Source organism: Nymphaea colorata, chromosome 5, assembly GCF_008831285.2.
Source record: "Nymphaea colorata isolate Beijing-Zhang1983 chromosome 5, ASM883128v2, whole genome shotgun sequence".
NCBI lineage: Eukaryota > Viridiplantae > Streptophyta > Magnoliopsida > Nymphaeales > Nymphaeaceae > Nymphaea > Nymphaea colorata.
The window spans coordinates 9915952-9967744 of NC_045142.1; the positions used below are offsets into that span (position 1 = coordinate 9915952).

At 36.8% G+C, this 51793-nt stretch overlaps 3 protein-coding genes across 8 annotated transcripts in view; 1 reads left to right on the forward strand and 2 right to left on the reverse strand.

Moving 5' to 3' along the window:
- The window catches only part of LOC116253955 (uncharacterized), a 2659-nt gene extending 318 nt beyond the window's left edge, over positions 1-2341 (reverse strand). Inside the window, exons 1-2 of the mRNA XM_031628959.2 lie at positions 2217-2341; positions 1-2137 (exon numbers count right to left, since the gene is read on the reverse strand). The exon at positions 1-2137 is cut by the window's left edge and continues 318 nt beyond it. Coding sequence (XP_031484819.1) covers positions 400-1296 — 897 coding nt within the window. The 5' untranslated portion in view covers positions 1297-2137; positions 2217-2341 and the 3' untranslated portion in view covers positions 1-399. The remainder of the gene's footprint in view (positions 2138-2216) is intronic.
- An 11987-nt stretch (positions 2342-14328) lies between these two features.
- On the forward strand, positions 14329-28781 carry LOC116254159 (uncharacterized). Of its 3 annotated transcripts, none has more exons than XM_031629327.2 (8): positions 14329-15427; positions 16974-17059; positions 19140-19308; positions 21533-21621; positions 25291-25455; positions 25616-25693; positions 27380-27483; positions 28038-28781. In XM_031629327.2, the coding sequence occupies exons 1-8, from the start codon at positions 14797-14799 to the stop codon at positions 28141-28143; spliced, it is 1428 nt and encodes a 475-aa protein (XP_031485187.1). In that variant the 5' UTR covers positions 14329-14796; the 3' UTR covers positions 28144-28781. The 3 variants fall into 3 exon arrangements, with proteins under 3 accessions (XP_031485187.1, XP_031485188.1, XP_031485189.1); XM_031629328.2 differs by having other exon boundaries at positions 16983-17059; XM_031629329.2 differs by lacking the exon at positions 25616-25693.
- Positions 28782-30794: 2013 nt separating this feature from the next.
- LOC116254665 (uncharacterized) lies at positions 30795-40611 on the reverse strand. Of its 4 annotated transcripts, XR_007573481.1 has the most exons (9): positions 40281-40611; positions 35964-36164; positions 35595-35714; positions 33604-33810; positions 33279-33443; positions 31873-32218; positions 31499-31519; positions 31367-31416; positions 30795-31244 (listed from the first exon to the last, which is right to left on the reverse strand). XR_007573481.1 is itself a non-coding variant. In XM_031630198.2 (6 exons), exons 1-6 carry the CDS (start codon positions 40524-40526, stop codon positions 31898-31900), a joined length of 1260 nt encoding a protein of 419 aa, XP_031486058.1. In that variant the 5' UTR covers positions 40527-40611; the 3' UTR covers positions 31636-31897. The 4 variants fall into 4 exon arrangements, 1 of the variants encoding a protein (XP_031486058.1); XR_004172736.2 differs by lacking the exon at positions 31499-31519; XR_004172737.2 differs by having other exon boundaries at positions 31367-31519.
- Between the last annotated feature and the right edge of the window lie 11182 nt (positions 40612-51793).

The following is a 51793-nucleotide window of genomic DNA, read 5'->3' on the forward strand; positions in this document are numbered from 1 at the left end:
CATAAAGGAACTTCGAAATTTCTTCTTTTGATCCATCTCCATTTGAGGGACAAACTTTTCAGATACCAAATGGATAAAACCAATCCAGAAATACACCATCCTGCTTTTTACTAGCTAAGGCAACGAAATATCTACCAGAGCTACTGCTATCGGAGAACAATTAGCTGATCTGGACTTGCAAATTGTTACAAATCACTCCTTGGTGGAATTCAAGGAATTGGGAGAGAAGAAGCATTGACTAGGAATGAATGGTAATATGAAATTGGAAGGAGAAAAGATCTCAATTCTCAAAGACAGGAAACAACTCCATACAGAAAAGAGACCAAGCACACCAATAACTGTTGCCACAACGACCACTACTTAATGAAGGCGGATCATTTGAGCAGGTCTTAAACATCATCAAACATATTCACTCTCTAAAACAGGAGATGTCCGAGTTCGTGGCGCTGTTGGCGCTCTAGTACTGCCAATTTCTGATACCCGCAGTGATTCTTCTTGGTCAGACCGCCGTTCCATGGCTGCAAGCCTTGATGTCTTCCTCACTCTCAACAATGCTATTGCACATACACTTAGACCACCCATTACCACAAACCCACCAATTACAGAACCAACTGTGATCTTCCACACATTTGAAGATGGGTTAGTTGAAAGGCCAGAGGCCGAAGGGGTTAACTCAGCAACCACTGCAAAATGACCCTGTTTGAAAGTTGAGCATGTCTGTGATGCAGACAGATTACTGTACTCTAACGAGCCATTCAAGTCAAATCGTACACATTTTGCTCTTGCTCCTTCAGGGACCTTAACAGTTGTGAAATTGATGGAGATTGGTTCACTTGTAGCCATGAACATCAATTCTGATAAATTAGTAGCAGCAAGGTTTGATGCATTATAGGCCAGCATTCCCAGAACTGGAGAAATCAAGCTATAACCAGGGGCACGGTAATAAGTGGCAGACAAGTTACCCAGGTTCTGATAAACCAAAGCAAGCCGCAGAACATAGGGTTGCACACGAACTCCAGGCGGGAGATGAAATTCGAATAATTGAGCTCCCCTGCTCTTCAAACTACCACTGCGGAACCTAACAACCGATACTTTTACACCATTGATAACTGAAGGAACAGATGCATTGTAGGTAATGCCCGTGAGTGGATGAACGAGAGCTTTGTAAGCATGATCCTGGAAAAGTGCATCCATATATCGAGCATCGACTGCCGAATATTGTACTTCTGCTCTGGTGGACACACATAAAATCCAGAGAAGAGCAACAGACTTAACAAGCCAACAAAGAAACCCCATTTACTGCTCTCCGGAATCTCCAGGTCAACAAACAAAAGAAACAAATCAAAAACCAATCAAACGCAGATACAATCCGTCTTTGTCCTCACTTTTCCGGCCATTGTCCCAAGAAGAAACGAGCGAAAAAGTTGAACTGTGACCCCCAAGAAAATGGTACAGGAACTCCATTGTAGTCTTTGAGGCGATGCCTCTCCAACCACTCTCGTCACTGCTTTGTGGAAATCCAGACCTCAAGAAACTAACACACCCCTGGAAGGCAGTATCAGAAGTCCTTCAACCTATCAGATTAGGATTTTAGTGTTGAAAATCAAATTTCCCTTTTTTCTCAGCAAAAGACAGTTTCTTCAAACATTCTTCCTTCAACCGATTCACATGCACCACCAATTTTCAGCATCACCACTACCCACATTCTATTGAAATACAACATGCACGAAGATCCAAAGAAAATCAGAACCGAACATTCGCCACCAATCTTTAGCATATCCACTACTCATAATCCATTGACAAGACGGCACCCATTCAAAATGCACTAGAGATTTCAACTCCCTTCAGAAGACGAAAACTGGGAAAAGGGTACCTCGAAGAAAATGCTCTAAAGAACTCCACGCCTCCCTTTCACCAGTCAAAAAGAATATGAAAGAAAAATCCCCCCAAGAAGGCTTAAGAGAGAATACCAACCAAATCACTACTCTCTCCCCACAATGCACATCGGACTACCGTAAAAACTCCCACCAAGCGCACCAGCAGTCCCACCAAATGTTCCTCCGACGAAGCAGGAGAAGAGAAGCCCCAGAATCCTCAACAGGCTTCACCAGACCGGACGGTTTTGTGCTCGGAAAACCTGCAGAAACGGCATTAGATCCTCAGAGAACGACGAGAAAGAAGAAGAAGCCAGGAAGGGAGAACCGCTCGAACAGTACCTATCTAGCTGGGGATCTTCCTCTTATTCTCGTTCTTCCCTTCGCCGAATCGCCGGAACCTTGGACCTCGCCGGGGGTCTCTGGCAGAGCCGAATGCTACATATAATAGTGACAACGAAGCCCAGTTGGAGGATTCAGCATACACGGAAGGGCCCGCTGGCTCTTTGCTGACTCTTTTATTTGAAATGACAATTTTAGCCCTGAGCAATTGCATCAAGTCCTTTTCCGTTAAAACCGGTTCTCCTTTTTCCGGAGTTCCCGGTGCTCGGATGTCGCAATCTGCCGGATGACATTTTCGAAGGAGATATGCAATCTGGACCGTCCATTTGACGCTAGGTGATCGATACCATTGTTCAAATCACTTGTACTAAGAACCGTTTGATCCAATAAACTGAAGTTTCTGATTGGAAAAATCTGGTTTACCGAAGTTACTGGATCTGCTCTTAGATCCAGATTGAGATCCAAACTTTCAAACCAAGGCTGTGGCACGTGGGCTCGAGCACGGTTGTTAATGGGTTGGATTTTAAAACTTAGCTAAGGAAAATATCGGCAACAAAGTTTTTTTATCTTCTCTTCATTTTATATTGTAAATATTTGTTTTTTTCTTATGAATTGAAAGTTAAAAGAACTCGTTTAATGCAATTTTGTTATATTGGTTATACATCAATAGCAATAAGTATTTCATTACTGTTCGGCTAAAAGTCGAAGTCTTCACCATTTGTTCTATTCTTCTAAAATATCAGTCATCTTGCAACTTGCATGTCAATGTCTTATTTAAACAAAGTTTTAATATATATATATATATATATATATATATATATATATATATATATATATATATATATATATATATATATCATTTCTAAAACCAAGGAATTTAAGATGGTTAAGTCTTAAAACCTTAAAAGATATAATTTGTCAACTGAGTTGCTTGGTTTTTTAAAAAACTAAAAAATTTGAATGTTTTACATTTATTTACATAACATGAATTTATAAGTTGAGAGGCAGGAGTTATAAATATGACAAAAAGAGAAGATATTATGACCTTGAGTTGCGTTCACGTGACGTTTCATGAGTGGGTGGGTGAGGAACATGCGTGAGACGGACGATTGGATGATGAATCACCTTGTATCGTTGATGCTTTTATATAGCTATGCTTTTATATAGCTTATATTTTATTCATTTAGCCTGAAACTTCGTGCTTTTTGTGGCCTTCCAAAGAGTGATCAGAAAGGCAGCACCTTTTCTCGCATAAACTGTCACACTGTATCCTTTGGATCGGAACGGCAGCACCTTTCTTTTATAACACTAAAAAAAAAAATTATATACAATGTCACACTCTAAGTTTGTTTGGGCTTTTAAACTTTTGTGAATATTTCATATTATTATTCATTTCCTTCATCTTCCAACATATTGGGCATTCTTTCATGCAGGGGGTTACATTTTTCACAGTTAGAGGTAAGGTAAGATATGCATGGATCGTGACTCCACCTTAATTTTTTTTTAATTTATATATAAATTTTAGAAAATTTTACTTATTTTATATAAAAATTTTAAAATATAATATTTCGGCTCTAGTCAAAATTTAAGAACTTTAATCACCCCCCTCCCCCTCATAAAAAATTTTTGACTCGGTCTAACTCAATATCAATACCTATTCTTTAAGTACAGGGAGTTGACACCACTAAAACTCGACACGCTTAGCAACCTCTCCTCTATCTCATCCATGTAAAACTTTGTTTGTTTGTTTTTTTTTTTTTATTTGACTAAAAACATAAACATCTTGGAGGATGACAATCCACTGCCCAAAAAAGAAGAGCTAAAACCACTTTTTTCGCTTTTAGGGTTTAAGGTTATGTTTATCCAGTGATGACAGGAGTAGAGTGAAGGATTAAGGACCTAATCGCAATGCAACAATTTTTTAACCCCTCATATTTTGAAAAAAAAAAAATTATACTTCTACTTTAGAAAATTTTTAATTTTGCGTATGTAAATTCTGGAAAGCATATCTAAAAATGAGAATTTATGATTATTTTGAAAAAACATAAATGAGAGAATACATAAAAACTACTTCAAAATAAAGAACTTCATGAGATTTAAAGAATAGCTAAAGGCGGACAGGTGACACCTTTAAAACCGGCTTTGATACCAGTCAGCTGCGTCAGACAATTATGACACGCATAATGGGTGTCACATGGTTTTTTTTTTCCCCCCCAAATACACGTGTCAAGTTGTTATTGGCAATAGCAAGTGGGTCCCAATTAGTGGGAAAAGTAGAAATAAATATTGTTGCATTACGACTAGGCCCCATGGAGTCTTATATAATTCAATATTTGTCTTATATTTAAACTCAAATCATTGAATTTAATAAATAACATTCAATTAGTAAATAATATGTGGATACTATACTTGATTGCATGTCGAATTTGGGATGTTATTTTATTTTATCATATTTTATGTTGGAGACCAAATCAAATTTCGAGTCAAAATTATGTAGTGCCTGATCACACTAAAAGGGCTTCTTTTATGATAATTCCATAATTTCATTTCATACCAACGTAATTTCTCCTCAAACTGAAGTGTAACCAAAGTTCCAAGTTTCACTTTCATAATTCCATAAACAAAATACCTTGTTTGTTTAACAATTTCAATTTCTTCAAAATTAAGTATTTTGATTCTAGAATTTGGTATATCAAACGCCCCCTTACAGTAAAATGATTTATTGGTTACTCATGCTATTGTTCTCGACTGTTCTCACTCAATAATGGTGAAGATAGGACGATCCCTTATCACAGCAGGTAAAGTAGCCGGTCACGGGTTCGAATCACATAGGTGTAAACCCTCGTGTACAAATGAGTTGGAACCGGTCTACTGGTGTATGTGCATTGCATGTTTCACACTAATCACCAAAGCTGCCCAGTCCTCGAATCTTGCATACCAAGGTTTTTAAAACATTGTTTGATTGAAATGTTCTCTCTCTCTCTCTCTCTACTTAACAAACCTCCATGCCATGACGGTAGGGGTGAACAACAAGTCGAGCTACTCGAGCTTGACTCATTAAAGCTCAGTTTGTGAACAAGTTCGAGCTGAATAATTTGCGTAATGAGTCGAGCTCGAGTTTATGAGTCGACTCGTTTAAATAATCGAGTTGAGTTCGAGCTCAACATATAACTACCAAGTCGAGCTCAAGCCTTAATCGAGTTTGTCGAGCCTTAATCAAGTCGATATATTCAAATTAGTTTACAAGTTTGTCGAGCTTTAATCGAGTCGAGCTCGAGCTCAACACATAACAATGCATATCGATTCCATTCAAACGAGTTTGTTGAGTCTTAATCGAGTTGAGCTCGAGCTCAACATGTAACGAAGAATATCAATTCTATTCAAACGAGTTTATCAGGCCTTAATCGAGTCAAGCTTGAGCTCAACACGTAACTGCCGAGTCGAGTTCGAGCTGCTTCCGTTGAGCTATTCTCGAGCTCGAGGTTTCATTAGTCGAGCGGAGCTCGAGCTGACTTAACTCAGGTTCGACTCGACTCGTGTTTACCCCTACATGGCGGTGGACGATGGTAAGTCTCTCTCTCTCTTCCTTTCTATGAGTGTGCGCGCCTGGTGGTTCCCGTGAGAATTTCTCACGCTGATCACAGATCTGCATCTGAGATCAGAGGGGTCGGATCTCAAAAGCAAGCAGTTTTTTCCCTATTGACGATTTAAAATCCCAGGTTTTGAGATCCAACGTTTGCTAAAACCATGGATTTCACCCAGAGCCTAGAATATCAATCAAACACGGCCTAATGAAATGGGGAGAAGGGAAAAATGGCCTCAACATTCATTTTTGATGGAGGGACAACTAAGAAAATTTGATAACTATAGTGTGAGAATGACTTTGGAATAGTTTCATAACAAAAATTAAGAAACATAATTCATAGCCATTCATATATAAGTCCTTTATTACCTTGCTACTTGGTTCCCATGTTGAAGCTAAGAACACTACTTGGTTCCCATGTTGTAGCTACAAGAACACTATTTTCTTGGTTCACAAAATATAGTGATTATGTCCAGAATTTGATTGTTGGTTTTAGAATGTTCATGATCATGTCAGGAGATATGGTTGTGTGTTTGGCTCGAGATGCACTGAAATATGTGGCAGTGGTGGAACCAAAAATTTTTTATTGAAAGATATTGATTAAAAGAATCTTAAACTCTTAAGTAAATGGTTGATAGCACAAGAAATTTTCTTGTTAAGATACTTATTTTAATTTTTTTATTTTTAAATAAAGAATAAATGCGACTTTTGAAGTCCATTTCTTCTCTATGGAAACCTAAAAGAGGCATATAAATAAGAGAATTTTGTCATTCAAAGGATGAACTTTTATATGAACTCAAAAAACCGCCTTATATGTAAATCTTGGGTGAGTAGGAAGAGTATTTTATCTCACTCAATAATAGAAGAAAATTTTCATTATTTCCTTCCATCCCTTCAGGGTACCAATTTTTTTTATTGAATAATAATATATATTTTATTATTAAAAATATCTTATATTCAAAAAAATTATTTTATATTTAAAAAATATTTTATATTTTTAATAAGGCCAGGCCTGGACCAGGCTCGGATATCGGGCCCTGGGCTCGGGCTCGGGTTGCGGCCATGGGGTCGACCTGGGTTCGACTCTTATGGGGCCAACCCGATGCCCAGGTCTACATGTCTCTCATGTAACAGCATTAAAGGCATTAATGACCCTGATAAAGATCAAATATCAAGAAAGATTGGCAACACACGATCAGTTACCAAATGCTATTGGGAAAAGGATATATTTATTGTAACTGCTCTTTATGTTTAAGAGAAATCTTTTGAAACTCTTTTGAAGTTCATTATAAATACTAAGTCATTATGCACTATCGGCTAAGGCTGAAATCTAATGTTATCAAATGTAGCCTTTCTATTTAGAAGGATATTCAAGATACAATTGGAGACTTAAAGTTAAATTAAATTATGAGTAAATTGCACATAGTTTCGCCTTAATTTAGAATACACATGACATGCCTCCACATAAGGACAATGTCCAGTATCCTAACCTACATTAGTGCATGTCTTGATTCTTCAAAGTTGTGAATTGGGACAAAAGCGTGGTAGAAATGAACCTTAAGGTAGAGGTGGAGACACCTTGAATAGGCCGAAGCCCTTCCTCTCCTTACTCCCACCCCTGAGATCTACGGATGTTTGAGGACTTGGGTAGGAAACGGGACACTCATCACTCACAAAGTTGTTCATCTACCTTTTGTAGTCTAAAGTGAGACAGTTCGGTTCCTATCTACCGTTGGTGTTAAAGGGAAAACTGCGAGGAGCCAACCCTAGTACGAGAGGACTGAGTTGGGCCAACCTTTGAATTGCACTCATAAGAATTGAATTGACAACTGAACTTTCACTAGTTTGCTCCTCGAGGCAACTACTCTATAAGTGAATTTAGCATTTTTTTTAATCTATTATTAACATTATTAGTATACTTTGATTTCAAACATACTTAAAACACAAATAACTACATTTGTCATTCTAAAAGTGAAAGATGTTCCTTGCTCCAAAGGGCTTGGCACACTGACTGGTAGTTGGCAGGTCAGTAGTTCGAGTGACATGGGGGGCAACCTCTTTGTGCCAATTGGATGGAGTCAGTGTACTAGTTAACACAAACACACATTAAGTGCACCACACCTGGGTAGGGTAGTTTTGGCTTTCACTCCAGTGGTAGCAAGGGCGGAGCCAGGATTGTTTTTAAGGGTGGGCCAAACAGTCCAACTTCGGACCTGAGTAGCATCAAACTGAACCCGAATCTAAAAAACACATTGCATAACTAAAATTTTTTAATTTTTTCAATGTATTTTTTTTTAATTTGTTGGGGTGGGGCCATGACCTAGGTGCCCCCCCTCCTGAGTGGTAGAATACTGTTAGTGTTCACCTAAACGACGCGTCTTCAAGCAGGTATGTCCTTTTTTGCTCTAGTCCAAAGAATAATCATTAGCATAGATAGGTTCAACACAAGTGTTTCTTTTTAATAATCATAGATTGCTCCATGTCTTTGATAAGTAAATCATAATTTTGCAACTTGTAGAGTGCTAATACAATGAGAGCCATTGGTTTTCTGCTCCTGATCAATTTTCCTTTTGACATATTTGCATGTACGAGATGAAAATCATGTGCAATAAATGTAAGAATTCACAACACATCAAAGCTAAATTATGTATCCCCCGTGCTCCTCTTTTCCCTTTTTCCGGTGCTTCTTGGCTCCAGGGCTGCATCAATGCCTGTGATAAAGTCGGTGCACTTTCTCACTCTAGCTTGATAAGGCACATCAAAAGAAAAATATGAACTAAAGTATGAATTTTTATAAATAAAAACTTGTGTTAGATTTGATTTTATCACTAAAAATGATTGTATTTTAAGTCGAGATCATGTGTCCAACCAGTATTAAATATAATTCGTTTAATATGATTTTCGATGATTCTCGTGGGGCTGTCCTACATAGTTGGACCTAGGTCCAACCATTAAATTAAACTTTCATAGAGTGGGCACCGTGGGATGTATGGTCCATGACTCTGGTCTGGATGTCCAAAGACAAGGAGGTGCGAAGCCCTAGGTAAACCTACCATATATCTTTTAACTTTGGTGTTACTTTTGCCACCATTTGGTGGCTCAAAGGAATAGCATACTAAAGCATGATATTGCCACAAGATTTGAATCACTGACCGGTTGAGTGTCAACTGTTTTGCCGGCCAGTTGTGCTACGACCCTTGAGACACATCTTTCTAATTAACATACATTCTATTTAGAATGACATGCATCCGCAATTGGATTAGTAGACTAAATTCGAGTAACATTTGGAATTTCGGGTTCCATTTGGATATGGGTTTGTGTATGATCCATAAATGAATTAGGCTTCTCCCTGAATATTAAGACGATTTTTATGTCCAGATTTTCTTGACATTTTAGTTCCCCAATTAAGGTTTAGTAGATATTGTGCTTTTCTATTAGATCTGCGAACTTCAAAAATGGTCTTCGTTTGGTTTTCCATCACATATCCATATCCAACATGGACTGGATTATACTTTATGATTGTAGCATGGGCATTCACAATTGAGATTCAAATACGAATACCATATCTAAATCTGATTTTAAAATTCACAATTCAAATGTGGACAGTTGGGGCCACGCCTTAGGTTTTGAAAATTTAAATTTTACCATTTAAAATATTTACAAATTCTAGTCCTTATAAAAATGTTGAAATATATAATCAGCCCCTTCTAAAAATCTTCTGGAATTTTTATTTAGTGATACCATCTATTGCCTTCAACCTCGTTAAAAAAAAAAGGTCTCCATTAACGCCTTTGTTTATAACTAAATCTAAGTATGGTTCTTCAAGGCTCGATCGAATCCAAACCGCATTATGATATGTTAATTACTGACTTTGAATAGATGTTGGATAGAGAATATTTATTTAAAATTAACCTGGATCCAATCTGATCAGAAATTTATTTGATACATAATTTGAATCCAAATCCAATCAGATCTCCTTTCTTAGTTCAAAATGATCTGATATCTTAATTAAATATGAAATTTTTTCTATATCCAATTTTTTTTTTATGCATTTTGGACGGATATGATGACCCTCCATTAACATCCTGTGGATCTGAGTTAATATCTGAGGTTCCAAATAAATTATGACCCACTTGCACTATTAAAGTCACAATCCGGTCGAGATGAGCTGATGCGGACCGATAAGAGTCGGCTCCAGTTGACCTGACATCTGAAACCCGAGCTCGTACCTAATACTTGATACCCGAGCTCGGACCCATTTTGATTAAAAAAAAAAACATAAATAATTGTTGAATATAAAATATTTTTTTTGAATATAAAAATATTTTTATATATTATTAAATGAAAGCAAATCGGGCCAAATCCGACTCAAACGGGCCGGATACCAGGTACCTCTCGGGCACGCGGCCCTTTGCGAAGGCTTAGATGTGAACCAATATTAACAACACCGACAAATTCCCTTATGCCCTCCAATCCAGGGGTCCACCTAATGAAATTTTTCAAGTAGGGAAGCGACTGGGTCAAGTCAAGACAATTAAATAGACCTCAGTCAAGTCTAATTGGATCTTCTAATTTCATAAATGACAAAACTCATGCACTAGATTGGACCCATTTGCAACCCCTAACGTCAACACACGGATCCTCCTTCACCGATATTTAAAGGCGTGTCAGAGACGTTCTTACAATCTTATCTGTCAAACTGACGGGCCGGTAAAAGTTTTGTCATCAATGTATTAAAATGTATTAAAAGGTGAATATGGATGTCAGGCCGCCTGGGGTCCGACTCGTTATCGGGCCAGGCCGACCCGATGCCCAGGCTTAGCTTCGGGCCTTTTCAAGATATCGTGGGAACATTTGATCTCGTGGGTGATTTGGTCAAGATCATCCAATTAGGACACTTTGGTTCATTTCTTCCAAATGTTTTTATAGAATTTCTATGTTTTCAGTAGTATATTAGTATAAGGACTTATTCAGGAGCCTTGTATTTCACATGCGTCGCTTTATTTTGCCCCTTCTAGGATGAGGTTTCGTTTTGTGAACCCCAGGGCAGCTTGGTTATTTCAAGCCCCAACACTCAAGACTTTGGTCATTTCAGGTCCCGGCAATTCTCTCCGGTTTAAATACTAGCGGATATTGGAATTAAGAAAACCAAGCGAGCGTTTGAATGATGCCATTATCTAACCTAGTTTTTCAAACTTGGTTTCATAAAAACGAAGCTTTTCTTGGAAATTTTCTCTTGTTTAAATATTGGCTGATATCGGAATTAAAGAAACTGAGGAGTATGTTATGTTAAGCAAGTATACAACACCGTCATTACTTTAATAGAAAAGCCACTAAAATCACTTGTTTACAATATGTGGTCGGCGGGAAAAGAAAAAAAAAACGAGTTTGATGGACGAGAGAAATTATCAAGGATTCAAGGGCACCCCAAACACTGGAAAACTTTTACCTGACTTCTAGGCAATGGAGTGGATGACTTTTCAAAACAAAGTTTGGCTAAATGTTAAAGCGTTGGACTTTCTTCATTTCTAAGAAATGATATTGGATTGGATTTAAATTCGGCTTCAAAATACATCATATACGAATTTGGATCATATTTACAAATATCTTGCATATAATACCCTTGAAAATAGGTCAAATTCTGATTCGGATATGAATGCAAAAACAAGATTTAGATTGTGAAATTGATTGAGGAGTCAAGTATGACTTTTCCCAGAAAAAAAAATTACCGCCTTGTCCCCAACCTGGTCTAGTCAAACAGATGACCCGATCAACCAAGTCACTGAAAGAGAAAGTTCAAGGCCTTGCCGAAACTCGGTCAATGCTCTTGAAGCGACTCGTTTAGCCCACCCTTTTGGTATATGTTGAATACACGGTTTCATGAATTCGTCTCAATCTTATTTACATGAAATACAACCGTTCTTACCAAACAAGCCCAATAGATTCCACAAAATTCAACAAAAAAAAGTACACTATTTTGTACAGATCCAATCAATTTATACTCCCACTCATAGCCATATAAATAACTAAATTTGATTTAGGTCTAGACCAGTGTTACCAAAATCGGTTTAGGAGTTGAATCGTGGATCAACCGATTTATAGATTAGACAGAGTCAGTAAAAAATAATAAGAAAGCATTTATTGGAAAAATAAATGAGAAAATATTTAATAAATAATTAAAACAATATTTTAAAAAAATTGAAAATGGCTGTTTTACCCAATGAGGCTGCACTGCTTTGATTTTAATAGGCCGATTCAGTCCAGTTTATTGGATCCAACCAAACAAATGACTAATGACTATTTTAGAATAGATTTTATTAAGCTTAGGCATCGGGCTGGGTACACGGTACCAGCCAAAAAAGGCCCCGATAATGTATTTGGCAGGCTTGAGTCAGCTCGGTTTGATTTATTTTTTATATTGTTTTTATTTAATAAATGTTATAAATTTTATTATTAAAAATATATTTTACATTTAAACTTTTTTATTTTACATTAAAAATATTTTTTATTTTAACGAAATTGAACCTGAGCTCGAAAGTCAGATGTCCGGCCAAGCTTGGACTCGATTTTCGGGTGTCAGGCCGACCGGATGCCCATGATTTTATCCATAAACTTTACCAATATTTTATTTTCCTGCCTGTACACATTTATGATGTCATTTTTAAAATTATTATTGTTGCTATTATATTAAGAGAAATATTTTACATACATACCCATATATTTAAATATATTATCTTTGGCCACTTAAAAAAAAATTACCGAGCAGGTTATGAGTTATGGGGCCATGTATTATTTATTGAAAATGACCAAAATATCTCTGTTGATTAAATGGAATACTACCCGTACAAAGTTAAAAAATAGTATGGTAAAAAAAATACACAGATATAAGATGATCTGAATGCCCCTTGAGTTTAAGATATAAATGATCCACAGGGATCGATCAATTTAATTGGAGATCTGAAGTCCGTTAAAAAACATACAAAAAATCAGTAGATTTGCAACAAATAAAAATTAAAAAATGAAAGAAAAATAGTTTGGCATTAAATAAATGAAAACTGCATTTTTTTTAAGTTCTAAAGGACTAATTTATTTATCATTTTTTTTTGTAAAAAATACATTTTTTTTTGTGACTATGATAATTTTATATATAAATGAGATGCCTCTAAAATTATATTGTATATACAAGCATTTAAGAGATGACAATATATCATATATGAATTGGGCACACCATTTAGAGTTGGTTTTGACAAACAAAATAGTATGTAACTGTTTAATGAATATGGGTTAAATATTGAGCCGATTAATGCAACACCTTAAAAAAAAAAAATGTTATGTTGTGGCAGATTTATGAAATAATTATAAACTGTTTCATTTACCAAATAAGTCCTTAATTACTGTTTTTAAATATTCATATTGTGACTCAAATTCACTTTAAATATAAATGAAAAAAAGCATAGCAACACATCTAAATCTTTTAAACGTTCAAATAAATATAAACAGCCGCATGACATGTTAAGAGCTGACTTTTCAAATATTGAATAGAGTAACATATTTGAAAGTGATTTCGAATATGAATCCGATTTCATATCTCTATACGATTGAATGTCACTCTTAAATTCAAATTCAATTTACTCGCTTGCCAGTGTTCATTTTTTTTTTCATATCCAACTTTTTGAAACAGTTTGATAAGATATTCGATTCTAATCACGATCCATTGACATCACCAGATGAATGCATTAATATGATTTAATTTCTAGCTATTCATCAGCAAGTAGATAAGAAAAATTAAATATATTACTTTTGTAGGTGATAAAGGTTTGCATCAGCCAATCTTGTCAAAATTGACACTTGGACATACAAAATATGTTTATTCTTACATTATTAGTTTGAAACATTCGATTGTTTATATATAAAGACATCGAAATTTTTTAATTACAACCCTCCAATCAAAATATCTGGCTTCATCAATATTTATTAGCTGCTGATTTAAGGCTGCCATGTGTATCAAAAATCAATATTTTATATAAAATCCAAAATGACATTTTCCAAATATGTTTAGAACAGTATTTTTAATTTTTTATTTATTATAATTAATGTTTTTTTAAATATTTTTCGCACATTTACCAAAAAATCAGCTGAATTGGTGAATCGGCCGTATTTTAACAAATCCAACTGACGATCAGAGCCTGCTGCTTAGAACAACTTTTAAAATTTACCTGTTTTATAGTTTTATTTTTCAATATTTATGTGAAACTAATTTTTTTAAAACACTGATGAAGGCAGCATTTAAAAATCTGCCTATTTTATAATTGATCGAGTCTTCCGGTTCAAATCAAATCTAGGGATTGGACCTGAGCAAGATCCATTTATGTTTTTTGGTCCCAACCAAACCGGGTCGTACTTAATCAGTTCGGTCTGGGTCCGGCCCGAGTTAACCTTCAAACCCCGGGCCCCACCTGATTTTCTTAAAATTATGATTAAAATATTGATGAAAATATAAAGTAGAAAATAAAATAAGTGAGAAACAGAGAGGAGGAGCGAGAGTGGGGAGAGGACTCAGGAGAGAGAGAGAGGGGGAGGGAGAGAGGGAAGGAGAGGGAGAGAGAAGGGAGAAAAAAAAAATGTAAAAGGAGAAAAGGAAAAGAAATTCCCTTCGGATTTCCTCTGACAAGATTTACCAAATCTTCTGTTCTTCTCTTCCTGAACTTCCTCCTCCTTTTTGTTTTTGTTTTGTTTCTTTCTTGGTATTCTTTTTTGTTTTCTTGTAGAGGAATCATTGAATCCCTCTGTCAGATCGCCTTCTCTAATCCAAGATCACAGGGCTTTCTGAAATTCCCCGTCTGCGTGCATTGTCCCTCTCGATTCTTCTTGCTTTTCCGTCCTGTTTCTTCTCGGAGTCGCTCTCTCGATCCCTTTCTTCTTCCGTTGCAGGCAACGATCTTCGCAATTTTGGGGGTTGGGGGGTTAGGACTAGAATTTGTGTACTCTTTACAGGGGATGGAATCTTCTGGTGGCAGCAGTCCGGAAGTCTACCGCAGCTCGCGGCGATTCGGCGTTCGTTTCTCTCCAGCGAATTTCATCCAGGCGCCCCTTTCGGCTTTGATCGAGTACTCCGGCATATTCCGCGGTCGGTCGGTGCATCACGAGGCAGAGCCGCTCGTATCCGAAGGTGTTACCGCGGTTGACGGTTTGGTATCCGGCTTTCGGGAGCGGTTGGAAGAGGCGGCTGCTCGTGGCACCGGTGCGGAAGTGTCGATCAGGATAATTGGGGTCGGAGAGCAGGAACACGTTAGGGTTTCTTCGGCGTCGGCGGAGGGAGCAGGGGTCAGGACGGCGGAACCGGGGAGGTTGTCGTCCGGGGATGTACAGGGGGTAGCAGCCGGCGGTGGGGGCGGGATTGGCGAGACGGCGTTGCCGCCTTCGCCCCTAGCGGCAGATGGAGGGCCGGGATCGCCGGATGGAGGTGCAGAAGGAGAGAGTGCAAGCGGGTCACCGGTGGTAGGGACGACGAATGGACGGGAAACATCCTATCAGAGGTACGATATTCAACAATTGGCGCGTTGGATAGAGCAGATTCTACCTTTCACCCTTCTTCTGCTGGTAGTCTTCATTCGGCAGCATTTGCAGGGTAATCATTTCCTCCCTGTTTCTTTAATTTTCAGAATCTAGGTAGCTCTATATGGTTATTTTCCTTTCTTGGAGCTAGTTTCTTCTTATTTAATAACAATTTAGCAGCGGATACTTATTGAAAATTTAATGTGACAATTGCAGCCACTGGTATATTAGGGAAAAATATAGTAAAAAAATTGCGATGGTATTTTCAGTAGATAGGATGCTGGTAGCGTCCGATTTGTTTTGGTGGTATCTTGTTGCTGGGGACATCTTATTGGTTGTTGAATAGGTTGTGCACCACATGGCTCCGACTTACAAGATTGAGGTATAACTGAATTTTCAATAGCCCGTTTGAGATGAAAATAAATGTCGGAGCCTGAGCTTCTATGGGATTTGGTTCAATTAATTTCTTGGGGTTTCCGCTTCTGACAGGATCCTGTTATGAAGTATCTAGTCTAGGTGGCTGGTACTCTGGAGCAGAATGATGTCTTCTCCTTTTTCCCGTGTTTGCTTAGAAAATCAGAAATTGACAGCTTTAGAACGTGCATCCTCTTTAAGCACGTGTTTGACGCGCGGAAGTCACCCAAGGTGAAAGAGTCGCAGCGGACTTTTTCACACAGGGCCATCTTCATAGATGACTTCATGAACCCACACGCCTTCAACAAGACCTCGTATCAGTTATTAAGAGGGTGCCTTCACCCTGGAGAACTTATTCACGGTGATAAATTCGTAGCCAGTTCTTTCACACAGAAAGGGCCATTAACAGAGAAGTTGTTCGTAGATGACTTCTTGAACCAAACACGCTTTAAACAAGAGGATTCTCAATGCCCGTGTTGGTGGACCTGCGTGTCCATTATTAAATGGAACCCGTGGAAACCCCCTCTACAATCTCATCCGTACAGGAAAGGAGGTGAAGCCATGCGAACGGGGAACTTCTTTTCCTGTTTCTCATTGTTATTTGGATGTACAATCGTCATGAATATCATATATTTTTTGAAAATGTGATGATAATATTCGCAATGCGAAGAAAACCAAAAAATGTAAAATCTCACTACATTTCAAAGTTATTGCCAAAACCAATTTTGGGATATTTTTATTTTCTTTAAACAAATAGCATTATAAATATATATTAATTGCTTTCTATGGTTTCCTTTTGTCATTTCAAAAGTAAATTTGGAATCTTCATCAATGTTCTTTTGTAAGAAATTAGTAGAAAGATTACAATCTTGTAAAATTTTTCTATTTATTTTTCATATATTTTTTATTTGTTAAATCCCTGAGATTTTCTCTTGATTTTCCCAAGCAAACAACTTTGCTGAAATACCAAGAGAATCCTTGCAGTTTAGAACCTGAGAATAATAATTATGGCAATGGCATAAATGATCATTCCTTGTTCAGTCCTCATAAATCATTCCCTCTTTATTAGTCACAATACTTTTTTTCTTCGAGTGGATGGTCACTTGAAGTCTAGTATTAGTTAGAAAATATTCTCATGCACAAGATTTGAGAATCTGAAGGCATGAACATTTATGAACTTATGATGCCCTTCCCTTCACTGGAAGGAGTTGCAGGTTTCTTTGTCACATTTTGGATTGCTGCAGTGATGATAAAGTCAAATGACGTGCTGCGGAAGCAAACAGCACTCAAGGTGTTTCCCTTTCTGATTTGCTTTCTTTTCTTTTGTCGTGTACCAAAGAAAGATGAGATAATTCTAGATACTTGTTACTTGGATGCCTTTCTATGCTAAGGTAGGGTTATTGATTCACATTATCTTGACAAACAAAAGTTGTAATTTAGTTTTACAGTGACTGAGGCATCTTTGATGTGTTCAAAATAGAATTGAACCGAGCAACTTTGTGTATAAAATGAGTTAGTAGGGGATTTATTCCCTCTATGACTTCAACTTTTTATGTCTTTTATTGTCACTGATTGAAATAATAAAATGGTTCTTAGGCTTTTCTTTTTCAATGCGAAACACTATCAGATATTGCGTAGTTAAGGGTCTAGGCAGTGGACCTTCAAGGAAGGTCCACATCAGCCTAGTTAACTGCCTAAGTTGGCTGAAAAAGTAATAATAAGTATAAAAAGGCTGTCAAATGTTCACTATACTGTTCTGAAATTTAATAGTATTATACATGTAAACTGTAAAGTATGATGTATGACGATATTTATTTGCGAAACAAAACAAGGAAGCAACACACACTAGGCATGCTGTCCTGGGTGATCTTGCTCAGCAAAGCCAGGCCACTTGTCTGCTGAGGTCCTAGGTGTGCCTTTGTCTATAGAGGTATATATTCATCGTTTGCCTTCAAATTGACATATTAAACTTGCAAATGTCAGTTTGCTTTTGCTCCAAAAGCTAGTTGAAGGAAAAAATTTCCAAGATGGATGAACAGAGTAAATTCACATAATTTCTATGACAAAGCTGTTTTGTAAGTTGCCAACAATTCTATTACTTGCATTCCTTTTACACTTATTTCTTGAGAAATTGAAAATCTAACCCGAGGAACAAAGCACAATCAACTGATCTTTGCGTCTTACCTAATATGTGTCCAAAATGTGGCTGTGACATGCATCTTATTGTTCATTTTTATTTTCTTGGTTATTTACATGGGAAGGGTAGAAAAACCTGCCAGGTGAAATTAGAAACACAGAATTACATTTTAGAGTTTCACAAGTTTAATGTGTTGTGTCCCTTCTTACTTTTTATTTTCTTGTATTTTCACCATTTTTCTTCTGTTATTCTATATATCATAACGTTTGTGCTTTTAGTTCTCTGCTTGTCTTTGAAATCAAATAAAGACTTTGGCCAAAATTGACATTGAAATTCCTTTTTATTGTTCTGAAAAGAACTCCAAAAACTTTCTTACTGCAGATGGGGAACAAATTTCAGTACACTAGGTCTGATAGAAGATAACATTTGATTCATCTTATGGTTGGTTGGAGAAATCCAGCGTCGTTGTATATCAAGCATGTTTGATTGTTGTGCTATGTCACATAGGTGTGGGTGTATATAGGGGTGCGGCTACAGGTGCAGCATAGGTACAAAGCAATTTCAAAAACTTGGGTGTGGGACATGGCTTTGGAACTGGTTTTTTTTACCTCTACTTCTTCCTCCGACTCTCTGATGTACTCTTTCTCTTTCCCCTTGATTTTTTTCTTATTGTTTCTCCCCACGACCATATAAATATATATGAATTTATAGAATGAACTATTGACATGAATTTATGACTCACTTAGCAACACTGAACTTGAGTGAAAGTTAAGTTATATGCATATACATAGTTGACAATCCAATTTGGTTGGTTGGAACAGCACTAGCATCTGGTTTGTGACCATACAGGTCAGAAACATCCTTGAAGAGTCTGTTTACATGGTTGCAATGTTGTCTAATCCTGACAGGTTCATGATACATTGGTCCTTGGACTCTAGGAAATATTTCTTGATGCAGCTTTCTACTTTCTTTAGTAGGGCGTTTGCTTTGCCACAAGTTAATGATCTTCACGTCCACCTTTAGTTACTTTTTTTTTTCTTTTTTATTCTGTCCTTTTTCCTGTATAAGGTTATGTTCTGTGATATATGAGTAATCTTTACTCTGATGAAATTACTTGCACGTCTCTCCAGTGCCTTTCTCCGTGATTTTCGTCCAGGATGATCGTTTGGATAGAACCTTGAAATATCTCTGCTCAAGCACTTGACTTTTTTTTTTTCTTTCTAAATTTTCCCAGGGCGAGAGGAAAGTTCCCGTTCTTGTTGGCATCATATTGGTATCTATACTTCATACGGTTGGGGTTTACTGGTGGTATAGAAATGATGACCTTCTCTACCCACTTGTCATGCTTCCACCAAAATCAATACCGCCATTTTGGCATGCTATATTTATCATTGTGGTGAATGGTAAGGTCTTGTCTTGACACACATTTATCATGGTTACACATTATTTCTTTTTGGCAATTTCTTTAGGGTATCTCCAGAAGCCATCTGTTGCCATAATGATGAGGGTGAATTAAAGGAAAATAAGGTTTTGACATGAATATGATGCTTAAACAAAAGGATAAAACCAATGAAAGGTAATGGGATGCTCAAATATTGGATAAAAAAATGCTATCTTTGGTATTTCTATTCTTAGTCCTCTGCCTGTGTTGGTTTTCTTTTCCTTGAAACGAGGGAAGGCTATTTTTGGTCATTCAAATTCTGTGTATCGTATAGTCAATGAATCTCATACGTAATACTCTAGGTACTGTACTTATTGTGGGAAGCCATTGTTTATGCTTTATGGTGGTCTGAGTTTCTTAGCTGTTCTGTTTTATGACACTTATGTTGTGAAGCATTTATTTATTGAAATCCAAAAAACAAAATCGTTGGGCAGTAAGAAACAAATGTTAATGATAAGTGCTTCAATCTGTAACCAGAAAGTAAAGCCCAAAAGTGGTGGGTATGCTATTTAATTGCAGTAGCCAGAATTTCTTTGGTTGAGAACCTGAACCATCACATTTTTTATTATCTACCTAATCATAATTGAAACAAACGATATGCTTGGAATTAATTGTATGTCACTTGATTTTGGCCAAAAAGGAAAAAAACATGCGTGGCGCTAACAGTTTTTTGACGTTTCCCATTTAAAAGAGGGCAGGTACGGAAATGAGTCACATGACATATAATTCTGTAGCTTGTGCTTTTCTTTTGCTTCTCTCATAATCATTTGAGCAACTTAATTCTTGTCTTCAGTCGCAAAAGATATTGAGCAATTGGTCCCATTTAACACCTTAGGCACGTTAGGTGCCAGCTACAATTTCCAGAAAATTGATAAGTGGATTCACACAGCTTCCAGGGAATTTGCATTAAACTTCTCTTTTGCTGTATGATGGTTCAAGTGGATACCTCTTCTATCTTGTGTCCTTGGCCCAGATGTTTAGATGATTCACTTGAAAAATTTGGATTAGCAATTGAAGTGTGATAGTTTTAGTCTTTTAGATGGTTCACCACCAATCACTCTATTGACTTGTCACTGAATGCTCATCTATGAATTTGATAACATGTGCATGACAAGAGACTGAAATAATTTTAATACTTGATATATTTATAGGAACATTTCTTCATAGCTTTGAAAAAAACTCGTGTGAACCTATAAAAAAAAGTAAAACTTTATGGATATTTTCATAGCTTTGAGAAAAGCTGAGAACTCTAAAAATTCTGGGTCAATAAAAATTTCTGACCTTGATAATTTTGACTCATGTACACTCCCATGTGCATACGTGCAGGTGCATTTATTTGTTTCTTTTGAGCACCATGCAGGAGGGTAGGCGCATCAGTGTAGTCCTAATAGGGTAAATATGTATTATATATGACATGGAAGAAGATAAAAAAGTTAATTGTGAGATAGTAGAATAAAAAGGTTATTCATCTATTTTGTGGTGGAATAGCTTATGAGAGGATATATTTCATAAGTTGGTTAGTGTGTGAATACTCTCTTGGTCTTTTTTGCCTTTTGATGTTAGGATATAGTAGTAAGTGAATTCTTTTCCAGGTTTATCTATTGTAGAGGTGTTCAACTAGCATGATGTTTTGAAACTACCATAACTCAGTGGCACATCTGAAAGTTATTCTTAATTTATGGCTGGAAAATTAGTTACCACAGGTTATGTGGTCTACTGAACTAACGTTTTCTACTCTTTGGAAATACTTCCCAACCTCTAGATTCCTGGTGTGAGAGTTGGCACTTGGGAGGACTAATACTAATGAATTTTGGTAATTGTGTAATTGAAAGCTTCTAATCTTTACACGTAAATGGACCTTTTTTTATATGAAGTTGCCAGTTTGTGCTTGCTGACCGCCAGCCTGTCCTGGAGTTGTCTCAGACCTTCACCTGGATTGAACTGGGGAATGTTGCTAGTTAAATAAGATTTCTTTTCCTTCTGGTTCATGAAAAATGACTTCGGAGCTTTCCAGTGGCAAAACAAAATTATCAGATGTGAAGCTTAAGCCAAATACTATTGCTACTCAAGTGTCCCTCGTACACAATTGTGTTACATGCTTCCACTTTTCTGTTTTTCTGTGTAATTGGGTTTCAAGCCTATAAAATGACTAGCACAATTTTGAATTTCTTTTGATTGTTTCACAGATACCATGGTTCGCCAGGCAGCAATCATCTTCAAGTGTGTATTACTCATTTACTATAAGAATAGCAGAGGTCGCAATTACAGGAAGCAGGTATTCTTCCTTTCATTTTGGTCTATTCAGGTAAATGTATTATCCATATCATTAAAAAAGAAGGTGAAAAAGGTGAAAAATGAAGAGCAACAAAAAGGGGGTCATGATATATTGAAAATTTTCCAAAATGAAAATATCATATTTTTTCATTCACTTTTTTTTTCAACAATTTTTTTAATATATTCTAATTTTTTTGATGCTTATTTTTATATTTATGCTTATTTTTCTATTTTAATAACTATCTGGGATTTGGATCATTGTTTCTATAAAAAAAATTAGTGAAAACTTAAACTTTCATCATTTTTTCTGTTATCTTTTACATTTTTTGAATTTGCAGGATTTTCCCAATCTTTCCTGAGAGAAACAAACTTCTCATTTAATACCTGAGAAAAACGTTGCTGATAAAAATGCAGGAATGATGTTTGTCATCCGTTTGGATTCATGTTGGATCAGCCTTTACCAAATCTAACCTAACTGGATTCCATGTAGTTAGATCTGCTCTTGTATTTAGCTAATTTTTTAATACCAAATTTAGGTCTGACTAGCAGAAGATTGAACTGTTATATGTGGTGGGCTTAGATCTTTGTCAGATCTTAGCTGGATGTACTATGTAGGACTCCGCTTTGGATTCAGTTGCAAAGGCACATAATAATATTAATCCAATTAATGAGATCCAGTTTTCTTTACCAGACCCAACTAATTGGTTATGGATTTGGGTGGGTAATTGAATGTATCCTACCTATTGGCTACCATACACTTCAGTTTTGCAAAAAAAACATCTATATTTTTTGATATTGCTGCTTTCTTTCACCCGAATCTGCTTATATAGATAGGCTTCTCTTATCATCTAAAACGGACATGGATAAGGAACTCCATGACTCGGGCAATCATGACCTGATGGAGTGATTCCACAATCCAGACCTGATTCTTGTAAAACTTAGGTGTATATGGGTCAAGTGTTGAATCATGACCGAGTTCGTAGTAGATCCGAGTCAACTCGCTGGTTTTGCCAACTACGTCATGGAGTCTTTTCCAGTTTCCACTGTTTCAATAACATGAGGCCTTTATATGAACATAGTCACAGAAAATGCGTTTCTTTCAAAAAAAAAAAAAAAACGCGAAAAAACGCGATAAATTAAATGGCCATTTAAAACTATAAAAGCACATTTTTTTTGAAAAAATGTTAAAAACGAGTTTTTAATGCATTTTTTTTGCGTTTTTTTCACTTCTTTCACTTTTTTAGTTTTTTTAATGCGAAACAGTTTTTTTTTTAATTTTATATTTTTTATTTGTTGCAAATCTACTTATTTTTTGATGTTTGTGTTATTAGTTTCTCACTTATTTTATTTTTTCCTCCTTTCTAATTTTTTTAAATTTTTAAAAATTTACCATATTTTTCCCTTTTTTTCAAGGTCGCTGTATTATACTCGAGAAAAACCTCGTCGTTTCAAACTCCGAGACGTTATTTGTAACTACGATATAAAGCCTCCTTATCATCCGTATTTCTCAGTTCGGTGCCCATCTGGAAAATCTTTTGGTTCTCATCTAAGATTCTTAAGAACCTTTTGTGTAGCCATGGATTAATTTTATGCACACATACAGAGGGTGATGTTCTTCGCTTTTTAAACCATTATTACTGGAGCCTAAGTAGGAACCCTCACTCATGGGAAATCCAGGGTCCTCTTGTTGTTTTGCTTGAATTTGGACTGAGATATCATTTACTATTTTCTGTTTTTCTTTTTAAGAATGTTGCTTATTTATATTAATTTACTAGTAACTTGTATAATCTAGCACATGATTTCTTGAAGAGTTTTCTTGTTAATTCTCACTCATTTTCTGCTTCATGAGTCAACAAAGATTTGGTTGCTTTATTCTTCTGATCCTTTTCTGCATGCTGATTATTGTTCCAGCTTTGGCAGATGTGCTCAAAGAGCAATATGCATTGCCCATTTGTCTTGCCTTGGTTGCTGGAAACTTTATATTTTGTGCAATTCTGGAGTAACGTGATTTTTTTTGTCACTTAAAGCCTTATTGTGATTTATCCAAGAAAAGAATCAGTTGCATTTTTGTCCTAAGAGTGGAATCTGAAGGGAAGAACTGATTCACATGAAAGAAGCACCCACATGCCACATAACAAGTTGGTTTAAGCCGTTTTTGTGCTTACCCATTGTTGTAAAGTGTGCAACTTAATGTGTATCGGTTGGATAAGTAGTTGGATATATAATGCGGTTACAATTTTTTGATATAAAAAAATCATGATAAAGTTACAAAACTACATGAAAAATTGCAAAAATTATGAAAAAATGTGAAAAAGTTTTGTATGGACAGCATGATTCTCATAAATAAAAGTTACATAAAAAGTAACGAACGACAAACCTGAAACGCCAATTAGCAAATATATAGTAAATAAAGTACATCCAGAATTAATAAACTTAAGCATGGACTCTTTAATACATAAGTTTATGAATAAAAATTCAGAAGTTATAATAATAAAGCCTTATGCTAATCAAAGTAATAAAAAACATATATTCACAATTAAGGCTTGATGGGTTTACTAGGTTTTCTGCTCCTCTGGGTTCTCCTATTCCACTAGGTTCTCCTACTATACTAAGTTAGTGTTGATGTGATGGTCGTACAATTGATGCTGCTGATGTTGTTGGTGCCCATCCTCATCATTACAATCAGGGACAGTTAGGTTTTTTAATGTATCATTTTGATCTTAGAAGTCATGAATAGTATTTGCTAAATGTGGATTTGGGTTCTCAACAACAATCCTTCTCCTTCTGTGCATGAATTCTTTCACGGATTAGGTGCATCATGTCATGCAAATGCTTGCCAGCATAAAACATGCCATCATCTTGTTAGCCAACCATACAAGTATGGAGTCTCCTGCAGATGTTGATTGCAGAATATGAAACCATGTTGAAGTTGTTTTAGACATGCCAAACTGAAAGTATTGATGCACTTGATCATCGGATCTCGCAAAGCCAATGATTTTGAAATCCGACTCAAAGATTAAAGAAAGAAAAACTGTTTGGCAATCATATAACCAATATTTTCTTAAAATTAATGTCTATGGTAAAAGGCAAAAATTTTCACCTTTGTTGGTAAAAAATGTGAAAATCCTCTAACACAAAATTAGTTTTTTTTCGTTCATGAAATTGATCTCCAAATGGTTTCCACACTAGAGCACTTTCACATACAACTAAAAGTTTTGGAGTCGGGTGTGAGAGGCTTTTTGTAGCTCAAAATAGAAAAGAAAGAGGTGACATTTGGACCCCTCTTTTTTCTGCAAGGTCCATATCGCATGATATAGCCCATATATATGATATTCTACTGTGTGTATGAGGCTTCAACCTAGATTGCACTTCTGAAACTAGTTTTCGGGTGTATCATATCTGTTTTTGCAATAGTCACATTATCCAACTTAATGTATCAACACTATGATACAGTATGCGCAATGCTGGCTTTACCCTATTGGCTGTCACCTTCAGGGCATGAGTTTGCTGAATCTGCTCACATACTACTGAATTTGGGGGGCTATTTTTCTTTGCTTTTCACGTTTGTATCACTGCCAAAACTGTTATAGGTTGGAGGTGTCTGCTAAATTTTTATTTAATAAATATCATGCAGTGGTTGCTAATCTTTTCATTTTTCTTTTGTTTCCAGGGTCAGATGCTCACCTTAGTTGAGTATTTTCTACTTTTGTACCGTGCCTTGCTTCCTACTCCTGTTTGGTATAGATTCTTCTTGAACAAAGACTATGGGAGTCTCTTCTCATCTCTTACAACAGGGCTTTACCTAACATTTAAGTTAACATCAATAGTGGAGAAGGTAGTGGTCAGAATATTGTCTTCATCCATTACAATTTGCATGTCTCAAAATAAGTTTTTTCCTCTTTACTTTCTGAGTGACCGGTGGAGAAAGTACTTTGCCTTGAAATGTAGAATAATGGATGATTTGATTCTTTATGTGATGATTTTTCCCTATCCAGGTCCAATGTTTTTTTGCTGCTTTGAAGGCTTTGTCCCGTAAAGAGGTGCATTATGGGTCTTATGCTACACCAGAACAGGTTTAAAGTTTTTTCAGAACGCCCCCCCAATTTTGTTTGCATTATAAATGGGCTTGAAATACTAGCTGAATAGCCATTTATTCACAAAATCATAAAATGACCTTCCAAAAATTTTGGTTTAATGTTTGTCTACACATGGGTGCACAAATTGGCTGCTGCACCTCAGTCAGGTGTTCACCAGGTGGGGCTGTTAATAATTGGTTGTTGCATATATTTCTTTTATATTTCAGACACACCCTTGCCACATGCACATCGAAGTCTTTTTGCAAAAGGTGTTGCACCTGCATCCTCACACATGTGCACCCTGCACCTTACTCGTAACATAGGTGTTTACTGGACAAGTCTTCTCAGTTCCCGAGGGACCAATCCTCAGTGAGTGTGGTAAATTTCTATGGCGAGAGCTTCTCATATTATATGAGGCTTTATTTTAAAGCTACGGGCAGGATATGCATTTTCCAAATTTTGGATTTGGCAGTTTCCACAATGTAGTTGTCCTCCCACAAATGTTTGAATTCAAAATTTATCTGCCATCTCCCAAATAAATATTACTAAGGTTGTCTGACCACCATGCTGCCAGATGCAAAAGCTCCCATTACAGTTGTCACTTTGCAAAGATAGTGGAAATTTGATAATTTATATACTCAGTCATAGTTCAAGTGCACATGCAAGTGGGGTAGGGTCTCACTTCAGCTGTATGGGTCCCACTCCCTCTCCCAAATTTGTTCACTCAAATTTTAGCTACCACCTCTCAAATAACCATCATTAGGGTAGTTTGACCAAGATTTGTCCGGATGCAAAAGCTCCAATGTCAGTTATCCTAACTAAAGAGAGCTTTGAATATAAGTGCACGCACTAAATTCAACTTCTCAATCTCACATACAAATGGGAGATGGTCTTTCCTACTTGTCGAACCGTCTAAATCCCTATTGTAGCTCCCATCTCACAAACTGCCATTCTTAAGCTGGTCTGACCAGGATTCTGCAAAGTGTGGAATTGACCATCCTAGGTACCACTTTCCCAAGAGAGCCTTAGCAGAACTGTGGTAAGTTGGGGCAGGTTATGTTAAGGGTACATTCGAGTGGCTTGTGTATTTGGATGGTTGTATCTTAATCCAAATAGTGTGTACAAACTTCTATTGGATTCTGTGGAGTGTGCCCTCATTTTGTGCATGATTACCATTGCAAGTGATAACTTCCACCTTTGTCTTCTTTTCTTTTATTTGTTATGTTATTGATAATGTTGGTCTTTAGCAAACACACACAATGATTGGAGCTGGTCTATAACTGTTGGATGGTTGTATCTTAATCCAAATAGTGTGTACAAACTTCAATTGGATTCTGTGGAATGTGCCCTCATTTTATGCATGATTGCTGCAAGTGATAACTTCCACCTTTGTCTTCTTTTCTTTTATTGGTTATCTTATTGATAATGTTGGTCTTTAGCAAACATACACAATGATTGGAGCTGGTCTATAACTGCTGACATGGTGTAGTAGCAAACTTTTCTCATCTATTAGCTTATAAGGAAATACACCAGCTTATAAGAAAAAGGCTTTAGGTTATAAGCAAATACATCATGAGGATGACAGCATTGTAGTGTTTGCAATATGTGAGCTTTCATCAAGTCTTGTTCTTTCCCAAGTCTGGCTTCAAGAAGAGTATGAACTTCCAACCATTGACTGTGCAGGTTAATGCAGCTGGTGACCTCTGTGCTATCTGCCAGGAGAAGATGCATGCTCCAATTTTACTGCGTTGTAAACATATCTTCTGTGAAGATTGTGTGTCAGAATGGTGAGTTATCTTGTACAGAATAACCATGTCTTGTATTAGGGGGCTGATGCGTGATGAGCTGAAACTCTTCCCCTTTCCCTTGGCTCCAGGGTCCAAGGCAGAACCATGTATCATATTTAGAGGAATTCTGTCTTGGTAGTCCACTGTTGTTTTGACATATGTTGAGAGTTTGTACCAAGCAACATATTGTTCTCTTGCTCACGAATGTTCAAATTAGGGCTGTCACCCTATTTGAATGGATAAGGAGTTCAAATTAACAAGAAGATTATTCATGGGATTTGAACCTGAAAGTCATGATGGTATGGTTTCACGACCAATGTATTTCATTTTGCCCCTGCAGCTGGCTGCTGCTTGATACTGAACTTTTTACCTTTTAGAAGGATTAGAGTGCTTAATCCTGGGATAAAACCTGACTTTCTCTTGCTTGTGTGAGCAATATCAATTTAGGTCTGGGGATTAGTAAACTGTTTAGGCTTTTCTGTGTTGCTCAATTGCTTATTAATCTTGAGTACAAGCAATCTAATGCACTTGGAAATCATGGCTACGGGTTTCAGGTTTGAGAGGGAGCGAACATGTCCCCTATGCAGAGCGTTGGTGAAACCAGCAGAGCTTAGATCATTCGGGGATGGTTCCACAAGCCTGTTCTTTCAGCTATTCTAACAATGGTTGTATGGTGTAAAGACGGTGTGCTTTTCTTGTCCTCCCTGCGGCAATCAGCATTCTTCCATGCCAGAAGCTGCACCTAGCTCATGATACTAAGTCTCCTGGAAAGTATCTATAATGGAAATAGTGTAATCATATGTTGTACGAGGATGCCCTCTCTAGAGGAGTCTGGGTAAATAATAATCATCATATAATCTAGTTTATTCGACAAAAAAGGTTCCACTAATGTGTGTGTGTGTTCTACTCGTGAAAATGCTTCAAGATTGTATATACACATGCACACAGTTTATGAGCCTGCGCCTTGCATAGCTAGATTTACTAGCTTAGCACCAGTTTTGTTTTCACCCTATCTTCTTGTCAGTTGTATTTTAGATAAAAGGAGGCTTAAATGTCTGCAAGGACGCTGTGCAGCTGCTTAGGTGGGTTGGCTCAAGGCATTCAAAGAAGATGATAACAAGAGCTCGGTACTCAAGGTGCGCATCCTTTGCTACAAAGCTGACTTGTTGGATATGTATTAGGTTTTCCATCCGTGAGGAAGCGACTGTCAAAAGAATGTGTGAGTGTGTCTAACCGGATTTGAACGCTATGCTTTATCTGCTATAATTTCAACTGAATGTTCTTTTCCTTGTTTTTAACATGGAAAAATCTCATTGACAGTGAGACCTGTTTTTGTATTCTAAGCGGGCTAAACCTGAGGCTAGCGCCTCAGCTGCAGGGCCGATGGATGTTTTAGCTGCATAGAGGGTTGACTATCATGGGTTTTCAATTCCGGTTGCTTACGTGACAGCGAATGTCCAACGTAGTACAAACTATACCAACCTCTTTAGGGCTATTTGAAACTAAGGACAAGATGTTAGCATGTACCTGCGTGCAAAAAATTCCGTTTATTTTGAACCATGGTTTGCTGTACTGAAGCTCTAGCATAGCAGTCGGGGGAAAGCCAGAGCTTTCAAGCCAGCAGTCTTCTAAGGTATAGATTTGCAACCTAAAGTTGATGAGGATGACGGGGTTTTCATTGCTATTCACCAGAGTGTACTTCCTGGCGCTTCCTCTCTAGACATTTGGGGAAATAGCGAAGACCATAAGGCAATTTTACAGGTGGAAGCAATTGGGCTCCGACTAACCTGCGGCATCTCAAGCAGTGGTGTTTCCAATGTGATGTCTATGGTAGGATGCAATTTTAGGCCAAAGACTGGTAAGAAGGTAAACAACGTTCTCTGGGCAGGTTCGCTGCTCAAAAGCAAGCTAGCCTAATAGGTTATCTGCTGACAGTGAGTGGTAGAAAAAACTAAACTAAAGTGTATGAAAAGAATTCCCCGAGGGCAGTGTGGCATGGTGGGGCTTGGGAATAAAATACTAATAACTTTAACCCCATGGGCGTTCTCCGTTGGATAATCTGACACAGATATTGAACGCCCAGGCAAGTGAAAATTTTTATACACGTGTGCACGTGCGTGTGTACATCCTTTATTTGAGTGATCTAATTATTATTCGATTGATTCGTTTAATTCCATGTAAAATTGATCAGGTTGGTCCCATTTTAGTTTACTACACCTTATATTTTTGGATTGTTTGAAAAATGATTATACAGATCTGATTTTTAAGCATGTAAACTCAACAAGTCGTGTTCTTGAGGCACGTGGATGAGTCTTACATTTAGAAAATGTCTTTTATAAATTCATTACATGTTGATGTAAAGTTCAGATCCACAATTCCTGACGAAGGATCACGTTCATAATTAGATCATAGAAGAATGAGAAAGTGTTGAAAATAAAGGTTCTGGTAAAATCAACTTCAAATCGGGATAGGTTTAACACATTTCAACAAACACATATAAGTGAATGATGATTCTGATTATCTAGAGTCACTCAGTTATAACCAGAGCCGTATACATCTAATACAGATGAATGAATGAATGATTGAGAGATGAAAGACATAAACTAATAGTTGATGATAAAAGTGGCCATTACATTTTTTTCTTTTAACTATTCATCATGTTGGATATTTTATATATGTATTGACATTGCAATGCCCTGGTATATATTGTGATTTGAACCACGTTCTAGTCTCTTCCAAGGGCGGAGGGAGGGGGTGGCCCGCCTAGGCCGTGGCCTCACCCCAACAAACTGAAAATAGATTTACATTACAAAAATTGAAAATTTGTAGTTGGGTAATATATTTTTCAGATTTGAGAATTTGAGAATTTCAGATAAGTTCATTGGACCGTCTGACCCGACTTTGAAAAAAACCCTCGCTCTGCCCCTAGTCTCTCCCACTATTGTACACACGGAAAAGCAAAATCAAGATGTTCAAAAATAAGCAAAAAACAATACAGTTTGGCTTGATTGGCAAAGTGCAGTGCAAGAAAAAAATTAAAGGCATCGAAAAATGTTAGGTTCCATTACAACCAAGGGAATCAAAGATTTAATCTGTTGTTTCTCGCATCAATTAAGATTGCATTGACAATTTCTGTTGGAAATAAAACACCAGTAGTAAGATGTGGCTTTTGAAGAAGATTGACTTTCACCACAGACTAGGGCCGGGCCGAACATGAACAAAATTAATCCCATGGTTCCACCACCTTTCATGCTTTCTCACCAGCGACCATTTACGGAATAGTTCCATTTTTCCTCTTATAGACAAGACCGTGAAAAATAAAGAGAAAAACTCATTTTGCTTTGATATTGAACTCTTGATCTTTGGACTTGAGTCTTCGAGTACAACGCCTTGGCCAATGAGCCGAACTTGGTTCTAACTCCCACACAACTGACAGGACTCGACCCACCCGGGAACATAGAGATGGACAGGCCTCGGATCTGGATATAAATTTTCGTTTGGGCTCAACCTGAACAAAATACATCATAACTCAGGACGCCAGGAACAGACTAAATAGGGCTCCCACCTACAGCTCCGCCCAGTGAACCATTTGTGGTTAATGTGTACTGTCCTGACATTTCCGTCACACTTGACCAGTTAGGACCAGTGGCCGATTTCAGGTTCTCTGCAAGACGTGAATGCAACACTTGCTGTTCTTCTGGCATTTCCCATCACGATTGAATTTTCACCATGGCACTCGGGTAGACAGAGCTCGATTACAACTGCAAAATCATGTTGCAAGCAGAGCTGAATTGAGGGAATTTTTGCAAGCGAGAAAGCAGCTGAGACTCTCATACATTCCATGCCAATTGCCAAGAGAAGAGAGACAAGTGCAGTTTCTAACCTGAGACATCTTTCGGGTCATTGTCCCATACGAAAAATGAGATTGAACACCTGCAAAAAGTTTTGTTTATTCCATCTGTTTACTTATAAATGATGAGGAACAGTTAAGGATGCAGCCACACTGGGCCCCGACCTGGGTAGCGATTCCTGAAAACTGAAATTTGGCCACAGGACATCATAAAGATATAAATAAGCAGCCACGTCCGTGGTATACAAATTCAAGAGCGAAACTCTGGAGTTAACTAGGGTCTTAAGAGGGAAAGCACAGAAGGTCAGCAAGCCTCTACTTCTTCTCCACAAACCAGCACAAACAAGCAGGATTTTTTATTGTTCGCTGATAAAAGCCCACAAATTTCAAGCTTTTTATCACAATTTAACAATTGAAAAACAAAACGAGAGATGAACACTACTGATACATTAAACAATGAGGACAACCCAAAAATAGAAAAATAGGGACATTGTGCAGACTCACATAATGGAACTAATGTACAGAAGCAAAAATCTTACACTGGCTTTCTGGCACAAGCTTTGGTCACGCAACAGGAGCTGGGGAAGATGAAGCTTCTGGAGGCAATGAAGGGGTTGGAGGAGTGCTTGAAGCAGAACCAGGCGGGGCAGGAGACATGTGGAGTGTTGGAGATGGTACTTGCGCATGTTGAGTCTCAAACGGGATGGTGATTGGATAAACTTCTTTTACCTCTTCAATCCCTTCGTCCAAGTAGACAACGTCCTGCATCGTCAGTTGATGATACTCTACAATCTCACGCAGGAAACGATTCTCACGTGCATAGATAGAATTTTCATGGGCAAGCCTGGCCTTCTCAGCCAACAGTGTCTCAAGTTGAAGTCGGATCTGTGGAACATAACCACAATAATTGAAATTATAGGGAAATCTAATAAGCCCTTGATTAAATTGACAATTAACAACTAGGTCAAACAGGAGCTAAAATTATGGGACATTACCATACCTTACAGCACCACTACACCTGCTGTCAAGAAAGATCCTTGATTCCCTTCCCCAAATGACTTTGTTATCTAAGGCTCAAAATACTCAGGACATCTCTTTTAGTTGTCACCTTAATCCTATTCATCCTTGTGGAAAAAATGAATTCTACGTGCTGGGATGACTAACATGCTTGGTTAGGCTTTATTCCTATGTTTTTATCATGGAGGAAAGAAAAAGAGACCACATAGAAGCAAAATAGAAACTGTCAAAAGGAAAAAAATTGGACACAGAAGAAAAAAGTAAAATAGAAGTGATGAACTTTTCTATAGAATGTAAGAGGTCGGGTTGGCATAAATAACTAAATGTTTCTATAGATTAATAAAAATATGATAATGCAAGCAATGATTAGACAAGGAGACAAATTGTTTCTAAATGAAAGTCATTGGCAGCAAACGAGAAACCAATTGACCCATTAATCATATCAGTTGGCAGCAATCGGATGGAACGTACAAGAAACATCAGAATCTTAGCAATACACAAAACATATCCTTTAATGAGATTCTGTCACTTTTAGCTCTGAAAGTATGTATTCATGGTTCATTTAACTTGCGGCCACCATTAGCGTGAGCTCGCCTGGTTCATCTAAGGAACAGGTGGAGCATAACCATCCTTTGTTTAATCTATTCAGATCATTTACCAGCCGCAGCCATATAAGGTTAAGTGATCAGGTATCTGGCATCACCAAAAGCTCAATTGCTTATAGGGGATGTTCAAAGTTCAAACAGAAGAAGGTGAGGCAAACATAACGTTCAGGTCTTCATTTGTTCCTTTTCAAATGGCACATGTAAATAGCTTAAAATTTAATCGCAGGCATGATATCTTCAATAAGCATGAAGGTACCAGGAAAAATTCAGGCATTCACACTTTTGGATGAAAAAATACAAAATATTATAGAGAAGAACATTACCAGGTCATCATCTTCTGGACTATCACCCCTCTCATTTGACTCTCTCAAAATCCGGTTTTCCTCTTCTAGCTGGGTACATCGCTGCTTTGCAAATGCCAAATCTGCTTTAACAGTTTTTAGCTCGCGAAGCAATAGCTTGGCTTTTGCAGCCATGGCCATTGCAACCTGCCATTGGATAAAGAAGGATTACCTAATGTATGAACACCCAAAATTTGCACATGCTCAATACAGCAGCAACAACAGCCAAACCAAAAGAAAAAAAAAAAGAACAGAAGAAATAGAAACAGTTCACATATTCAATGACAACACACATTTGCCACCTTACGTCGCGAGATGCCTTCAGTTGAGTTTCATAGTCTGTCTGTGTAGATGGAGTGTAAATGGCAGGCATATGCAGATTCTTTGCTTCTGGATAAATGGGTTGTTGTGTTTGACCAGGTGTCCCAGAAGTGCTTGCTTTTCTCCTGATATTAAGCTTGCGTGTGTCTGAGATAATATCAGCAGCTTTAGATTCCACGATTGTCAGGCCTTCCTGAGAAGAGGACCAAAGATCAATTTGAAGCAAGATAAGGAGAGATGAAGAATTTGGAACCTAGAAAATGGCATTTCTTTGAAAGAACTGCCTTCCCTATTTGTTTCATTGATAGTACTAAAACCAGCAAAATAATAATATCCATTTACATTGAAGCATATCACACTGTACTAAGATGGCAAGTATCATTCATGGAATCATGAATGTCACATTTGTAGTAATCAAAATCGGTAAACGTCATTCAACTGGCTCTCTTAGGATAAAGAGGCTGAGGAATTCATTTAACTGACTCTCTTAGGATAAAGAAGTTGGGGAATCCTAAATAACAATTTTCCTACAAAGAATAAAAGGAAGAATAATATTGGTTTTTAATTTCATCCGTATCATCAGAGCTAGGGGCACACAGGTAGTTCAAGACCCTAAAAAGACTAATCAGCATTTGCCACTTTAACCTGATCCAAGTTGATAAAAAAAATAATATACGCTTGTAAGTCAACATTAGTTGGCTGACCGTCCAGGCAGACTAATTGGCTAGTCTAACCAATTAGTCGCTAGTTTGAAACACAGGTTGGTCAATCAGCGTAGCCAGAGATTCAATGTGAAAAGTAATCAGGCTCATGAATATCAAAACTACAATCCTGCACCAGCTAGAATCTGTTGAATGTTGTTTCACGTTTTATCAATTCAGATTTTGTACTAATAATAAAAGAACACCAAAAAGAAAGATACTGTAAGCATCTCTCTCTCTCTCTCTGTCCCCATATTTCATATATATATATATATATATATATATATAATAGTTAATCAATGCACATACTTTAAGGCCAGTGTGAAGGAATCCTGCATGGTGGGTGTGCATGTGCATGCGTATGTGGAGTTAAAAGAAATTTTAAGAAATCAAGAAAAAATTGTCAGAAGTTGTAAAATAATCCGACTCTTCTCTCTATCCCTCTCTGTCCGCGCACGCTCACTGCCACTTTTATGAACTTTGCTGCACCCAAGCAGCGGTGGAGAGTGGACCCATGTCCATGAGATGCAGATATTTACCTATGCTTCTCTAGAACACTTTTTGAGGACCAGCCACACGCTGAGTCTAGAAAAATGTGCAAGATCCATACAACTTAGCAGGTTTGCCATGTGTTTACAGTCAAGTGCTTAGTAGTCAAAAGCACTAGGCGAGCCTAGGCTGTGACCCTTCAAAGTGGCCTAAACAGTGCCAAAGGCTTGTGCAGGCAGCATCTAGGCAGAACAAGAGAGTATACGAAATGAAAAAAGATGAGGAAGGGGAGGGAGAAGGAGAAGAAAAAATAGAGACAAATGGTAGAAGGGAGAAAGAAGAATCGCAAAAGGTCAAATAGATAGAAGAAGAAGAAGATAGGAGAAAAATTTAAACATTTTTTTGACTTAGAGACTAGATGCCCAGCCTAGTTGGAAAGGGTGGACCGCTAGGGCATTGGTGTGTGCCTAGGGTTGCTTTTTGACAACCAAGGTCAGGAGGCATTCAGGAAATTCAAAAAATAAAAAGGTCGTTCTGAGAAAGTTTATTTACAGATAGGAGCACAAAATTGAAGAAGCTATCTGTTCAACCTCATCTCATCAACGAGGGAGCTATTCTAGAAAACCATTTTACTCATATTTTAAAGCCATATTCTTCTCAAAGAGAAAAATGAAGAATCTCACATTCTCATGGTGAATGAAATGCTAATTTAAGTAAATCACAGTAATTTGTTAAGAACAAACATCAAATGGTCTAATTAAAATTATAAAACACAGATATGATTTACCTCCAAGGCATTTTCTAATTTCCCACCAATATAATTGAGGGAGGAAGCAATGGCACCTAAGCCCTTTTGAATGGCAGGGTTCTCCGTTCTCCTTGAAGTCTCAGTAGATTGATATGTGTGCTGAAACAGCAAATACGAGGGCCATAACTAAGGATGAATGAATCTCACAGCAAGGAAAGAAATAGTGTAGAACATGGTCAACTGTTGTAGCAGAATCTCAAAGACATGAAAACAGACAGTTGAAAACCTTAAAGATCATTGTAGCAAAATAAAAAAGCCAGATACCCTAGGAGAAACACAAAGGCCAAGAATTTACTAAAAAGTTTGACGGCAATAAGATGACAACAATTATTGTGATAATAATCACACCTGAACACCTGCAGAGGCAACGGAGGTCTGTGGGCTATCTCGACCAAATTTTTGAGGGCCACCTCGACCAAACATTTCAGCCTTCCGAGTGCCATCCTCTTCCTCAAAGATGTTTTTTGCTTTTCTAGCAAGAACACCCCAAAAACCGGACTTGGAATCATTTAAATTTTTCATTGATGTGTATTCATATGTTGTAGATGCCTGCACCCAGAAGTGCCAGAATGTTCACATAATAAATTTCTGACAGTGAAAAACAGTCAGTAAACAAGATAATGACAAGCGATCACAGAAAGCTCCACTATTAGTCTGAAAATTCCACTATTAGTTTGGGAAGGAGAAAATTACTTTCATCCAAAACAAACTGGCGTATCACTTTTCACATCAAAATGAATATATGGCAACTAAATTAGTCCAAAGTAAAACCAAGAAGGCAAAAAGCACACAGCAAATGGCCTCTAAAAAGAAATGTCATCACATAGCAATAATGAAATATTGGCTACTTATGCATAATAACCACCTATAGAGCACACATCTATGTAGTTAAAAGAGCTAGGACAGATTACGTTCCAGATCCCAAGACAAGCCTAGAGCAGACCCCAAAAAAGGGACCGAGGTTAAGACCTAGCCGCCTAGGCATTCTATGTGGAGATATGGAAATTCCTTCACCTTAAAAAATATATACTATATAGGTCAAACAAAAATGAAGAATTAGAATTTTGGTGCTAAAATTAAAAAAAGTGATAATTTTTTGTTTGAGATATCTTAGCTCTCTATGTATAGGCATTTAGGGTCATAGACAGGCATCTAGACATGCTTTTACCTATATATCTACATATAAGTAATGCTGGGGAGAAAACCAACCTGCAGTCCATATTCAAGAAATGCTGGGAGGGTAGGATGCAAATGCAATAAATAGACAGGCGCATAAGACTCAATTAGTAGCAAATGAAAAAGAGGTTAAAACATTTTACCCTTCATTTAATCTATATCAAGACATCATTTATTTCTATAATTTTAGATGAGCCATTTCTGCAATATGGGCAACTATCTTTGAATGCAAAAGTATGAGCTAGTTAAAATGTAATCTTCAGAAAGTGGTACAAGCGGGAAGTGGTAATTGAATGCAACATCAATTTTTCCTTTTCCATGTCTTTTTGCATTTTCTTGTGACCTCATATTTGGGTGTTCTTCTCAATAGCAAATTTGGAGTTTTAAAAGTGTTTAGGGCAGATATCTTTGTGTAAGAACAGAAACTTGAGGGCAAAACTGGATCAGAATGTTTTTTTTTTAATGTCGACAAGGGGAAAAAAGAAAAAAATAGAGGATTTAGAGCTGGGGAACTGGAGAGACACCCCTATGGCTGCAATTGAGACCTGCTGACCCATTTGAGAAAAACTAACGTGTTGAAAATGGAGGTTAGAAGACATTCCCCTGCAACTGACACCTGCTGACTGACTGCAATTAAGGAGCATAGGAAATAGATAAGAGGAGTGAAGAAGAACAAATGGAAGAAAAATGAAGCATAAGGAAACAAGTTAGTTAGGATTTTGGGATATGGAAATTTGATTCTTTGTTTACTTTTTCACAAGTGGAAACAAATAAATACATCTACCAATTTTCTCCAAGACTTGTTACTTAGGTATATTTTTCTGACAAAAGTGTTTCATTCCCTTTTCACAGTTTATCAAAACTGTGAGAATGTTTCTAGTGATGATAATATCTGTTGTTTTAACATTTGTTCGTTGCACATTCAGCTTTACATAATATCATAATTTTTAATACGAACCTGAATCTCGATTAAGAAATTTAATTAATTTGAACGCTGGTGGAGTCTCATGAAATATAACTAAAGATGTATTTTTAATTTTTATTGTGCCAATAGAAGTTTGTTTACTTGCTAACAAACTGCCAACAAGTTCAGTAATTTCTTTATCATGTGATTGCAGCGAAAAATGACTCTTACTAAGAAATTGAAAGTGTGGTTCATTTTTTTGATTAAAGACTAAAAGTATGATCAACTGAAAAATAACTCATTTTAATATTTCATCTATGTTTTGAATTCAAATATATTCACTTGCATCGAATAACCAGTCTCCAGTTAGTCTTTACTCAGCATTGACAGTTGGCTTAATAATTAAATATTGATATTCGGTTTTACCTACCATTGACAGAGTAGATTTTTAATGCTGATTGTGGTGCAGCATCATGCTGATACAGATTATTGAAAAAAGGAAACTTGTTTATGTTCATCAAGTTCAAAATGAAACTATTGAAGTTTAAATGTTGTCTTATGATTGTTCTCTTTGTATTAGATACATATTTATCTTCATGATTGTTAATTGCCATTTCTTAGTTTAAAACTTTAAAAGCTAATCCTTCATTTATTTTATCCCTTTCCGTATCTTCTTTCTAGTTTTTCATTTATTTATTTTTTGTTTCTTTTTACCATTTTCTTTTAAATTCATGAGATTTTCTCGAGAAAAATGATTTCATGAATAATACCCAAGAAAAATCTCACCAATAGAAACCTGAAAGATTTTTGCAACAATATTATGCATATCCAAATGGGTTATCAGAACAGATAAGGTATTATACATGACCTACTCAGAGTCTTGAGACAACTTAAGGGACATAAAACTTGAGAATTTTTATTTTAGAGGACATAGACAGGCATTTACATGGAAAACCAAAAAAGATTATATTTTGTTGCAGAAAATCAGACTTAAATCTTAGTTCTTTACATTAAATATGGAATACAAACATATTCAGCTTACGGAAATTGTTTGTCCACTAACTGTCGTATTCCTTAGCAGCTACATTCCTTAGAAGGCACTTTGCTAAGCCACTGTCATCCCAAGCACTACTAATGTGGCTACTAAGCTATGCGACCTTATGTTTAAAAAATACTTATTTTCCCACCATTTTACATCAGAAGGTGCAATTTAAGATGCAGCCCGTTTCTTACGGGGACATATAATATAGTGCAGTTTGGTAAGTTACATTCAACAATGCAGTTTCAAGGATGCACTATATGATTTTTTTCTTCATAGTTATTTGTTGCAGTTTGGTAAGTTACATTCAACAATGCAGTTTCAAGGATGCACTATATGATTTTTTCTTCATAGTTATTTGTGTATTATAACATATCTTACAATGTGCTATATTATGCACAACATTTGTTGGATAGTACAACACCTTATACCACCAAATTATTCATAGCAACTGCTCAGGCCAGCTATATTCTTCAAGTAAAAGTTGAAATGAGTCGGGACATCAAGACTTCAACATGAAGGACGCATAAGTTAGTAAGCTGCATTGTGACAGAAACAACAACTTCTCCATAATCAGAAAAGAAGCCCCAAACAGTTGGGAAGTTAGACACAAACCAGATATTCCTGACCACAATTTTATGTTTAGATTGTTCTCCTACCCAGGCAACATAGAAAAGATAACCGTGAAAGACACTAAATGCCACATAATTTAGATAAACAAACCCCAATCTCCCATTTGACTTTGATAATTCCTTTTGGATGCTAACACTTAGGTAATGAATAATTAACTTCCATTTACTTTGAGAGGATATGCAGAGAGAGCACCTTTTGGAAATATAAACATAAGAGTCGAACTAATATCTTGACAACAAAAATTGCTAAAAAGAAAGAAAAAGTGCATGTGATCTCATCAGATACCAAAACATTAGACGATATATACTTCGTAGTGGTTAGATGCACCATGATTTCGTTAAAGAACTTGTCTCCATGACAGATAGAATTGGAAAAGTACTCAGCACAAGAACAAACGTAAAAGAGAAAGAACCTTTCTCCATATCAAGATTAAGGCGATCATGTCGATTTATCTAAAACCTAAAGAGGACCTTCACTAGGAATAAGAAAGACAACGAGTTGAAAAGATGCAACATCATACAACAAGATGAAATGAACAACAGACCAACATTTGACGGTCCAGAATCCACAAATGTTAGCTCACAAGAAGAACAAAGTCGCACTAAGGAAAGAAAACTAAAACTATAAATCAGGTACGATTCCATTAATATTCCCGTCAGGATCACCTTTCCTGAATCTCTCTACCTGAAATTCCCTGCCTATGACAATAACACGACAGGCAAAAGCGAAAGGAAGAAGCTATCCCGACCCTGATTTCTTAAAACCCCACGAAAACTCCGAAACTCCACCAAGATTCATCAAAAATCGCCGCACTCGACCAAGAAACCCACAAATCCGCCACCGATCCTCAAAGTCCTCAACAGATTCTCGCGAAAAACGACAAAAGACCCATAATCGACGAAGAAAAACCGACCTGCTGCTGCTGATGCTGTTCTTGCTGCTCATAGAGAGGAGGCGTCTCCTGGTTGGTCGAATCCCGGTGAGGGGAGGGGATGACGGTCTCCCCGTAGGCGGCAGAGAACGAGGAGTCGCGATGCAGGGACGACGCCCTGATCGCCCGGGCGGCGAGCGACGAGCCGTCGTCGTGATAGGGGGAGGAAGGAGCATCCTCCACGAACGTCGACGACGATTTCGCAGAGTGCCTTCTCCGGTACGCCATCCCCCTGAGACGACGCCGACGAAGGATTGCCCCCCTCCTGGAGAGAAGAAACCGAGGAAGAAGAGAGAGAGAAACAGAACGAGAGAAGGAGAGTTTAACAAAAATAACGAACCCAATTTATATTTTATCGCTGTCCGAAATTCGGAAATTGAAAAGCAACTGGGGTTTTATGAGAAATGACTAAAAAACCTTCCGTTTGACGGTCAAAGACACAAAAGAGTCCAAGCTCACCAATGTTGCTGGAATCACTTCAAAAAATGTGAATCGGTTTTCAGAAAGCCTCAACAGAATCACATTTTCTTTTTGGAACATATATATATATATATATATATATATATATATATATATATATATATTTGGAAGTTCCCGGTCCAAGCGAGAGCAAGATTATGCACAAAATAATGATATAATAAAAAAACCAATGTTTCCGATTCTATATCACAATAGTCAGGTTTCAAATCTGTACACCTGCAATTGGTGAAGAAATATAGATACAGTTATTAATAGTATTAGATTTAGTTCCGATCAAGATCCAACCCAGTTAAGTGGAAATGACATACCTTATAGTAATTGGATCTAAATCAGGTTTTAAAATATGGATCTGGTTATACTTAAGACCAATTTGGTAAACGCCCAAATCCAAAGCTTTCATACATTGTCTATAGCAATTCACTATTGCTCTCACCCATTTTATGGAGGAACATAATATAACTGGTTGGGATTGTACATGTTGCCAGATCGATTCTCGTTGGTGTTAGGTTTTTGGGACACGTGTAGAACATGGTGCTAAGTTGAAGATGTTATGTAGAACCTTTTGCAGCCTTGAACCTTAAATGGAGAGAGGCTTGGGCCCTTGTAAGGCCATCCATCTATCTAGATCTTTCACACATGTAACCCCATGTTGCATCCAGCTGCATGTGTAAAAGATTCACATGGTTGGAGGAATATAATATATATATATATATATATAAAGAAAAGGTCCATATTGTAGATAAATAAAATTTAAAAATTTATTATTAAAAAACTATAAATTATTGCTCAAGCCACCATAAACCATCACCACACTAAAAAATCATTCTTAATACCAATACTCTAACTATTTTTAGCAACCAATTTTAACATTTTGTCACTTGAGAACATCTGATACCGGCAGGATTGAATCTTTTTTTTCCCTCTCTCTCTCTCTCTCTCTATATATATATATATATATATATATATATATATATATATATATATATATATATATATATATATATGTGTGTGTGTGTGTGAGAGAGAGAGAGAGGGAGAGAGAATATACGGCCAATGAATCAATGAAAAGGAAAAGGAAGCGGAACCAGCACCCGCACATAGCAATTCTTAATTTTAAAAATCATTGTTACTTGGCTATGTGATAAAAGAATCACAGTCGTTTCTCTACTGCCAAGAAAGCTTAAGACATTTGCACTTTAGGGTTTTGCTTATTATGCATCTTCGATCTCTAATTGCATTCCTCTACCATGCTAATATTTTTCTCTTTTCTCTGATGTGTCTATTTATAATTTTTGAAAATTCTCGATAGAAAGCAGCTAAGTTTTGAGCAAATGGTCTCTTTGCAAAATGTGTGAACTAACCTTTTTATAGTCATTATCCCCCGTCACCTAATTTCCTTTCAAACTTGTCTTTTATTGACTTGCGCCATACCAGAGACAACCTTTTTGCAGCTCCATGATCTCTTGGTGCTGTTTGGCGTTAGGAACAACATTTAAGTGTTTCATGCATCTTCCTCAAATTGGGGTAGATTCATAGGACACTTGTTTAAGTGTTCCATGTATCTATCTAATTTTTGGGGCATATTCATAGGACATTCATTCCTTATCCTTAGTGCCAAACAGCGCTAGAGCATTTACTTTTATAAGCAGGAAAAAGCATTTCAAGTATATATGGTTGAAGAAGTTTGTTTTAATGGCATATCCAGACATCACATACTAAAGAACTCTTCCTGAAACATTTCTCTTTTATATCACAAAAACTGTACTGTTTATAAATTTTTTGGGTGTACGAAAACTTTTAAGTTTATTCTTGAAAATTTTCAACCTTCATACAATTGAAGAAATTGAGATGTTTGAATGACTCAAAAGGATATATAATATCCATTAATAAGACAAATAAGTGAAGATCAGGTATTGGGTTAATTCACATTAGTCATGAAATGTTTGCCAAATGCGCTTCGTGCCTTTGTAATATGTCTTGAGTGGTTAGTCTCATGTGGCTGGCAATATAAGTAGTCCAACTTGCTCTAGCTGGAATGTATTTGATTCAAATACCCTTCCGCTAGCCTTCATGACTACCCTTCTGCCTTGTGGCTTTCCAGATCCATCTAGAGCTTAGATCCTTGAGTTCCTATGCATTGCTAACTGATTAGCTGGTCAACTCCACTAGTTAGTTGAATATGACCATTCGTGCTAATCTCTCCTTTCGCTTTGGTCTTGCACAAGGAACTCCAAGCTATTTGGTGGATTCGCCGATTGTCCTCTGTATCAACCCAAAGGAACCTGCCCATGCATCTCTCAAGCTTTTTCACTACACCATGTGGGAGTCAGAAGGATTGCATCCAAAAATTACCCATGAAGCTCCGATTATAAGTGATAAAGCAAACACACCTTGCATAAAATAGGAGTTGGGTTTTCCAAGGAGCCATCTTTTCTCAAACTTAGCAATCAATCCTCCTCAATGTTCTACACTTAAGTTTCTCGTAAAAGATGAACACCCAGATATTCCAAGGGCAGCTTAACCACCTGCCAGCCACCAATGTTGGCCAGCCTTTGCTCTAAAAGAGCATGTACATTAAAAGTAAACAGAGAGGATTTAGAGTTATTGACTATGAAGACCACTCTCTCCACTAATTGGTTGAGGATACTCTTGATGCTAGTAAGCGATTTGACTAAGGCTGCACTAAACAGCAAAAGATCATCTGCAAACATTAGGCAATGAACATTTGGTGTGGCTCTAACTAAGGAGGGGAGGCGAACGACCCTCCTTATTATTTTCCCCTTAAAGTTTCTTGTTATAAATCCATTACTAGGAAGAATAGGTAGGGGGACATTGGATCTCCTTGCCTAACACCCCTCGTAGTAGTGAATTTCTCACTACCTCTCCACTAATTATCACTTTAAAGGAGACGAGAGACACAAACCATAAGCTTTTGCACTCATGATGGGTGAAATCCAAGATAAGGGAGGCTGTTTTGCAAGAATCTTCAAGATATTCTATCATATGCCTTCAAGATACGAAGTTTGAGACAAGTCACTGCCTCTTCCTATTGTCAAATAGATGGAGCAGCTCATTGGCCATAACAATAACAATCTGATCTTGGATCACCCTAGACTTAACAAAGGCCCTTTGAGTTGTCCCAATCAATCGGGGCAGGATCTTCTTCATGGGCTGAACCATAACATAACTTTAATGCCGAAACCAAAATGCTGAAATTTGTTTCTAAATGAAATTAGTTAAACCCTAACTTGAAACAACAAATTGACTTTGAAAATTATTTGAAATTCGTACAGAGATTGATTTGGAAATCACAGGAACTCCATTGAGTTTGATTCAGATTTATTATTGAGATAGACTTAAATTTGATTCGAATAAAGTTGAAAAGAGCACGAATTTCAAATGAAGCTCCAAATGGAATATCCTGAAGCCGGTAGTGTGCAGATCCATTTAGAAAATGAACCTTGAATCTGGATAGAAGAAGACTTAGGGCTTGGGCGATCCAAGTCCAACTTAAAGGTGATTTGGGATGGACTTATGATAGGAAACTATTTGGATAGTGAATATGGAACCAAATATAAGATGGATTCTGAGTCTTGATTGGATAATGGATCCAGGCCAGAGACTAGTGGAGTCCGATAGAAAAATATTTAAACTTTGTGCATCAAATTAAATGGGAATATCCAATTGAAATTATTACGGGAAAAATGATGGAACTGGTTGAAAAGTAGCTAGGTAGAAAATACTAGGCAAATGTTCAAAAACATTGTTGGAGAAATCTTTCAAAGAAATAGTTAGAAAATATGTACATGAGAAATGTCCAGAACCAAAACCTACTAGCTTTACTGGGAGACAGATCATTATATTGAAATAACGGGCCCTTCATCAAAGGGAATATATGATTCAGGGAACATATGATTCAAAGTAAGCGAGTCGTGTTCTTACTACTCGAACTCGACTCGTTTAACATTGTAAGTGTAAACTTAAAAGAACTCTATTTGTTTATAAATGAGTTAAGCTCGAATCAAGTTTTTCTTAACCAGTTGGTGTCGAGTTCAAGTTGGTTCGAATTGTTGTAGATCTCTATGTTGACCTTTCCAACAAAATAAATGAACCGTTCGCTACATGGAAGAGTAGGTGACACATTCACTCTTTTCATGTCTGCCACCAACATTTCATGCACAACTTCCAACTGTGCCAGGGAAATAAAGATGGTACTTTTTCATATACGAGACTAGTGTTGTATATATTAACCAAACACTAATGGAGAGCTACCATCTGTGCGTTAGCAACTTTGTTAAGGAGACCACTTTCGTGCAGTTGGCTTTGTGAAATACACTTGTACATTTTCATCACAGCCTGGTTTCCAAAATCATCTGTGCGTTTCTTTTCAATTCAATCTCATTCTTAAGGCTGTGTTTCTAACTAAAATGTATACGTCTGAAACATTGAAGTTGGATTTGTTGTCTAATATAAGTGTGATTCTTCCCATATCTAGCAGCCGAGCCAGAAATTTTTAACTAAGGAGCACTCCAAGTATACATTTGAAACTTTAAGGGGCACTTGGATGTAAAAAAAACTGAAAGTTAATGAATTTTTATATGTAAATAAAGTAAATTTAATGGGCACGACTGGCTATACCATCAGGTGGCCAGCCAGCATTTTCTTGGATTACCCAACCACAAGAGGCCTACCAGTCTGCAATGTACTTGCCCGTTAGTACACTACTGCCTGTGGCAAACCAAATATGTAGGTTTCAAGCAAGTTGCTCTTATGTATCTAGTATTATACATTTGTAACTGTATAAAAATATGGCTATAAATTTACTTGGTATATTGGGTATCCATGCATGCAAGTGACCTTATAAGTTGTTTTGGGAACACAAAATTTTTGTAAGTATTTTATGAATCTGTCTCAAAGATTGAGATAGATACATAAAGCATTAGAACAAGTGTTCTACGAATCTACCTTAATTTTTAAGTCAGATTTATCGAGCACTCACAAAGCGCCAAACAACTCCCCTAAATGCAGTTTGAAGTGAAGCTTGGTGACTGGGCCGACTCAGATTGTCATCAAGCAGCACATAAGTTCTATTGTTTCATGAACCTGCTCCAATTTTTTGGATAGATTCATGAAATACTTACAAATTGGATAGATTCATGAAACACTTGCAAAGTGTTCTAACGGCCAAACGACCCATATTGCAGATATGATGTCAGTGATGTCCTCTAATCACCAAGGATAGACTTATGTGCTGCTTGATGACAAGGTTCACTTGCAATAGACTTTGATCAATTGATTATGAGATAATGAAATCAAAGTACAGTTCTAAGAGAAATTTATGAATAAAGCTTAAAATGAGATAGCAGTGACGGAAAGAAGAAGAGAGCATTACAAGTCAATTCATTCTGTTATCAATCAAAAGCAACACCGTGGACAAAACTCTCCTAAGGTTGATGTATACGCACAACAACATTTCTCACAAATCAAGCTATTGTACCATTGCATGGATCTTGTGAAAATTGAACAGAATATGACAGTACATTGAAGAGCCAATAAAAATGAAGACCTTGCTCTTTAATCATCATCATGTTTCTTCAGTTGGCACCTCCGCATAAAACTCCTAAGAGATTTCAGGAACCAGACACTGAATGGATGATCATCTTCATTATATAGGTGCTTTCCACCTAAGTCTGATAGAACAAGTTCAGTCAATCAATTTGAGAAGCATGAACAACAAAAGGTAGCATGGCAAGGCATGATGGCAAGGCATGGCTGCAAATGCATGCAAGTATGTGTGTGTCTGAGAGAGAGAGAGAGAACTTCATTAAATAGAGTTACATCCAAGAGATATGGATTCGAAAACAACAAATAGCAATAACTAAAAACTACAACATGCTTCGTCTCTACTAAAATGTCTGAATGAATAGAATGAAGCACGCTGGAGAAATCAAGCGCATGCCAGTCCGTGGAAGAAGACATCATTTCGAGTAGTCTAAACATGCTACCATATATATATATATATATATATATATATATATATAGAGAGAGAGAGAGAGAGAGAGAGAGAGAGAGAGAGAGAGAATTTAACAAAGAAATCTAATAGGAGGAATGTGAGGTGCAAGAAAGGCAGCTTAACTTTTAAGATAGTGCATGAATCTGAAAATGAAGATTGCTGTTTTTTACCCTGAAATATTTTTCAGGACGTCCCCTATAGTCCTATTATAAAGAAGACATGTTAGTCGTATACTTTTTAAATGTTACCCTTAAGTATTTTTCAGGGCGTCCACTATGGGAGTGCTTGCTAGACACTACAAGATCATTTGATATATGAAACATTTTGTGATTGTTTCGTGAATCTATCTCAAAGGAACCTTAGTTCTATTGTTCCATGATCTGTCCAAATTTTTAGATAGATTCATGGAACACTTACAGAATGTTCTGACTGCCTCGGTCCAACTTAGCACAGATTTTAGATCGACCTGAAATCTGTGCTATTTTAGTCGTGGATTTGAAATATGAAAATATCAAACACCACCTAAAGTAATATTCATCTTCTCCATTCTATCACAATGATCATGTTTTCCATATATTAGCAAACACAAGTGGGCGGTGGCGTAGGGGAGAAGAAGATCGCTCCTCAACTCCACGACCTACGGTAGGAAAAAAAAAAAGAAAAGAAAAAAACTGAAAGCAATGTAGGAATTAATTGAAAACCTACTGAAAAGAAAACACCAATAATGAATTAGGGCTTCCTTAAGATGATCTCTGAGTACAAATGAGCCCTAACAACCCTTGTATAGACTAAAGCGGATCCCCTGGATCTAGATCCAAATAGAAAGTAAACAATAAACAAAACCCAAAACATTGGAAATGGATCTTGATGCTCCACTCTTCCATCATTCTCTCCGGGCTGAGAAGAAGTCGACCTCGACGAATCAAACTAGTCGTCTCCCAACATGTACCTGTTTGAACTTGGATCACCTGGTTCAAGTTTGGGTTCGGCTTAGAGTTTATATAATGGCTTGGATATGGATTTTATACACACACACACATATATATATATATATATATATATATATATATATATATATATGTATATATATGTAAAAGGTGCTTGGCTCTGAGGATGTTGGCAATTAATTTGATTCATAATTAAGCTAGTTAGGCAGGAAACCAATTAATTTAATCTGCTAAGGAAACATATTCCTTGCAAACTCTTGTCCTCTTTCAAATTGAAGGTCCTAAATCGAACCTCCTAGTTAGATAGATAGAGCTCCTAACGGCAATGTATGTTTAAAAATAAAAATATTTTTTATTATCCATATGAATCCGTCTGCTAAAACTAGAACCTGAATGCGTCATGTCAAATGTTAAAAAAAAAAATTAATTAGACGTTCCTCCAATAATTCCTATCCCTCAAAGAATGACAAATCAAATAAAAACAAGAAACATTATTGAAAACTTTGACGACAATGTTGACATGGTTTCCAATGAGTGTTGTTTGGTCACACAACACCAGGACGGCATGCCATGACTGCCGGCACTAATTTCTGCTGGAAATTATTCCACATCTATGGCCGTTCAACCGCATTCTGCAAATTTGACCAAACCAGATCATCATTTATAGTGCACATGTATATAGTATATAGTGCACATAATATATATATATATATATATATATATATATATATATATATATATATATATAAAATTTATTTATTTATTTATTTATTTATATGTGTGTGTGTGTGTGTTGGGGGGAGTGTGAAGTTGAATTGTTGGCTAACCAGAGTCACCCAGCTCACTCATGAGGATCCTTTGATCTCTGTGATGGACGGTAGAAAGAAAAAATGTGTATGGGCAGTATGTAAAATTCAGTTTTTGAACTGAATAGGTCGCGGGGCTGCTGGTTCGGTGGATTTCACTGAGTTGGTTGTAAATAGGTCAAAAAATATATTACAAGTTATTTTTGAAAAATTAAATAATATGGAAATTAGTAAAAGTAGAAAAATCTTAAAATATTACAAAAAAAGTTGAAAACCGATACGAGACGCCTTTGAATCAGCTATGGAACCCAACAAATGATGCCGACCCATTTGATGGCACTAAGATGCATGCTGGAAGCCTGGTTTAAGTAGCAAGACAGGGTTTCTTTTACTGGTTTCATTTGAAAACCAATCTGTAATGAAACAGTAAAAGCACTTGTATTTTGCCAGATCTGTAATATAAAGTGTGCATTGCCAATATGGAGGTTGAGGTCTCTTCTCTATATAATATCCCTAAAGCTGTTCGTTGTGTGACATTTTGATCAATTGTGGTGGAATAGATGGAAACAAGATTTCTTCTGCATGTTTCAAAGAGAATGATTGTTTATCCGTTCCTGTAACTCTAAATGAAACTATAACGCTATATAGTGAGTTTCTTCATATCTAATGCGTATCTTGTTTTCTTGAATTAAGATGGTTAATTTTAGGAGTTATCCAGGCCTTCAGGAAGCTTGAATCGACTGCCATGATAAAAATTATGTGCTGTTCTTGGGAAAGATCGTGTGGTGTTAGATCATATGAACAACGGAATAATAAGCCAAAAAGAAATCGATATTTATTCACGATAGGTCAATTTACACAACAAATAAAATATAATCTTGAAGCTGATTTCTCAGTTCTTGGGGCCGGAACCAATGCTGGGATTTTTTATTTTTACTGAAAAAAGAAAGCCTAAAGGTTGAAAATTCCAATTACAGTTCATTGTGTGTGAGAAGCAATCGAGTCAAAGAGCAACACGTAAGTCTCTGCAAGTTAATACCATTCTAAATGCCTTTCTGTTAATTTTTCATGCATTTTTATTGAAAACAAAGCTCTTTCAATCACACAGGTCTCGAAGTGGCCCTAAACCCTAAGAGTAAGGAGAAAACTGTCAAGCTTCACATCTCAAGTCCCTCTTTTGTTTTATCTATCTCTCTCTCTCTCTCTCTCTCTCTCTCTTTATATATATATATATATATATATATATAGAGAGAGAGAGAGAGAGAGAGAGAGAGGGAGAGAATCTAGTTGCTTTTTTGTTGTCTTCCAAATCCAGTTACTTTTTTGTTGTCTTCCAACATATGTACTTGTTCCATCTCTTAGATCACATGCATGGGAGACAACCAAACGCACCATCAACACCAACATTAAAGAATTAAACACAGTTAATTATTACAATCCCCTTATTAAGCAAAGTTAGAGCCTTTGAGACCATGAAAGAAAGCAATTAAGACTCATGATTAACGCACATAAACTCAGCAACCATGCCAAATTATTACATTTGTTTCATTCTTACAAGAAACAAGGTAATTATGAACTCCACGCCTACAAAGCCATCAATCATTAATGCATTTGTTGTTTGCTTTTTTACTAACAAGTTCTTAAGAAGATTAGCTGGATTCATGTTACCTCGTATTGTATTTGATCATCATTATGCGCAAATCCAGAAGATACGTAATCGAGCTTTATTAAAATTTAAATGGTAATGACATCTGATCCACTTTTGTTTTTTTGTGCCAAGTTAGTGCGTTTCCAACTAAGAACTCATGTTCATTTCCAACAAAAAGGGAAAGGATTATGAAGAATATTGTACTATTAAAACATCGGTTTTGGAGATAAACCCTCTTGGAAGAAGTGAAAAGAGACTTTGTGTGCAGACTTTTAATTGAGTGAGAGCAGATGAACATTTTAATATGTGTTGGGAAGAATTTTTAACAAGTTCGCGACTCTGCTGCTTGCCTTGCTAACCTCCAGACATTCAACTATGGGAAATTATGACATGTCGAAACCGCCTCCTTTTCTCCGCCCCGAGGATCTAGCGCTGCTTTGGGGCATGAATGCAATGCATCCACTTGAGAGAAGTAGCACTCATGAAAATCAAACTGATGATTAGACTTTCACTGACCGATCAGCTTGATCAGCTATGCTATACCCATTCAACTATGAGTCATTGAGTTTAAAATGTGACTGCAACATGTGATGATTTAGCCTAAATATATGAATTGATTTTCTCATTTTACTTACGAATAATCTACAAGCAACATTGGTCAGGGCTATACCACCAACAAAGGAAAAGATTGCATGATATTTATATTGATGTATAGTTCAAGGTGAAGAAATATAATTTAAGAAATGAAATTTATGTTAATCTAATTAAGTCAGTGTTGCGCATCTTACTAGAGCAATGGCACAACAATACACTTTCAATTTCTTCCTAGCTAGCCTACCTTGGTCAAGAACATAACAAAGGGGAAGAGAGAGAGCGAGAGAGAGAGAGAGATGAAACAGTAAGAGTCATCGATGACTTGCAGCTGAGCAGCTTTATGAGAAATGATAAAATGAAGTGTTGTACTTTGTCTGCATTTTATATGGTAGAAATGAGCCGAAAGAACAAAATGTAGCCTGTCATGTGCTCTTTCTTTAAGGATGAAAAACAAATTAATCATGAACCAAGTTCAACTTGAAACTCTAGTGAAAACATGATGACACATGATGTATATAACTTGTTTCATTTTTTAAAGTTGATCTTTTATAGCATTTTTTTTTTCAAAAAAACATCCATACTATATACAAACACAAAATATACCAGAAAATGTGTGTGTGTGTGTGTGTCTCTCTCTCTCTCTCTCTCTCTCTATATATATATATATATATATATATATATATATATATATATATATATATATATATATATATATATATCCAAGTTCACAAACTACTATATATATGTGTGTGCACGCACTTATACGTGACTGCCCCGGGTGAGCTATAAAGGCAATTTCCCTAGAAAAAAAAGAAGATCACCACTGCAGCTAGAATTGACAGAAGAAAGAGAGAAATTAGAACCTCTACCATCATCCCAGGATGACCATTTGGTTGCTTTATACTGAAAAACCAAAAAATTTGGGAGTTACAATTCCCAATTGGTAAAGAGACCAAGGTAATCAACCATGCAAGTTTCGAAAATAAATTTACTATTTTCAAACAAGT

Excerpts from the sequence above, each read along its gene's own strand:
- LOC116254159 (XM_031629327.2), top strand. The coding sequence starts at position 14,797 with ATGGAATCTTCTGGTGGCAGCAGTCCGGAAGTCTACCGCAGCTCGCGG. Across the intron at positions 15,428-16,973 it reads CATTCGGCAGCATTTGCAGG|GAGTTGCAGGTTTCTTTGTC; the intron begins GTAATCATTTCC and ends CTTCACTGGAAG. Across the intron at positions 21,622-25,290 it reads GTCGCAATTACAGGAAGCAG|GGTCAGATGCTCACCTTAGT; the intron begins GTATTCTTCCTT and ends TTTTGTTTCCAG.
- LOC116254665 (XM_031630198.2), bottom strand. The coding sequence starts at position 40,526 with ATGGCGTACCGGAGAAGGCACTCTGCGAAATCGTCGTCGACGTTCGTG. Across the intron at positions 36,165-40,280 it reads AACAGCATCAGCAGCAGCAG|GCATCTACAACATATGAATA; the intron begins GTCGGTTTTTCT and ends TTCTGGGTGCAG. Across the intron at positions 32,219-33,278 it reads GTCCAGAAGATGATGACCTG|ATCCGACTTCAACTTGAGAC; the intron begins GTAATGTTCTTC and ends TATGTTCCACAG.